The 72089-nt window shown below is 41.2% G+C and overlaps 1 protein-coding gene across 1 annotated transcript; it reads right to left on the reverse strand.

Moving 5' to 3' along the window:
• Positions 1 to 21229: 21229 nt before the first annotated feature.
• On the reverse strand, positions 21230 to 43856 carry GORAB (golgin, RAB6 interacting). The gene is made up of 5 exons (XM_054587791.1): positions 43733 to 43856; positions 38112 to 38463; positions 30716 to 30817; positions 28478 to 28618; positions 21230 to 22333 (listed from the first exon to the last, which is right to left on the reverse strand). Exons 1-5 carry the CDS (start codon positions 43791 to 43793, stop codon positions 21877 to 21879), a joined length of 1113 nt encoding a protein of 370 aa, XP_054443766.1. The 5' UTR covers positions 43794 to 43856; the 3' UTR covers positions 21230 to 21876.
• Between the last annotated feature and the right edge of the window lie 28233 nt (positions 43857 to 72089).

Raw genomic sequence — 72089 nt, forward strand, 5'->3', positions numbered from 1 at the left:
TCCCAATCCTGAGTTCTCTGTCTGAGCACAACAGAACCATATCCCGGGTAACCAACCCTGTAGGAGACCTGAGACGGCTCTGACAACTGTGCCCTGAGAATCAAATGGCGTGTGTACCCCCTCCCCTCAAACACCTAGGCCAGTGTGCTCAGGTCACAGAGAGGAGGCTACAGCTGACTTCCATCTCGAAGGAAGGAATTGTCCCTGTCCGACAGCCTGCCTGCCTCCCGCCAGCCCGCCCGCCTGGGACTGCAGCTGAGCCATATTTAGCCTCTAACGCTGGATGTTTTAGTGCCTGGCTTTTTTTAACTGGCATATGTTAAGAGCTTTGAATTAACAGGTGCATAAAAACTGTCAAAAAACACTTAAATCTCAAGACAGACTGTCAGTTGTATTAAAAAATATGGTGTTACATAACCATGCACTCTCAACACGTCCGGCGTGTTACAGCTTGGAAAGTCTTTTCTCCTTTCTAGCAACCCAGCAATGTTAATCCATCCCATGAAACGACAGGCCGTGGTCCCTGAGCCTCTCCCGGGAGGATACGGGTGGTGTGTATGTGCCCTCATGTGATGGGGAGGGGCCGGGCGACAGTCACGCAGGGTAAAGTGTTCTCTTCCGCAACGGAATCTTCTGTCAGTTTCCAAGACCCCATTTGTAAACTCAGCTAATTGAAGGAAAAAAGAACTCCCGAGCTCTGGGAGGCACACTTGACATTGTTCGTTTTACGGAAAATAAACAATTTATCATTTAATATGGTGACATTTAAGTTAAAATTAGCAGAGGATGGCAGAGAGAGGAAAAATGCACTGTCTAAAGCTTTGTGAATTATAACTGTTCCAAGTGGATGTACCAAAGACATGACTTGGTTAAAATAAGTTAAAGCAGAGGATAAAAATATTTGCTTTCATGATAGTAAGTCACTTTATTATATTTTTAAAGACACTAGTTATGTAGCAGTAACTCTAAAACCGGGGTGAGAGAACCTACCATTTCTGAGTTAAGTACGCTCTTGCACATGATCTACATCATAAAAGCATCTTAATTTAATCAAAGCCAAGTATAATATGGTCTTGGTTGTGTTTTATGGAGTGATATCTTGGTTTCGGCCCTGGGTCCTCATCTATCAAATGGCTGGATGACCTTGGACAAGCCAGTTACTTTCAAAGACTCCTTTATTTTTAAAATTGTAATATGATGGTGGATGGGGGTGGGATGGGAGAGAAAGCCTTTTTAATATGTACTTTGGTTCTAAAAAGAGTGAAGTGCCATGATTTATGAAACTCGACCAGGAATAAAAGTGCCACTTCTGGGCTTCCCTGTGCAGTGCGCCAGAGCCACTAGACTGGAATGATGAGACAGGCTGTTGTTCATTTGCTTGCTTCTCTGTTTCTCCTGAGCCTGGGCATTTAGATTGCTTTTGGGGTTTTTTGTTTGTTTGTTTTAATGTGCATTCTAGAAGGCTCTCCTAGGCTAGGCTTCTCAGGAAATAGACTCTGAGATGGAGACGTGTGCACAAAAGTTTATTGGGGAGGATGTTTAAGGACAACCATTCGAGGGTCCAGGAAGTGAGGACTAGGCGGAGAAGGACAGGGTTGTGATGCAGTCGCAGCAGAGGACCTGGCGGATCCCCTCGGGGAGCGCTGGCGCCTGGCCCTTCCCAGCCGAGGCCAGGGGGCCAGGCCCGTGAACCCTGACTGCGGGCCTTAGGATGCAGGCTGTCTCTAGGAAGAGGGCGTGCCTGGCCCGGCCAAGGGCAGCTCCGGAGACAGAGTCACTAGAGAGCCATTAACAGCCCCAAAAGTGTCGCCTGAGTGGGCACCACAGTCTTCGCTGCAGAGACAAATGCAGGATGTGTCTTCATGGTTCTTGTAGTTTCTCCTTGACTAGTTGTGCGACTTAGGAAAGATCATCTTTGTGCTTTGTAACCCACACATTCCTCATTCCCCGACTGGGGGTAACAACAGAACAAGGCAAAAAGGTATCACGAAGCCTAAAGAAATAACTTTTGTAAAGCATCTAGCAGAGCACCTGACATGTAAATGGGCTTTTTAAAAATGTAAGCTTTGTGTTGAGGTTTCGTTAAATGATAACCCTTCGCCTCGACGGAGAGTTTAAAAAGAGAAGGAAACTCCGACAGCTGAGAGGTTGTCCCGGAGGTCAGTGTGCAAATGAAAGCGCTCTCCTGTTGTAAACCGCCTTGTGCCTGGGAGGGGGCCCCCGCTCTGGGTCTGGGTTGTGCTTTCTGCCCCCGGAAGGGCGTCACACTCGTCAGGAAAAATAGCCCATTGAAATGATGTCATCTCCCTGACCCCACCACCGCCTCCTCTCAGCACCACGCGCAGCCCCCGCCTGACTCGGCACAACTACCAGTGCATTAGGCGCTGAGACGGGAGGCCCCCCAACAGGCTGCTTCTGCCCCGCTTGTCCGGGAAACTGAGGCGCCCTCCCTCAACGCCTCGCCCGTGCTCTGATGTCCGTGTGTCATGATGCATGGGGCTTGTGGATGAGGTAGAGGGAGGTAGACAGAGCATTTAGTTCTTCTGCCATATTCTTTTTCAAAGAGGAAACCAAGCCAAAAACAGAGGGGATGCACAGCTCCCAACACTGCTTTCCCATTGGAAGGCGTGCATGCTATGGTGGCGGTTTTATCCTTATTGATTGGGAACAAGTCAGTGTGTTTAATGGGCAAGGGTTTTTGCCAAAAGGAATTGCGTGCTGAGGAAGACCTAAGTGTGAGTGTTTGGTCTGATACATCTTCCATCTCTATTTCGATACTGGGCCTTACATTCTGTTTTGAAATTCTGGTGCGCATGTCAAATAGGCCGGTTGCTCTCTCTTGCTTACTCTCTCCTTTCGGCCAGCTTCGCCCGCAAACGTTTCCTTCTGGCTTTTCCCTGCTCTGCATCAGCCCGTCTGACAGCACATCACTGTAGGCCAGAGAAGGAGATGCCATGTCACAAAACTAAACCCTGTTGGTAAATATTTTTATTTCGGAAAAGCTGAAACACAGTTGTTATTTTGGATGTTGAGGGGCCAAGTTCAGGGAGGAAATTCCTGAAAGGGAACCAGGCCCGGGCATTGACAATCTCCTTAGCTGGGAGATATTTTTATCTTTGAATATGGAACAGAAAGATCATATTCTCCAAACATCAGAATGAAACTGAATCTTTACCAGCCCACCAGCAACATATAATAGAAAAGAAGAAAATTACTTGAGCCCTAACTATGGAGAACTTAAAACCGTAACAATAAAACAAATGTAAAAGACCCAAACAAATGAAAACCAATTTTCATTCCACTTGTGAGCAAAACAAACTATCCCTCGGGGTGTATTGGTTTTTATTTTAGTTTATTTACATTTAGGAATTCATTTTGCCTTTCTTTAGAAGTGTCTGAGGTGTCTCAGGGACGGAAAGGAGTTTTTCTGGGCTACTTCTGTCGGCAGCACCCACGGTGCCATCCTGACGATGATGTTGTGGGTCAGGTCCTCCTTTTTATCTTCTTTAAAGGAAGTATGTGACAAGTCCCTGAGAAATCTTGGTCAGTTAGTCCTTTGGTTTTGCTAAAACAAGATGGTCAATGGCCTCATGACAGATTCATGCCTGACACTTGGTCAAAATTTAACTGACTGTGGTTGTATAGCACAAAACTCAGGACTCTTGGGAGAGTGGGCAGAGGGGTGAGGAGAGGGTCTTGGGGGTGACCTGACATAGTCTACGCACCTCTCAAGACTCCCTTGGGGCCTCCCACTTTCCAGACCCTCGCCCCTTGCCTCGCAGGCCCCTGCTGGGGTGAGCTGTTTCTTGCCCTGCAAACGCCAAGTCCTTACCTCAGCCTCTCAGATGTCCCAGCTTGGATCCAACAGTAGGCTGCAGGCGTGCGGTACGTAGCATCTGCCCTGATGGTGGAGCCCAGACGCGGGGGAGTCCTACTCTGCGAGGCAAACCAATGGGCAAGAAGAAATAGGTGGGAACGGGCCAGGTAACTTCCCCAGTCCCATGGGGAAGTTTTCCTCACTCCCATGGACCGCTCCGACACACCATTTCTCAGTGGAACCCACGTGGGCAGGTGGACTGGCTGTGCCTGCTCTGCGGCCAGCTAGGCGTCTTCACTGTCATTGCTAAGAACTGGCCAGTGCAGTGTGGCTCCCTCTTCCTTCGCACGCTCGTTTCCTTCCTCCTCACTCTGCTGACCTCCTGAATAAAGCGTCAGCAGTCAGCCCTTGCCTCGGGACGCGTCTCCCAAGGGGCCTGAGCTAAGACAGGGGGACATGGGCAGTCTCCTGGGAAATGAGTCTTCTCAACAGCCCTCATGGACTGCTGTCCGAATCTCAGGAAAAGGGGGTACAAGGACAGATCCTCTGAGGAGGTGGGAATGGCCACACAGACCTCCGTTAGGATCCCGAGAGCAGACGGTGGCCTAAACACACGACTATGGCGGCAAGGGGAGGAGGGGTCTCTCTGCTCTTCAGAGCGGCAATTCTGCAGGACAGCGCGGGCACAGAGGGGCCCTGAGCAGCCCGTGGGCAGAAGCAGCCCAGCCGTAGTGGTTGTGATGAAGAATCTCCACAGGAAAACCCCTAGAGGGCAACAGGGGAGAAGAGAGTGGGGCAGGGGCACCTGCAGGTTTGAGAGAACTTGCTCATAACTCATGAGGTCCCTCTTAGAGGTATTAGAATTGTTTGGAAATTCGGGAAAGGGGGGATTGAGGAAGGGTTAAAAGCTCTGAAATACAGGTTGGACCACAGCCAGCCGTTACAACGCGGCCGTTGCGTTACAATGGCCAATAGCACTGCGTCCGGGCCGCCGCAGCGCGGTGGCTCCCCCGGGCAGAGCGGCGGCCGTGAGGCCCACCGGCTGATGGGACACACCCTGGCCAGCTCTACTTCATTTGTTCGCCTACATCCTAAGCCCGTCATTCAATCCACGAGATGCTCCGTTTCCCTTAGAAATGACCACACGACGCGGCGACATCAAGGTTTCGGACTGGGTCTGTCAGGGTATATTCTCAGAGCTCAGTTCTTCTCAGATGATAACTGAGTGAAGTGTGACAGAGAATTCAACCCTTGAAAAGATATGTGCTAGGAATCGGGCTCCTTATTCTAAGTGCTCTGTTTAAAACGGAAGCTTCCAGATACTCTCAAATGATGCTAGAGAAATTATTAGTAATTTTTAAAAATGACTACAGGAAAGAGCAAATAATACAACAGTTAGGTAGGACCAAGGGCAGAACCAACAACTTCTTCCTTTAAATCTTAGATTACCTGTGTCACAGTTTCTAAATCCAGCAACAACTGAGGGGCCCCTTCAGTTGTATAGTAGAAGTGGCTGTATGATATTGCAGTCATAAACATATTCCCCCAAAACTAGTCAAAATAGCTCAAAAGTCCATACCACCTTTGCTCATCAAATCCCTATTTTGGAATCTCAAGATTTTCTTTTCCATCTAACCCTTTTTTTGAGTAGAGATATGATTATTATTTTAATTGTCAGTAGATTGATGACTACTGCCTTATTCTAGTTAATGTTCAATTGTGACACATTTGTGTGTACATTATTTTGTGTACACACAAGTAACAAACAAATACTGCGCCTGCTGTTCACTCACTGCCTGTCTCCTCTCTCATCTGTCCCCACCTGTCAATACAATGTTTTTTATTCAACCCAGGGATCAGATTTTATTGATTTCCCTTGCTGTGTCTCCAGTGCTTGACATATGGTAGATATTCAAGAAATGTAGTGCAAAGAATGAAATTTATCAAAGGCAGTGGTTCTAGTGGGTGGGATCTTTTAAAACCATCTCCTGTCCTGAAAGAGCTAAACAGGCTTTAGTTTTAGGCTACACACTAGGCAGATGAAGTACGTAATTTTGAGACCTAGAATTTCTTTCTTTCTGTCCCTTTATCCTGAAGAGTCTGTGCCAGTTAATCAGGCCAGAAAGAGGCCACCTGCATAACCACATAATGGGCGCAATCACATACATTTTCATAGAAGGAGCACGCACGGCTTTTGTGTGTGTGGTATGGCGTTGCCTTCCTCACCATCAGTGCGATCATCCCCGTCTTCATTCCCTGCTGGGGGCTAACAAATCCCACAGAGAAGCAGGGAGCCAGCCAGAGGTGGTACCAAGCAGTAGGATGGGCTTGAAAAAGACACACTGTGGTAGGAATCAGGAGAGTGCAGGATTTGATAAATTACTTCACTTCTCCATCCTCCACTTCCTCAGCTATAAAATAGAAATAACAATAGTCGCTTTGTCAGTCATAACTGTTGGTAGGAATACCTAGTGAAATTGGTACTTGAGAACTCTGGAGTTCTTTATGGCTGGCTATAAAGTGTTATTATTATTCATGTAACAACCTCTTTAGGACATAATAAGGCATTAGAATCATATAGACATGAGTTTAAATCATTCGTCCGCTACACTAGAGCTATGTGATCTTGGGCAGACTTGTTGATTTTTCTGGTCCTCTTGTCCTCATTTTAAAACATGGCTTATCATACCTATTAGAGCAGGCATAACAATAAAAGGCCTTCATGCTGGTAGACACTGTGCTTGAACACCTTGTCCACGTAAGCTTGGTTTTAAATTGTCATCATTTCAAGTGTAGAGACATTTGTGGAGGATTTTGGCTCAAGAATCTGACAAATTGGACGTTGTCATGTACATACTAAAATAAATGGAAACTTTGATGCAGTGTATAAAATACATAATGCAGACTGAATTAACTTCCTGAAGATGAGGCTGTAATCTGTTTTCTGACTGGTGACGAGACCTAGGAGAACCCTAGAAATTTCAACCAATTAGCAATGCCTTCATCATGTGATGCTCACAAAAAGAATACTTGTCTTCCATCAGACCTCAGAACTCAGTAGCTAAATTGAGCAGCAGTTGAGAGGGAATATTAAAATAGCATAAGTCAAATGAAAAAGGGAGTCACCTGTGATGAGTGACAAACAATAAAATGTTTTATTCATAAAAATGTTTAGGAATGGCAGAGAACATAAGACCCCACAACTTAAATCAAGTTTTAAAAATAAGTAAGACTAGAAATGGTCACACACATAGTTTTTTCCTAAACTGCTGGATTTGGTGGACAAAAAGTTTCAAGCCTACTTGACCAGTTAGTTTACAAGGCCTGCAAAAGGGCAAAATAACCCTGGTGTCTTTTTTTCAGCATCAGTGTTCTGTTTCTGATGGGGCTTGAAGAAAGCCCTATGCTAATGGAAATATAATAGTGATTTTTAAGGTGAGGCCATTTTTCGTGAGAGCAATAAAGAATAATACAATCTTAAAGAAATACACTAGAGTCGAAATTCAAGGTTGAATAAGAAAAACACTGTGGAGATCTTCCATGGACACACAGAATCACCTGAAGAGATGAGCAATTAGACTCTCCTGAACCGGAAGGCCTCCTGGTCAAAGGGTCAGAGAAGGGACGATGAGGGCCATGCATCCTGTCATGGAGGCCGCTGGCGTGGAAGTGCGCAATGCCAGCGGCCCGGTGCCAGCTGGTGCCAGCCCTTGGACAGTACCCATAAACCTAGGACTCCAGTCCCCCGCGGTCTGATGAGCTCCGTGTGTCCGCTGTCAGACTCTGCCTGGTCCTGGTCCCTCGCTGCGACCACGCGGCCATCTGTGTGCTGTGCTCTGCACTTGTGTCATTCCGGACTTTTCTCTTTCGGGGCTGGGTGCAACATGTTTCTAAAAATCCTCATTGCTTTCTGCCTTTCTGGTTGGGGAAAAAAAAATGCGAATAGAAGCGAAATAAGGATGGGGGGGGGGGCGGGGATATGTAGTAAAAGGCATTAGACCTGCTTGTAATCACAGGTGCCTTGTTAGGACTGATTTATGTTTGGCCAACTTGGAAAATGTTTTTACCAAAACAATCCAGTCCTAATTCATAGAGCTGTGTAGTCTTTCACCCTCAATCTGACTTCAACTACTAACATGATTTAAGCTCCGAAATACACACATTGCCCAAGGCAAGAATTTAAAGGGAGAGTCGAGTTCGCAGTCTTTTACAAAGTATGCTTTCTCACCCCCTGTCACTTCTCTAGTTACCAAATCTTTTCCAACCTGTCTGGACCTTCTGTGGCTCAGCCATAAATCAGGAGAAATGTGGTTGAAAATGGCTTCCTTTTCTTCAAAGCAGCGTGCACCCACCTTGGCGGGGCATTGGAAACCCGTCACGCCACACGTGGTTCCCATTGTGCCGGGAGAGCCTGGCCTGGCCGCGCCACACGGTCTCTCGGGGTGTGAACCGCAGTCCACGCCGACTTAAAACCGCATGGAGGAGTCAGCCCCTGGGTTAACCTCAAGAAGGGATCGCGCAGGATCCGAGATCTAGTTTCTTCTTTCAAAAGACACATAGAGAAGAGGCCGATGTGTGCCGGCTTGGTCCGGTCTCTGATGTGACATTTCTGGATTTTAAATACCACCATCCTTTTGGGATTTCAGAAGTCCTCTGAGGCTGTTCCCAGAAGGATCATGAGAGGCCTGGGAACAAACATACGACACGCAGCCTGGAGGCAACAGCAACATGTTCACAGCTTTTTTTTCTTCTTCTGTTTTTCTTCTTTTTTTCCTCTCTCCCACTGTCTTCTTCCTTCCCTCTCTTCCACTCACTCTTCTTTCCTCCCTCGCTCCCTCCTTCCGGCCCTGCCCCCCTTTTTTCTTTCCTTCCTTCTGTCCTTTCTCCATTCTTCCCTTCCCCGCTCTCCTTCTCTTACGCCCCTATCTCCTTCTTCATACCTTTATTATTGATGGCTTGTACTTTATTTTTGAGCTTTATGGTGTATTTCTCAGCATGCTGAACAGGTAGAAACAGGTTAAAAAGTGATAATATTTCTCAAACGCCTTCTTCTGGCTCCCTCATTTATTTCCCAAGATGATGATTATTTTTACTCTGCTACCGCTTTCATCAGTGGGGAATAGCTTTGAAGTTCGTGGACAGGCGGGTTAACTGCCATGGTAAATGGGCCTTTGTGTGCTGTTGAGAGCGATCTAGTTGCACGGACACCAAGAACTCCTGAGAAAACACTCACAGAGCGTCTCCCAGTGAGTATCCCAAGCGATACGTGCATAAGCCCTGCCCTGCGAAAATCACAGGCTAGCAGAGGAAAAAAAATAGTGCACTGGATGTTCATTGATTCGTTTCATAAGCTTTAATTGAGCACCTACTCTATATTAGGAACTCTTCTAAGTACCAAAGATAAAGCAGGGAACAAATGAGACAAGGCTCCGACTTCCTTTGCAGTGTAGGCAACAAGGCACTTTGTACTATGACTTTATTTGAGGTTCCCAGGAACTGTGTAAGCTAGACCTCGTGATTCCCAGTTTACACGTGAGAAAATGCCACTACTGAGAGGTTCAGTTATCACACTCTATCTGGTTCCAAACAAGCCTATCTGATCCCAGCGGCTCTCTCCTTCCTGCCCTCCCACATGGCCTCAGGGACTAATGAACTCAGGAGAGATATGAGAGGGCGAGGCCCTCTGGGCCTAGTGCCAGCGCAGAGGAATCCAGATGAGAGGCCGGCGAAGGCTGGAGCAGCCCCTGAGAGGTCCACGGAGGCGGCCGGCCCGACGGGTAGAAAGACAAGCCTAGACAAAAGGAGGGAGGGAAGAGAGCGCTGAGGGGACGGGCGTTTGTGTGCAGGGCCCAGTTAGACAATGCATAGAAATGGCTTCAGGGAAAAGAAAGAGTCTCCTGGAAGAGAATCAGGAGACAGAGCCCAAAGGACGGGTCTGGGACACACTGAGTGTGCCGGGGAAACCAGACTCTGCCCTGCGCCCTGGGACAGCAGAGAACGCGGATCAGTCGGACAGGACAGGAAACGTCCCCTTGTTCTACTATTGCTCAAGGTTCTTACCTCTTCAAAGTCATCTTTTCCGTATCAGTGAGAAGAGGATAGCCATGAACATGTTTTCAGCGGAAGGGCCAACACTGGTGGGCTGAGGGGCAGAAGGGCTAGCGTGTGATTCGATTTCTACCCTGGAGATACATATATATACATATTTTTAATACCCACTCAGACTCTTCTATGGGCAGGCTTGGTGTTCAAACAACGGGACAGATACGTGAGTATTTAGCTAATAAAACTGGTGGAAGAATGTGAGAAATTTATCTACTGCATGAAGTCATTGTTTCACATTTGTCTGAAGCTCCCAGCGGACTCCCAACTCCAGATTTTTGTTCCCCTCTGCTTTCCACATTGCTCTTTCCCATGAGGAGACTCTTTGATATCAGCATGGGGTATATGGAATTCTTCAGGGGTGAAAGGTGTTCTTTCTATTATAGTAACTTTTTATTTAACCAGTTCATTCCCATGGCAGAGCCGCAATGGATGCAATGAAATTAGAAGGGGCATACCAGACTCGTTTTCTAATTGTCCTCTGGTGGGGCGACGTGGCTGAGCAAATTTGTTGAGCAGCTGGAATTGTTAAGGTCACACTAACATTGAAAAAAGGAGGTCCTGACATCAGCATATCCAGAGATGAATAACTCTGGGCTGCCTCCAATTTTGAAATGAGTTTCTCTCCAGGCCGTTCCTTTTTGCCTTTTCTTCCTCCCACACTGGTTTCTGGCTTTTTCCCTTTCGCTAACGACCCCAACGCTATGCAAATTTTTACCTTTTGCCTGCTGTAATGCAAATAGTTCCCATGGTATAGCCTTGAGGTCAGTTCTATCAAATAGTATTTTCCTGGCCTGTTCAGGAAAAAATAAAATAAAATCACTTTCTTCTGCCCAGGTCTCGTGTAATCGCATGGAGTTTCGCTGGCTCGGCAAACCGATCCCAAGGTGCTCTGACTGCAGAGACGGAGGGGAATTCATTATACATTCCTTGCTGCGATGGTGACCTGTGCATAATGATGGGGAAATCAACCTTGGCCGCCCCGCTTTCCCTTTAGTCTAATTTCTTCTGAGCGTGAGACGGTGCCTTGTGCTTTGGCTGCGTAGCCCGAGGACACAGTGGAGTCTGACCAAGGGGGTGCCCAGAGACCTGGATTTTCACACCAGGAAGGTGGTAACAGTTTTGACTTCAATGCCTTGAAAAGTAGGTGATTTCAATTGCCCTGTTCCCTTTCAGGGGAAAATGCTTTCTTTGCACCTAAGCAATCTTCCGGTGCTTTTGACTGACAAGCATATTGTTATGATTATGACTGGACTTCTTGACTCCTGCAGGGATATAGCATTTAAAACTGCCTGAGACTGGCACAAATCAAAATATTCATCAACTTAAACTATGTCAGCTAAAATGGAAAAGCCAAAATTGTAGTGCTTTATATCACTTCAGGAGTCGGTGAATGCTGTGCAAAATGGCTTAACTCTTTCCCTGCCTGAAGAAAAGTGCGGTACATGAGAGAAAGTATCTGGATAATTTTTCAAAGTTATACCTACCCTATAAATGCCTTCTGTTTCCCCCTTTATAGCACCCGTGGAGTGCTTGGGATTGCTGACCGCACTAACCCTTTTGTTCCCGTTCACGGATCCAGTTGGTCCTTCGCCTCCTGCGGGCAGCGCACTGTGTCTGCCTTTGTACAGTGGGAAGCTCAGTTCTGGGCTGCAGGTTGCTGGTGGTCCATTCGAAGTGAGAGGCACATCCATAAATAGCTATAAAATACGCAGCATGAAACGGGAGACTTGATAGGTACAGATGAGCTGCCAAGATAGTGGAACAAAGGCGAAGTCGCTGGCACCGGGGAGCAGTAAGTTAGACCTCTAAGGGTTATCTGCGCATCGTCTACTTCTCCAAGAATTTTCCTTCTCTCCGTTGGTGGTGGGCACGTGGCAGCCTTTTTGCAAAACGGGATTCTGTCCTTCCCTGGAAGTGTGCCCTCCGCTATCGTCGCCTGGTCATGGGCCACGCTCACAGGATCAGAAGCCCTTCCAAGAGAATTCCCATGGACGTGACAGCAGCCTCCGCAGGTAGCAGGAGGAATTCAAATTCAAATTCAGGCTCTGTCTACAGAGGGGCCAGAGAAAGTCACAGAGCGAACGCGAACACGGCCAACATGCGGAGCAGAGCGGAAACCCAAGAAGGCAGGGCTCAGGCGGACACGTGGGCCTTGGGTGCCTTCCCGCCTCAGCCCCCAGTGCCTCCCACTCCTCCCGCACCTGCACTTCACTTCCAGGGAGCGGGTGGGGCGAGGATTAGTTGCATTCTCTTTCTTACACCCCAACGAAGCCTATAGAATGCAAAAGGCTTAATAGGAACAGAGAGGACTGGTTGGTCTCCATTGAACAGGGAATAAGAAAAAGGATAGAAACCCTAGTGTTGCAGGCTAATATTTTGATGTATTAACAAATGTGTTTTTCCCCGCGATTTCCTGTTCCCCCTGGCCCTCCCCCATCTGGGCAGCGGACGGTGAGTCATCCCTCGCCCCCAGGGAGGGTGTCACAGCAGAGCCAGAGAACAAAAGAGACAAATTCTTGGCTTTTGAGTTGAAAAAGCTGAGCTTCAGGCTTCAGACAAAAAAGATTTGGAAGAATATTTGATCAATCTGAGCCAATTTTTTTCCTGCCCACGTAAAATAAAAATTCCCCTGGCTGGGAGACAAGAGGCTACTCTAAAGCAAAGCAAGTGGGCTAGAGGGCAGTGAGTCCCCAAAAGGGGCTCTTCACTCAACATCTGCCCCGTCTACAGGCTGAATCCTGGCACGAATGTGGGTCTTTCCCATCCTGAGAACAAGGAGAAGTGTGTCTTAGTCCCAGGTTAGAAGCCAACAGATGGCAAGCCTCAGAGCCCCCCTCCACCCAGCTTTGTGCCAGAGAAGCGGCCTGGCACATCTACTGTAAACAAGTGTGCGCTGCCTTGTCTCTGTGGTCCTAGGGCGGCAAGGGCGCAGAGCGTAACATCCCTGGGGGCTCTGAGAGAGAGGTGCAGGAGTGGTCAAGAGAGAGCCCAACCTAGAGGGATTCCACAGTCTGGTCCAAGGGGCGCTGCAGGTGTAAGCTACATGAATTGAGTATCATGGACCAGTGGTACCATGTGCAGCTTAGAGGATGCCAACCTGGAGAGTTAACGACCAAGAACTAGACCCTGAGACATGGAAGGTGATTCCGAGAAGGCAGAGCAGCTTGACCCACAGTTCTGGGAATTCTGCTCTGGAATCATCCCCAAGGTCTGATTGGGTGCGCTCAGAGTCATTTAGACATGGCATAGGCTTCCTTAGATGGGAGAGAGCTTTTGCTGATCATTCTAAGCGGGGGGGTTGCCTCCCTGATGGCCAGCTTGAATTTCCTTGCCTTACAGGAGCTCCCAATTTCCCATCTATTCCACCATATCAGTTGTCCATGGCTGCCCAGAAAGCACCCCCAAACTCAATCCTTAAAACAACCATCATTTTATTTGCTTCTGATTCTGTGTATAGAATAACAGAACTGCCCTTCTGGTCCTAGTCCAAATTGCGACCCACAGAGTGATAAGAAAATAAAATAGTTGTTTTAAGTCAGTATTTTTTCTCAAAGCCTTGTTTAGTGAGGCATGATGTATACAGAGTGCAGTTCACGCTTTTTTAGGTATATAGTTTCAGTAAGACTGTCCTTACTTAGCTGATATTTCAATGGGACTTTGGAGTTGAGACTTAAGATGCTTGGATGAGTCAAGACTTTCGTTGCTGCAGGGATGGCATTTGTTGCAGTGGCATCCCACTTCTTGCTACCAGGATCTGTATTAGTCAGCTCAGGCTGTGTAATAAAATAGCACGGGCTGGAGGCTGAAACACTCAAAATTTACTTGGAAAACCAGGATCAGTGTTCCAGCTGATTTGGTTTTGGTGACAGTTCTCTTCCTGGCTTGTAGATGACCATATTCTTGCTGTGTCCTCATGTGGAGGAGAGAGACGGGGGGAGGGGGGGAGAAAAAGCGGGGTCTTTATTCTTTTTTGAGAACACAAAACGATCTTTATTGTCTTTTATAAGAACACTAATCCTGTTAAATCAGTGTCCTAACTTTATCACCTCATTTAACCTCACTCCTTTTAAGCTCCATATTTCCAAATACAGTCACATTGGAGGTTAGGGTTATAACCTATTTTTTTGGGAGGGGCCACAATTCAGTCCATAGTAGGGCCACTGGGTCATAGCTCCCTGACATGTACAAAGTCAAGAGAGTTTAAAAAAATAATTGTAAATCTGACTTTGTAGCTCTGAGTGAATCCCACCAAGATTGAAAGACAACCTACAAAGTCTTCAGCGTTGACTTGACAAAAGTGCCACCAGTCTGAACTTAGAGAGACAGAGACTCTCCAGAAAGAAGAGAGGTCCCTGGACCCTCATGTCATGTCTGTCAGGAAGCAGAGGGAGACAGCTACTCAGTTGCAAACACAGGTCATTTCTAAGGGAAAGAGAAAGCTATTTCAAAGTGTGGAGCCCCGAAGAGCGGGGAACGGTGAACTCGGGGGCCGCAGACAGCAGCACGAGCCCCAGTGGTGCTCGGGGCCCGAGGCGGCGGCCTGGCTGCTGCGCAGCGCGCCTTCTGTTTGCCTTGTGCTTCTCGTGTTGAAGGCAGCGCCTACCGAGGCAGTCCGTTCTGTCTCCCCACTGTTTGCTGAGGTGTGGTGAGGACAGGGAGCCTTTCATTTTTGTTCACAGGTCTTGCGATTGAGAGGAGCCACGCCAGAGAGGCTGAGGAGCCTCATGCGCATCTGGACTTGATCAGGTGATGAGGCCCTGGACTCAAACCCATGATGAGGTTTTGGAGGGAGCAGGTGAGTACATTTTGCATGTGAAATGGATGGGAATTATTGTAGCGAGGAGGGCGCAGACTGTGGTAAATTGTTTGCAAAGATGGCGTGACCGTTCCTCTCATTCCTACATAAATGTCCCATTGCAACGTGACTTTCCTGCTCTCCAAGATATAGTGTCCGCTTCGCCACCACTTCAGTCTGGGCTGGTCTCGTGACCTGCTTTGAGTGGTGGGATGTGGTAGAAGTGACTAGTATGTGACTGCTGATCCTAGGTCTCACGAAGCCTTGCAGCTTTCCCACCTGCCGTCTCAGAATCCTGGGACCTCCATGAGGAGAAATTCGGACTAGCCCTCTGGAGGGTGAGGGTCGCAGCGAAGACAAAGGCCCAGGTGGCAGGCATCACCAACTGCCAGGATGTGGGCGGGGCTGCCTTGGACCACCCAGCCCCAGGAAACCAGCAGAGTACTGCGCCCCCCGACTGATCCCCAGGGAGACCAGCAGAACTTCCAGGGGAGCCTAGACCATGCGGACCGACGGAGCTATGAGCTAACAGAAGTGTGTTCTGACCTAAGACACTGAGTCACCGAAGGGTTGCCTATGCAACCGCAAAGAAGCAGTACGTGTGGCTAGAACGGTGACTTGGTTCCACTTCCCTGACAACATGCTCCCCTGGTGATGGGAAGCTGGGTGCGTGGGGGCAGGTTGGGGCCACCTTTCCCCAGCAGAGGGAAGGGCACGGGCAAGCCCGCGCAGACCCACGTGACAGCTTGCGCAGTTGGGCATCATTTCAGGGTCTCTTTGCTTCCTTCCACCTGCTGTCCGACGCTTGCAATCCCTTTAGCTAGGGGTTGAGACTTTCCCTGTGCGCAGTGAAATAGATCCCTTTAAAATATTCCATTACGTGAAAATGGGGGCCTGCTTGGGAAAAGCAACCCGCTGACTTGAAGTTCCCCCAAGATGTAAGGAACTGTTGTAGTCTTGGTCTAGTGGGGCTGCTGTAGACCAGGCGACTTGTAAGAAAACGGTTTATTCCTCACGGTTCTGTGGGCTGGGGAGTCCGAGATCACGGTGCTGGCAGAGGACTCTCTGTCCTGTGCCCTCATGTGGCAGAAGGGACAAGGGAGCTTTTTACAGTCTCATAAGAGCCCAAATCTCATTCACAAGGGCCCCACCCTCGTGACCTGAACACTAGCCAAAGTCCCCACCTACCTCCTCATACCATCCCATGGGGGGTTAGGTTTCAGCAGAGGAATTTGGGGAGGACACCCACTTTCAGTCTAGAGCAACTGCCTCCAGATCTGTTCCTGAAGACTGAGAGCTGATCACCTGAAAGTGGGGCTGGACCGTCTAAGATAAAAACCATCGGTTGTGCGGACATTTGTCCAGAGCAACCTACAGTCCTGGCCTGTGCCACGGGAGACGCGGAGGACCACAAACCACCTGCCGTCTGAGTTTGGTTCAGAATTTAACCCGTTGGTCTCCTAAAGGGTTAAGAGTTGCAGAAACATGGAGGGGCTTTGGCAGTAGGATAGCTGCCTCTATCTGCAGGGCTTTTCGGGCGCCTTGTGGAGTTTGGAGGTTTTCGCCCCACCTTACAGCTACTGGGACTCTCTCCTGTCATCCTGGTGAAAGGCCCACCTCCCCGACAGCGCGGGGTGCAGCTGTTCTCTAGCTCCAGAGTGCTCCCCATCTTCCGGCAGCAGCTCAGCAGTGGGGAAAGGAAGCCTCAGACCCGCAGGCTGCAGATGTTTCTGGACCTAAGGGACACAGGGCCACGTCTACTGGTAATTTCTGAGGAAAATGCACAGGAGACAAATGAGCTAAAATACTGAAAATGACTCAATGGGGTTGATTCAACTACTTTGCAGTTACAAAAGCCAGGTGTAAGTGACTGCAATTATAATCCTACCAGACTGTAGTTCCATATACATGGCCATGGACTTTCAAGTTTGTTTGGGTCTGTATTGCCTGGTTTTCGCTTGGCTAGGAAAATGAGAAGACGGACAGTTCTGCAGGGTTTTAACTTGAATGAAGGCTGTGGTGTAAATACGGGGCTTCCGGAGGCTGGCTGCAACTGAGAGCAGCCTGCACTATGCACAAGGCAGTGCTACCCAACAACCGAAATAACAGCTTACGGAATGCCTCGGCTAGCTCCCATTATTAATTTCCTCCTCCCCCTCCCTCCAGCCGTGTGATGCTATACATTGCAGGGTTATTTCACTCCTCATAGGAACCTCTGGCCTGGTGACTTATCCTGGAGGCACGCTATAATCACCGAGAAATGTGCTCCTTGTCACGTCTTATTGCTTAATTACGGCTCTATTTTAGGCTCCTAGAGCCATTTGGCTTGGAAAGACCTCTCTTGTGTGTGACTTTGAATATACACCCATATTGAGTTATCCTTGAGTTCACACCAGCCTGTTCCATTCCCATCTTGTCCTGGCTTGGGCAGTACTCACTGCCCCTCGGTTCAGCAATGCCTTGAATTGTTGCAATGAGCCCTTATAATTACACTCTGCTGCACCTAAGAAGATGTTATCAACGCTTTGTCAGAAAGGCATGTGCTTAAAGTTAATTTTGCCAATACTTGAGGTTTTTTTTTTTTTGTTTTTTTTTTTCACCGATAAACCCCAGTGGGCCCACTGTTTTAAATCTGTGGCGTGCAAAAACCTCCCTGTTTTCCAATTTACCCTTGCTCTGGTGACTACATTTTTATTTTTTAAACTCAAAATCTGGACATATTGTCTAGCAGAGGGTTTTTTTGTTGTTGTCGTCGTTGTCTTAGTTGTGTGTGTTGCTCCCCAGGGTGAAGGGCAAAGTGAAAGACGTGGCAGGTCCTAGGTATGTTCTTAGATCGCAAAACAACCGGACAGATTATTTAAAAGTGTTAGAAAATTTTGGGTCTTCTGGAGGATGCGTCCATATTCAGTGTTCCCACGATTTGTTCTGTCCTCCCATTAAGACATTTGTTTTTTGAGTGTCAATCTTAGCACTTTGGGTAGACTAGAAGCTTCTTAGAGACAAAAGGCACAGATCATATATACCTCTTATAGAGCTCTGCCCACATATGTAGCTATATTCAGTTGTTTGATCAATTGCATAGGGATGATGTTGCATTTTTAAGACAGCTGTTTGGGATTAGGAGCTTGCAAAAGTAGCCTGACATTAAGGTGAAGGCAGACTGGAAATCAGTGTCCTGCTTCATCCCTCCAGAGAGTAGTTCAAGTCAGGCCTGGGGTAGATCTATGTTGAGAAGGGGTATAATTACCCTGGTCCAGAGCAGCCCCAGGTCTTGTCTGGCAGACTGAGTTATATCTATCAGGGCCTTTTAAAATGCTGACTCGGCTCCTTAGAAATACAAAACCCAAAACATCATTTATAAAGGTCACCGGGAACGGCCTGGGTCAGAATAACTGGAGCCCGTTTTGTGCCAGTGCCTCCGAAGAGGAAGTGGCTGAATGCGGAGAGGAAGCTCCTTGAGAGTACTGTGTTGCTAAATCCAAACAAAGAGCGAGAGAGTTTTACAGCTGAGTTTTTACTCTATAATTCAAATGCCAATCCAGCAATGAAATTGGTTCTAGGAATTCCAGTCAGATTTTTATCATCTGACTTGGAAACCAGCTGTGCTCTCTTAGTGAGTACAAAGATTTACTACCTGCAATTGCTGTGATTCCGTCAGTAGAATTAGGCAGAAGTGAAAAATTCGAGAAAAACTCTTTCTTAATTTTAAATGCAATGCAAACAGTGTTTTGAGAAATTCTGCTCCTTTGATACTGATAAAAATGGCTCCAATTTAAAGAAAGTAGCAGGGAATCCAAGTATAAGAACTCTTAAATTCAGGAATTCAGTTTATTCTTCAAAGTATGCTTTTTAAAGATACCGAGTAGAAACTACTACACTTTGGTAAAGGCCATCTTTGAAACAGCGCAGGTGAGAAGACACAAAGCAGTTAACTCCTCAGTTGCACAGGGCGCCGAGAGCCCTGCCTCTCTCGCCCGCTCACTACCTGAGACGTGGAAGAGAACAGCAGTTCACCTCCAAGGACTGCTCTGCCAAGTGGCCCAATAAACTCATGGCAGCAATTTTGAACCAATAATTTCCTTCACAGAAACTAACAATTACTGTGGATTTGTGAATCCATATATCAAAAGTCTTTTGAATGTATTTCATGGTTTTAAAAGCCATCAGGGCTATCCTGCAAAAGCCAGGGCATATGGTCTTCATACCGTCGAGCCCCGCGTCTCATTCATTTGCTCGCGCTCCGCTCACACGTGGGCTACAGCTGCCTTGCACAAAACTGATGCAATATAACTTTGTCACTTATATCATCACCTGAGCACTTGGATACCACCCTGGGAAAGCCCAGCAAGGTAAGTTTTCCAAAATGATGGTTTCAGCGGACCACGGACAGACCGAGGTAAAAGCCTTTCACACACACAAACACAACCCGTGAACAGGTTCTACAGCAACATTTTCCAGAGCGATGCAGTGAACTTCATGGTCTGCATAGCAAAAGACACATCAAGAATTTAGAACTGCGCTTGTTGTTTGTAGATTTATTAATGATGGCTGTTCTGACAGGTGCGAGGTGGTATCTCATTGTGGTTTTAATTTGCATCTCTCTGACGGCTAGTGATGTTGAGCATCTCTTAGTATGTCTACGGGCCATCTGTATGTTCTCCTTGGAGAAGTGTCTATTCAGATCCTTTGCCCATTTTTTAATTGGATTGTTTGTCTTCCTAGTGTTGAGTCATATGAATTCTTTGTATTATTTTGGAGATTGAACCCTTGTCTGAATGTATCATTGGCAAATGTTTTCCCATAGTTGGTTCCCTTTTCTTTTTGATGATGAACCCTAGTGCACTGTGGGTGGGAATGCAGACTGGTGCAGCCACTGTGGAAAACTGTATGGAATGTCCTCAAAAAACTAAAAATGGAACTGCCTTTTGACCCAGCGCTTCTGCTGCTGGGAATATACCCTAAAATTCCTGAATCACCAATTCAAAAAAACTTATGTGCCCATGTTCACAGTGGTGTAATTTACAATAGCGAAGTGCTGGAAACGGCCTAAGTGCCCATCAGTAACTGAGCGGATCAAAAGACTGTGGAACATTTACACAATGGAATACTACGCAGCAGAAAGAAAGAACTCCTACCCTTTGTGACAGCATGGATGGAACTGGAGAGTATTATGCTAAGTGAAATAAGCCAGTCGGTGAAAGACTACCATCATATGATCTCACCTATGAGGAATCTAATGAACAAAATAAACTAACGAACAAAACAGAACCACAGGCAAGGAAACATGGAGCAGACTGAGAGTGACCAGAGGGGAGGGGGGAGGACAATGGTGGAAAGACGGGGAAGGGAAAAAAAGTAGCTGAGATTTGCTTAAAAAAAAAAAAAGTTTAGAAGTACAACTTTATTATCCCTTTAGGTTTAAAATGAGCCAGTTGGCCAACGTGACATAAGTGATATCTCTGGCTCATATTCCTCATCTGGAAAATATGATAATTAAATCAGATGATCTGTGAGGTTCCATCCATGCCACGTATGTCCTGGTTCTCATTTCTCCATATACCTTATAGGGTAACTTCTTGAAGTACTTACACTATTAGACTGTATCTATCTGTATTTGGCCATTATAGAACCTCATTTAGTGATGAATTTTCCCTAACAGAGGTTCATACAAAAGTAGATGATTGTATCTGCCACGTGGAGATTCAGCATGCATTACTGCCACACACTGCTTAAGAATATATACTTTTGAAAAAAAATACACACTAAGCTGTGAAATTTTTTTTTGCAAGGTAAATGAGAGACAACGTTATAAATGCATCAGACTTGTTTATTCCTTAGAAAAATAGGGGTGTATTGGACCATGAAGCTTTCAGTTTTTAGGTATGTCATTCATAAATAAAAACACAACTACCTATATAAATGCCTCTGTTTATAGAAGTCAGTAATGGAAAGCTATAATTCCAAGTTACATAATATAAAAATACAGAGCTCATCCACATTACTAGAAAATAATATCCTCAAACTTATTTAAAAGTTCTTTTTCAGAAATTACTATGGATACAATATTATATTTGTCTTTATCCTCTTTTATTTCTTCTTTTTCAGAGTCGAAATGCATGACTTTATTGTTTGAAATTTCTGATGAATCAGAATTGAATATTATATTCACAGAATTTGTGATAAAATTACAATACTTATTTACACATTCACATATAGCACAATGTAGTGGTCAAGTATTAGTGATGATAATTAAACTATTAAAGTAATAAGAAAATCATCATTTTAACAATTTAAATGCTTTATGACAGGATAATTTATATCCAACATATAAAAATAGGTATTTACAGGAAACATTAGAAAGAAAATGTGTTAATTTTTTTCATAATAAAATGTAGCAAGATTTTCTATATTATTTTCAGCTTCCCCGTAGGAATGTTTTCATTGCCTAATCTAATCAATGTGCTGATTAAAGAACAGACAATATATTAATAGTAAAATTATATATGGCATATTTATATGTACAAGTTTGTGTGTATCAACTAATCAAAACTCAGGTTGTAAACTAAAGCCACTTAAAAGGCAAATTGAATACAAAAGTAATGTTGGCTTAAGTTGTCTGGTAATTTTGAAGTTGTATTTTGCAATTCTAGTAAGATCCAAAGAGATAATAATCTAGTAAAATCCAAATGCTACTTTTGTTATTTGTTTCTTGTTCTCTTTTCCACATTTAACTTTTGTGTTTCTTCACTGAGCACATGGGGTTCTCATGAGGAAATAGGGTTCTCAGTCTCAGCGCTTCTCCCAGAAGTTCAGTTAGTTTGGTGATGTGTTACCATTTTTCATTTCACTTTTCTGTATTTACTTGGTCTGAAAACACTCATAGCCATGTAGTTTTTCTTCTACCCTTTTAAGTCACTTGTTTTCACCCAAAATAAGTGTGCACTAAGGCAAAAGGATCAACATTAAGTGAACGATGCCCCTGTAGATAAAATTGCCATCATTCGAGACTTTAGAATGGCCAAACATGTTGTTATAAAAGTAATCATGGAATCAGTCATTAATATTGTTTTAAAGGGGCGTTTACCAGAGGTTACGGAATAACCCACAACAGAGAGTTTACCGGCTACTACGGGGGCTGAGAGCGACGGGCCCCGGCATTTCACGTGCTTGGAGCAGCTGAGCCGTCGTGGATGGTTGTTTCCGCTCCCTGACTTGGGTCTTCTGGCGTGTGAAGGGGGGTGCTCTTGGAGTTCTCACACTGTCCGTCTACCTTTGGGGAAGCGGCTGGTGCCTGATGCTTTGTGTTCTGAGCAGACCCTCCAGGCACACTCTCGCCCGGAGGCTGAAATGGCCCCTCCCCATGGACCTTCTGTTTCCCTGCTTCTGCCTCTTGTCCGTGCAGCAGTCTCTCCGCCTCCATGTCAAGCTCCAAAGGCTCCTCATCAGCCTGGACGTCCAGCTGCTGCAACAATTCCTCCAGCTTCTTGGCCTTGCGGAGCTCGTTCTGCTGTATGATCGTACAAAGGTGCTCGGTGAGCTGCTCTTTGATGTCAGTCTTGCGCTGCAGGTCGAGCTTGGCCGTAACATACTCTGCTTCCACTCTGTCAAACCGCTTCCTGGAGGAACAGGCACAAAGAGGGTCCATTAGTTCTCCATTGCAGAAAGGACGGCGGAGAAGCAGTAATTAAACTCCAGAATTTAGAAACAACATATAAGGAAGATATGGACAGTAAGTCTTTATGAGCTCTTGTCTACACACTAGATGAACTAGGCTGTTGCGCTGAAACTTCCACCGCATCCCGCCTTGGACTCCCCTTATACAACAACATTCTGCTGCACTCATTTCCGCTTTCCAAGGCGGTGCCTGAACGGAAGCAGGCTAAGAGGGTTGAAACAGTGGTATGCTAGCTCTGGAGTCGGGGAGCCCTGATTTGCGGTGCTCGTTGATTTCTGTAGTGTCAATACTACCACCATGGCCAGTTTCAAGCTATCGATGTGACTGAATGCACAACGGCAAAAAGATGCACAAAACCTGCTCTCATGAGCCAGTGCAAGCTAGCTCCAGCACACATCTAGTTAAATTTATGAGCTGTAAAACAAGAAGAGATTGAGAAAGTAGGAAAATCCGTATCTCTATTATTTAAATTTATTGGGGTAACACTGGCTAATGATATTATATAATACAGCTGTGCACTCTATCCTTCGCTCCCCCTGGAAGTCTAGTCTCCTTCTGTCCCCCCATATATTTGACCCCCTTTACCCCTTCTACCTTTCTTTACCTTTTTCCCCCCCTGGTAAAAGGCATTCTGTCTATATCTGAGTTTTTTTGTCTCTCTTGTTTGTTGGTTGCTTTTTGCTTTATATCCCACATAGAGTGAAATAATATGCTTCTTGTCCTTTCTGTCTGACTTATTTTACTTAGCGTATGTTCAAGACCCATTCACGTTGTTGCAAATGGTAATATTTTATCTTTTTTATGACTGGGTAATATTTCATTATATATGTATATGTACCATATCTGCTTTATCTAATCATCCAACTTAAGTTGTTTTCACGTCTTGACCACGTGAATAAAGCTGCAATGATTATAGGGGTACATATAGCTTTACCACTAAGTGTTCTCAAAAATTTGGGGGGCACTGGGGTCATAAGGTAGCTCTATTAATTTTCTGAGGAATCTCCAGAGTGGAGGTTCCCACAGTGGCTGCACCAATTTATGTTCCCACCAGCAGTGCGCAAGGGTTCCCTTTTCTTCACATCTTCTCCAACACCTGTTATTGCTTGTCTTATTGATAAGAGCCGTTTTAACAGGTGTGAGGTGGTATCTCATTGTGGTTTTGACTTGTATTTCCCTTGTAACTGGTGATGTTGAGCATCTTTTCATATATCTGTTGGCCATCTGTATGTCTTCTTTGGAAAAGTGTCTATTCAGTTCCTCTGCTCATTTTTAATTGGGTTTGTTGCTGAGAAATCTCTTGATTAATGGACTAGGGAAGGAAAAAAATTTCGGTGGAGAGGGATAGGGACAGTGGCCTCTGGAATCTGGCGATCGGAACACTGATGGGGGGGGGGCGGTGGGTTTGATGCAGAGCCACAGCTGGTGGCCACATTGGGCTCTGAGCACGGCAGGAAAGCCGCAACGCTCTGCAGAAACTGTGCGGTCTGAGGGCGGCAGAGGCAGCCCCCGCTGCCGCCGGTGTGCCTGTAAGGCCGCCTCCTGCAGCCCCCAGGGAGCCCGCTTTTCACCTGGGCTGGGCTGGCTGGGCCTCTGTTCTTCACAGAGCTCATCGTGCCAGGCCGCCCCCTGAACCTAGTGTAGCCTCCAGATTCAGTGTTCCCTGGAGTTGGTAGTTTATCTCTGCTCTAATCAGAGATGCCCTGGGTCAGCATGAGAGAAAACGCAGCCAGGTTCCTGTGGAAGGCACTGGAGCCTAGGCACGCAATGACTGAAACGCCAGTATAGTGACCCCAGGTAGTTTCTTCAAATGAGTTTTCATTTACTGTAAAATGGTGATGATGACAGTCCTTTGTAGGAGCATTAGGGATTAAATAGTTTAACGAGGGCAAGTGTCCAGCCCAGTGCCAGGAGGTGCTCAAGAGACAGAACTTCCCCTCCAGAGCACCAGAGTCAAAAAGCACCGTAAGCATATCGCCAAACACGAATCTAAAATTACGATTATGCAAAATGTAAGCATCTGGTGTTTATATTTGAAAACTCTTACTTACATAGCATTCATTTATCATATTTCCTTTTTTTTACTGTCATCTAGTAAGTATAAGAATGAGAAAACTAGCTGTTTTCCCATTACCTCCTAGGTTAAAAGAATTGTCCTAAAGGAGCTCTGTTGGATAGCTGGACCCCTTATTTCCATACTGTATAACACATCCTATTTGTGCATGTTCTGGCATCAGGCTTAAGAGCTCTGACAACACCCTCTATAGGTACATGAATACCTTGCTCCTTCCCCCCTACCCCCACTCCCCTTCTCTGTGAGTCTGTGGTCTCCCTCAGCCAAAGTCAGGTAGAAAAGATTTACTGACTGGGCTCATGAATGCTGAATTGAAATTAAGATTTGCAAATAGGTCCCTAGGTTTCCATTGATCTTTCATCCTGGATAAATCACTGAAGATTCTGATTTTGTTTATTTATTTAAGTCCTTCTGGCTAGAAACATGCATATATATTCTTGTACAGAGTGATTTATGTTTAAAATATTGATTAGTTTCACAAACTGCACTATGGGCCTGGGGATCAGGTGGATGCACCAAATCAATGCGATGACACACTTGGAACAGAATAATAAGCGCATTATATATAACACAGTAAGAGAAATTGAACTGAAATGTAGTTAAAGAATTATTTTGTTATTTTAAAGGGACATTGAATAATTTAATGAATGTTATTTAAAGGAGTCTAGAAATTGTCTTGGTTTTGGTTTGCTTGAAATTAAAAAAAGAAAAACCCAAAACCTCAATCATTAACCTGCGGCATGCCATTAGGTTCCATGGATCCACTTTCAGTTTTTCAGCTCCTTTTATGAGCAATCACAACGATTTTTAAGAATCGACAGGTCATGATTATTTCTGTCCTTTCTTATGAGTCTTCCAGTAAGAAAGAGAAAATTTACTTACATTAAAAAAAGATGAAAACTAATCATATTTTGCAATTACTACACAAGTCTACTGTATTCTTTTACTAATCTAAGGTACATTATCAGATCACTGCAATAATATTTTTCATATATCTTGAAACATTTTGCCATTTCATCACCCTAGGAAGTAGTTCCTTGTTACTCACCAATTATTCCCATTTATGCAAAACAATTAAAATAATAAGAAAAAAGAGAATGAGGAAATGACCTAAAAGGATGATGATATAATGAAATAAATCATCATCATTTAATTTCCCTACTGTGTTGTCCAAAGTATTACATCACCTTTCAAGAAAGTATAAAAGACTGGAAACCCCATATTTTAATCTGTTCTCAGCTTTCACTGAACACAGTTGAAAATTAATTGTTTTTTCTGCCCTAATGGCAAAGTAGACAAAATTGACAGATGAAAACATTTTGCAGTTATTAGATAAATCAAAAGATAAATGTTGTGGTAGGCTTACAAATGGCCCCCCAAAGATAATTCACTTCCTCATCCCGAGAACCTAGAGTCTCTGAAGGGATAGTGACCCTTGACTTCAGACTATTGCTTCCAGGAAAACGGAAGGGTAAATTTCTGTTGTTTTACGACCCCGGTTCATAGTAATTTGTTATAGCAGCCCTAGGAAACCAACACAAATGCAGACACACCCTGTCCGGATTCTAGATAGTGAAACTGATCATGTGAGAGAAAGCACAGCATAGGAGTCTTCAGAAAAACATCCGTGATGAATTTTCTCAAACTTAAGAATCAATAAGTGAAGAGAGGATAAAAAGAAAACTTTATTTTCAGTTAGTAACTTCAATAGGAAGAACTCAATCACTCAATATTTTATGAGTATCTGGACCATCCTGTATTGCCACATTCTTTCGGCTTTTTATAAGTTTTGGAGTCAAACAGTACTTGAATCAAAGCTGCTCTGCAATGCTTACGTCCTCATTACAATTTTCCATAAAGTTTTTCCCACAATCCCTTTTATTCTTACTTCTGTAAGAAGTAAGAATAAAAGGGATTGCTCATAAAATGACTTAGAATATTTATGCACATACATATACGTGCATGTGCACATGTCGGGGGGGAGTGTCTATTAAACATAGATGGCAAGTAGTGATAATTGTTTTTCCCGGTATATGGAGGGTTAAAGAAATGTTCTACATGCAGCCGCTCTGAGTTTTACAAGCTGGTCTGCACAGCATATGCAGCACTGTCATCGTCGCTGCCAGCGGCGGCGGCGGCGGCGGCGGCGGCGGCTGCTGCTGCGGCTCTCGGGCTGGCTTGCTCCGAAAGCCCGTCTCCTCAGGGCCGTCTGCCCTGACACTGGTCTACAGAAGCCAGTTTCCAGGGAATCCAGAACCTCCTGTGGACACAGCTCTGTCCCAGGCCTGTGCAATTATATTGGGGGGAAAAAAAAAGTCAAGGAAATCTCCCACAGAAATGGACTACCCTGGGGATTAGAAGAAATCTAGACCGTAATGTTGTATCACCAATCTATAATTTCTCAATAACCACAGACATAAATTTAGAAAATTTAATCTTATGCATGAACAAGATGCAACGCTGGTTCTAATCACAAGTGTGTCTGAGATTTTTAAAAATAGCCTCACACATGCAATAAGGATGTTCACATACAGCAATGTCCGTATCAGTACCATGAGAAATTGTCATTTTTAGCTTGAGATGTAAAACATTTACCATGTAAAATTTTTTATTATGTAAAAATTTACTAAAATTTCATTACAAGTATTTCTATATTATGGGATGTCTTCTCCTTTAGCCAGTAATTCCACCTTCTCTGTGGTTCTCTGAAGGCTAAAACTATGAAATTTTTAAAATATAACTGCTTAATGTACAAAGGCATCCTTCTCCAGCCTCCTCCAAGATGAATTAAAATACAATCAGATGATTTTTCTGTTGAGGTATCCAGAGTAATATGAATTATTCATATATAGGGCTACAACAGCGGAAAAAAAAAAAAAAGTTCCTCTGGCAACCTTAACTTACAGAGAATAAAATGTGCTAAACATCTAGGCTTAGTTTAATCTTAATAAAATCTCGGTCACCTCCTTAATGACCTTATTAGTAGAAATCTGGAACCTCTAGTTATCAGCTACTGATGGCATTAATTTAGGCAACCCATTAAGTCTAACAGCATATGGTCAAGCAACAATTACAAAAATCACAAGGACACCACAAACCTCTTTCTTAAACAATAAACAGTGAATTAAAAACCACAATCAAGCATTTCCGCTTTATTAAATTGTTATATAAACATTCTGATGCTGTGGTTTACCCTGGACTAATGAGGCATTCTGATTGATTTCTAGTGTTACAGAGAAAGATGCAAAACTGAGTCATTAACACAGCATTCCCTTGTGAAAAAAGACAAACCAGGATGATTAAAGCAATGTTGAAAGGACTGAAAACCCTGAAAATTGGACTTAATTTTTTGCCTTTTTATCTGCTTGCAAAGTTCATGTAATTCTTTACATGTGTTAGTTCATTTAAAAACTACTCCATGATGATTTTTTCTCTTAAAAAATGCCATGGTTGAAACCAAAGAAACACGTGATAGTGAACTATTTTACACAGACTATAATTGAAAAGAAAATACTTAAAGCTTTCAAGACAGAGTGATATTTTCTTTAAAATACTCATAGACTTTTAAAAAATAAACTAGATATTTCTTTAATGACAACTGAAATGAGAACTAGGCTAATCCCTAAGGAGCATCTCAGACAATCAAAATTTCTTAACAGAAAGAGCACAGACTTGGTGTTAGAATTACAGTTTGGGGGCAAGTCTTTCAGGTATTTAAAGAGTCCCAAACATGGAATACCAGATGCTTTAGCAGGGAAGACTCAAATGTAATTAAATAATGCAAGAGATACTCTAACAGGAACACGAACAAGGTTAACAGGTGGGGCAAAGTGAAGGAAGGCATCAAGAGGAGACACACTCGACACCACTTCTGTAACAAGAACAACGACAGCACCTGATGTGGGTGTTATGAGGTGTAAATGATGATATACATGAAAGATGCTGGCCCAGCTTGCAATAAACATTAATTAAATTGAACTGCTTGTTCAGAATCCAATTTCCCCAACTCACCGCGCATTGGAATAGTCCAGACTGGCCTGGTCAATCCGGTTCCTGAGGATTCCGATGTCCGCTGATACCATGTCATCCAAAGCCTGCAACTCCTTCTGGATCCGCTTCAGTTTCAGGGTCTCTGCCTGAGTTCTTTTAGATCTAGAAGAGTAGGAACATGAGTGGAAAATAAAAACATTTTAAAACCATGTATTCATATACAATGTAAGTGAAAAAAGCAAGCTACTGTACATACAGTATGAATATATACTTTTTAAAAATTAGAAAAAACAAGAAAATTGAAATCAAATGCTGATAACATTTTGGTATATCTCTAAGACTGCATTTGCACTTCTTTTATTTCAAACTTTCTATTATTATATATAATTTTCATACACGGCGGGAAAAGATTTAAAAATATATTGATAAATAGTTCACTCATGGGTCTATATTCATTCCCTAAGGACAAGCATAAGCTCTAAAAGAATATATCTCTATTTTCTTTACATTAAACGTCACTGAACACAACTTTCCAATCTTTCTAGTCTTAAATTCTTCTCACTAAGCCCATTCTCCTTTGTCTGATATGTAGTGGGTGCCAAAAACAGAGGCCTGAATCAAACACCATTTCTTTATGTATAAAAAATCTATTTGGTTTTAGCTTTCGTAGGACTCATTTCCCCAAACTTTTATTCCTTTGATTTCTGTCATTTAGGCAAAACCACAAGTCTTCAAAATTTTTCTTCCTGGAGCTCGAAATCAAGCGCTTTTTTCTCTTGTTTAAGAGCACACCCAGCCTCACCATCTCTCAGTCCCCTCATCACTCCCAAGTACATTACGCACTTAAAAGTAGAATAAACAAAGACAAAGGCCAACCTTTAATCATGATTTCACTCATTTCAAAATTTCACACACATTCTCACAGGAGAATAAAGCTCCCACATAAAACCACTACATTGCAACTTACATTCTCCTGATACTCTACTGATGCACTTATCCTTGTTTTCCACCTATAAAAGTTAATAGTATTATCCTTTTATTACAAGCAACATACTTCACTGTCCATTTATTAATGATTTAATCAGCTTATATCAGTGCTTTCTATCTGAAATCAAAAGCATGTACAGAAGAAAACATGCTAAGCCTGTAAATTTTTTTTGTCAAATCCCCAATAAAAGCCTCTAGAATCTCCTCCAAATTGAAGACTACTAAAATGCTTGCCAATAATCACTTTTTAATACTCATTTTTTTTTTTCCTTTGAAACATAAATTCAGCAGTAGGTAGCATTATTTCCTAAGCTTTGTGAAAGATCAAGGTAAACCAGCAGGAGAAAAAAGTCCTTTTCAAATACATTCTCTAGCTCTTTGGCAGATTGAGTTCTGCATCACCCTTGTCCCCACCTGCCTCGCTCTGCATCACCGCTCCTTCCCTCCCTGACACTATGCCAGCTGCACTCAGCAACTGTTTTGCCAGACTTTTCTGGAGATCTAAAAAGAAAATGCCGCTGAATACTTGCTTGCATTTAGTTCCCGCTGTTGCCAATCGCTGCTTTATTGACTAAGCTTGGTGGCCCAAGGCCCCCACGGGAGGAGTGGGTGAGGGGTGGGAGAGAGGTTCAAACAGGAATATTGCTGTTCAAGGCTAGCACAACACAGTGAAGGAAAAGGGGTCTCGGACACACTGCCACTGGGAGGTGAGAGCAAAACTGCACAGTATGGGACAGTGCCCACCAGTGACCCGAGTCATCAACGAAAGGTTAAATTATATCATGTGCTCTTCTATCAGTGAGGGCAGGTAAATTATTTAAGAAAAATGTCCTTAGGAAACAAGATTTATGGGAGTATTAAGTCACTTATGTGGAACAATCTTACTCTTCTACATGTTAGGTGACAAAGGCCCCTTCATATCAAAATGAAAACCTGCATTTGTTGTTAATTTACTTATACCGTATTGATACTTTTTTATTGCTCCCTTATGAGAGTAGATGGTTAAAATTGAAAACACTGATGTCGAGCCTTAAGTTTTAATTGTACCTGTGTCAATAAATTTGTTACGATCTATGGTTAAAAAGTCCTCCTGACTAAATCAACACCAGAATGTCAGTATAATTTATAAAGCATAATTTGTTGCGTTAGCCTAAAAAATAATGGTTGTCAAGAGTGTCATTCTAATAGAATAGACATGGAAAAATAAAAATATAAAACATGACAGAGCTGACTGCAGATCGCAAACAACCCCTCCTGGTTCAGGTGCCTCACCTTTCCGCAATAGCTTTAGCCAAAAGAGCTTTCTTACGTTTATTTTTCTCTTCCATTAGCCGTTGTTCTTGTTGGAGGACTTCCCAACGAGACTTTTCTTGCCTAGGGAGCAAAAAAGTATAAAAATGAATTTCTGAAACCTCACCCCACACCTTACCAGTCTCAGTCCCCCACATATAAAATTTAATCAGCCAGATTATGTATATATTTTTTAAAGTCCTCTTAAAAGGAACCCATCTGCAGCTCATTATTTTGTTCTAATAGAAACAAAGACTACGATTTAAAGTAAAGAAGGCTTACATAAATTGGCCCTTTGAAATCCATTATATGTATATAACCTAGGAACCCACAAACTGGAAGTCAGAGTAGTGTGGTGTTTTTCAGAAATACAAAGAAACTTGTGTAAGTTAATTATGTATTATATGCAAAATGGCAAGTAAAATAAATAGGTCTGTAGCTAATGTCATGTTATATCTTTCAAAGTTCTTTTGAAAATCATTTTAATGATTTAATCATTAAATCACTTTATATTCTCCGTTCTTGGGCACATGGAACATATTTATAATAGCTGTTTAAATATTCTTTGCCTGATAATTCCCATCATTTGCGCGTCTGTTTCTTTTGATGACTTTCTTCCTGGTTATGTATCACAATTTCCTGCTTCTTTGTATGCCTAGAAATTTTTTATTTTTCTCCAGATTGAATATGCATTTATTAATTGTTAACAAAATTTTTTCAATTACAGTTGGCATACAATATTGTATTAATTCAGGTATATAGCAGTAGACATTTATATAACTTACAAAGTTATCACCCTGATAAACCTAGTACCCATCTGACATCATATAGTTATTACAATGTTATTGACTATATCCCCTATGTTGTACTTTACATCCCTGGGACTATTTTTATAACCACCAATTTGTACTTCTTAATCCCTTCATCTTTTTCACCCATTCCCTCAAACCTCATCCCATCTGTCAACCATCCATTTGTTCTCTTATCTATGAGTTTATTTCTGTTTGTTCATTTGTTTTTGAGATTCCACATATAAGTAAAATCACATGATTATCTGTTTTTCTGTCTGACTTATTCCAGTTGGCGTACCTTCTAGGTCTATCTATATTGTTGCAAATGGATGAGCAATATTTCCATTCTATCGATGGACACTTGCTTGCTTCCATATCTTGGCTACTATAAATAATGCTGCAATGAACATAGGTGTGCACATGCCTTTTCATATGAGTTTTAGATTTCTTTGGATACTCAGAAATGGAATGCTGGGTCATATGGTAGTTCTATTTTTATATGTCTGAGATATCTCCATACTATTTTCCATAGTGGATGAGCCAATTTACAATCCCACCAATAGTGCACAAGGGTTTACTTTTCTCCACATCCTTGCCAATACTGTTATTTCTTGTCTTACTGATAATTGCCATTCTAATGGGTATGAGATGATATTTCACTGACCTTAATTTGCATTTCCCTGATTTTTAGTGATGTTGAGCACCTTTTCATATGTCTATCGGCCATCTGCATGTCCTCTTTGGAGAAATGTCTACTCAGATCCTCTGCCCATTTTATAATCTGATTTTTTAAAATATTAAGTTGTATGAGTTACTTATATATTTTGGATCTTAATCCCTTATTGGATCTACCATTGGCAAATAGTTTCTCCTATTCAGTAGGTTGGCTTTTTATTTTGATGGTTTCCTTTGCTGTGCAAAAACCTTTTGTTTGATGTAGTCTCATTTGTTTATTTTTTATCTTTTGTTTTCCTTGCCAAGGAGACATATCCAAAAATATTAGTAAGAACAAAGTCAAAGAATTTACTGGCTGTTCTCTTCTAGTTTTCTGGTTTTGGGTCTTACATTGAAGTCTTTAATCCATTTTGCGTTTATTCTTGTATATGACATAGGAAAATGATCGAGTTTCATTCTTTATGTGTATTTGTCCAGTTTTCCTAATATCACTTATTGAAGGCTATCTTCTTTCCATGTATATTCTTGCTTCTTTAATAGCATGTTATTTAGCCTTCATGTGTTTTTCCATTTTTATTCTTGTAACTAATTTCTAGTTCCGTATCATTGCGATGAGAGAAGATGCTGGGTATGATTTCAATCTTAAATGTATTGACTTGTTTTGTGGCCCAGTGTGTGGTCTATCTTGGAAAATATTCCATGTGCACTTGAAAAGAATGTACATTCTGTTGCTTTTGGATCAAATATCCTAAAAACATCAATGAAATCCATCTCATCGGATGTCATTTAAGGCCACTGTTGCCTTGTTAATATTCTGCCTGGATGATATATCCTTGATATCAATGGTGTGTTAAAGTCCTCTACTATTACTGTATTATTGCTGACCTCTCCCTTAACATCCATCATTTGCTTTATATACTTAGGTTCTCCTATGTTGGGTGAATAGAAATATTTACAAAAATTATGTCCCCTTGTTGAATCCATCCCTTTACATTATGAGATGCCTTTCTTTGTCTCTTATTACAGCCCTGGTTTTAAAGTCTACTTTGTCTGATATAATTATTATTACTCCAGTTTTTCATCATTTTCATGTGTGTAAAATATCTTTTTCCATCCCTTCACTTCCAGTCTGTGTATATCGTTCAATCTGGAGTCTATTGTAGGCAGCACATGTATGGGTCTTGTTATTTTATCCATTCAGCCACCCTATGTCCTTTGATTGGAGCATTTATTCTATTTACATTTAAAGTAATTATTGATAGGTATGTGGTTATTGCCATCTTGTCTTCTGATTGCTTCTGCATTTCTTCTCTGTTCCTTTCTTATTCTCTTGCTCTCATTTATGTTGATGACTTTCTATAGTGTTGTGTTTGGGTTCCTATATATCAAACTATGTTTATAGCAGTTTAAGTTGATGGTTGCTAAACTTAGAACACATTCTAAAATCAGTACAATTTCTACTCCCCTATTTGTTTTTGTCATTTTTTTTACTTCTTTTGCATTTATGTGTAATTGTAATTATACATGCTTTTTCTACTTTTGCCTTTTAACCTTTGTACTGGCTTTACAGTCAGTTTATCCACTGCTTCTATTGTTTTTTAGTGAGAATTTATTTCTTTCCTATCTTATTCATATTTTTGATCTTCTCTTTTCTTCTTAAAGAAGTCCTTTGACATGTCTTGTAATACTGGTTTAGTGGTGGTGAATTCCTTTAGCTTTTTCTTGCTTGGGAAATTCTTTACGTCTCCTTTGATTCTAAATGACAGGCTTGCGGGACATTCTTTACCTGTAGAGCATTCTTTGTTGTAGGTCTTTGCTTTTCATTACTTTGAATATTCCTGACAGTCCCTTCTGGCCTGCCACATTTATGTTGAGAAATCACCTTACAGTCTTGTAGTTCCCTGGTAAATAACTGTTTTTCTCTTGCTTTTATGATCCTTTGTCTCTAACTTTTGGCGTTTTAATTATGATGTGTCTTCTTGTGGGCCTCTCTGTGCTTTCTGGACTTGTCTATTTCCTTCATTAGGTTAGTAAAGTTTTGTCATTATTTCTTCGAGTAGTTTTTTAGTCCCTTGCTTTCTCTCTTCTCCTTCTAGCACCCCTATGATGTGAATGTTGATAAACTTGTTGTCCCCCCAGTGGTCCCTTAAACTGTCCTCATTTTTTTTAAAAATTCTTTTTTCCTATTCCACTTGGGTGTTTTCTGCTACCTTGTCTTCCAGATTGTTGATTCAGTCCTCTGCTCCATATAATTTGATGTTGAATCCCTCTAATGTACTCTTTGTTATTGTATTCTTCATTTCTGACTGGCTCTTTTTTATGGTTCCTATCTACTTGTTGAGATTCTCACTGAGGTCATCTATTCTTCCCCTAAGTTCACTGAGCATCCTATAACCAGTGTTTTGAACTCTGTATCTGGCAGATTGCTTGTCTCCATTCTTTTTCTGAGGTTTTGTTCTATTCCTTCATTTGGGGCATGTTTCTTTGTCTCCTCACTTGCCTGGCTCTCTGTGTTTGTTTCTATGTATTAGGTAGATCTGCTGTCTCCCAGTCTTGGCAGGGTGGTCTTATGCAGTAGGTGTCCTGTGAGGCCCATTGGTGCAGCCTTCCTGTTCAGCTGAGCTGGGTGCTCCAGAGGCATCCTTTACATGGGTGTGTGTGTGTGCTCTCCTGCTGTGGCTAAGCCTTGATTGTTGCTGGCATGTCAGTGGGTAGGATGGACTCAGGCTTGCTTGCTGCGAGGGCTAGCTGGGCTGTGGTGCGATTTATGTTTAACCTGCAGCAGGTATGTCACCTGTGGAGCCGACTGGGTGATGCTGTGGTGTAGTCTGAAGCTGGTCACTGGTTTGTGTTGGTTCTGAAGCTTCTCAGGAGCTCCATTAGGCCCAGATCAGCCTCTGTTTGTGCCCAGGTTGGGACCACCTCATCAAAGGTACAAAGTGATCGGCAGTTGGTTGATGTTGTGCTTAGCTTGGAGGTACTTTAGAGAGGCTATGCTGCCAACAGAGGCTACTGTGCTAGTGCCAGGCTTGGGACTCTTTCGGGGACACCATGATGTGAGCGGAGGCCCGTCATCACTTGTGCTGGGTTTGTGGCTGCTTGATTCCAAGTGTGTTCCAAGTCAATACTGGCTGCAGCTTATGCCAGGCCGGGGACCTTCTGAAGGCAGCTATAAGGCAAGCTGAGGTCAGTCACTGCTTGTGTCAGGCTTGGGGCCACTTAGCAGGAGGTACAGGACATGCAAAAGACAGCTTCTGCTCATTTGACTTGTGAATCTTTGAGATTTTAAGAAAGCCTACAGCATGAGCTGAGGCAGGCTGCTAGCGTGGGAAAGCTGCTGAAGCAGCATGGGCCAGGCATGTTAAGTTGAGTGAGGTGAGGTCTCAGGGGTTTACCAGAATGGGGTGAACAGTCTACTGTTCAAAATAGATAGCCTGAGCCCGTATGTACCAGGCTCTGCGAAGGAACAGTGGCACCTGCCAGTACTCTGTTCCCAGAGAGAGCTGCCCCCCGCCCCTCCAGCCCTCACCTGAAGCTAGGCAATTTCCTTCTTCCTCACATGTCTTGGCACTTTTCAAGCTGCTGCTCTTGTCAGCCTAGAGCAAGTGAGTCTGTGAGTGAGCAAGTCCACGTTCAGACTCCTCAAGAAAGCCCGGACTCCAGAAGCCCACCGTTTCACTTGGGTGCAATCCCTGTTGATTTTCACAGCCGGAAGTTGTGGGGACTCCTCTTTCCAGCACTGGTGCCTTGGGCTGCAGAGCTGGTGTGGGGCTGAGACCTCTCACTCCTCAGTGGGAACCCTCTATGGCCGAGACATTACTCCTCATTCTTAATCACTACACTATGAATGTGGGACCTGCCTGTTTCGCGTCTCTGCCCCTACCACCACCAGTCTGTTGTGTCTTTTTCTTTGTATCTTTAGTTATAGGAATTCTGTTCAACTTATTTTCAAGTAGTTCTCAAGGGTAATTGTTCTATAAGCTGTAAGTCTGATGTAGTTTTGGGAGTAGGTGAGCACAGCATTTACTTAACTCCACATCTTGACCAGAATTGACTACAGTTTTCTATAATCAAAGTCTCCACCATGTAACACCCTTAGAACAATAGTCAGTTTTTATTTCATTCACTTTCTTTCAATTTGCTTGCTTCTTTCCAGCTCTTAAGTATCTTTAAACAGAGTGAAACACTATGAACTAAGAATTGAATGCTAGGCTAAAGAAAAACCTCCAAGATCTGAAAACATGAATTGTTTTCCAATCTGTGTAATTCTGAAAGAAGTGTATTAAAATGTCCTGAAAATGCATCACCTTGATGTCAACTCAAATTATAACAAGGTAATGACAAAGCTATTTGTTCCTATTATTGTCATTTCTTATAGCCATTATATCAAAAATTTCTTTCCCAGATCTAGTAACCTTGTCCAAAATGATCCTTTTCTCTCCATTCTACAGCCCCTACCTTAGTGCTGGCTCGCACTGGTCTTTTCTCATCTTTACTTCTGCACACACCTCCTTACCAGATGCCTCAGCTCCAGCTCACCCCGCACCTCTCCCAAATGTTCAGCAACACAGACACCCGGGTCTTCTCTTACCTTTATTTTGACCAGGGCCCCTCCGTTAGAGGGCTTAGTGATATACTACCACTAGGAACTTGCTAGGCAAGGAGCCTCTGCTTGGAAGTCCTTCTTCACTTTCTTAATTCTTCACTATTCTCTGACCTGTCCTTTCCCTCTTCCAGAGAAGTGAGATATCATCTCTGAGCATTCTCTGGAATACAACTTTCCTTTCCTCTTCTTACAGACTCAGAATTTCTCGTTTCAACAACAGTTCCTGAGATTATTGTCTTCTACGAGAATTTTCCCAAGTACCTAAAAAAAGAATAATTTTCCTCATGACATTCAATCTAAATTGCCCAGCTCAACTGAAACCCACCTCCCATTTGTCTCAGGCCTTTGCTGGTAAACTATACTTAGTCATTTAAATGTATGCATTTGTTCAGAGTTGGTCTCATGATCATGTAGCTTTCTATCTCCTGTCAAAATAACTTCTTGGTAAAAAACCCCAGGTAAGTGGGAAACACTTTAAACTCATAGTACAGAATATGGATCAGCAGAGATTAAAAAATAGCTGAGATTAGAAAACACTTTTGAAAAGACTCAGAAAATGGAAAACAGAAACAAATACCATCCTTTCTTCCCCATGAGCAATAAACTCGTAGGAAACAAATAAGATACTAAACAAATAGATATTAAAACATAAGCCTTATAGTAAAAAATATCTGATTATATGAATTTACAAGTCATAGAATGGCAATTTTCACAAGAACGTGGCTAAATTCTGGAGATGGTTTCAAATACAAACAATTTAATTAAATAGAAAAAGAAATCTAACGATGCAAGTGAATTACTTAATTAGTACCCTCAATTTCCTACACTCTTTCCTTTGACCATCCCTACATGTCTCTTCACAAGTCCTCTTTTCTGGGCCAATGTAGATGCAGCCTGGAAGCTGAAGAATGCATCAATTTGCGAAGGATTACTACACACGTAAAAAATGTTTCTGGTGAATGTAAAGGTCATAGACTTAGGATTCAGAGAGACTTTTATATGCGTCCCAACTCAACTACTTATTAGTTGCATACTGGCTTTGGGAATACAATAGCTATTCTAAACCGAAAATATAACTTATCTGGAAAGTGAAAACAAGGAACTAAATGACATTAAGTATATAAAATGCCTAAAGATGACTGATTTGCAATATATTTAGGTGGTAGCTATATTTTTGACAATTTATCACATTTCTAGGTTAGAATATAAAACAGAGAAAATGTTAAAAACGACACTTCTTCAAAGCTCAATGGGGAAAAAAGGTAAAATGGAAAAAAAAATCTCATGGATATATAGACTTACTAACAATTCCACTTTCTTTTTCTCCAATTTGCTATTTGGAGGTAGAACCTCAGCACTTCTGTGACCGTCATGGGAATTCTCCAGTCCCAGTTCCTGTGGTTGACTTTCCATACCCTGGGATTTTCCATCACCAATGGGAGAGGTGGGTGTAAGAGGACTGGGAGCAGCAAGGGGAGAAAAATGTGGCTTTTGATTCTTAATTCTCTGGTGTGGTGCCGAAAGCAGCTGCTCTGGAGGTAATGCGGTTGATCCCTCTTGCAGTCCAAGTTTTTGGCTTTGCTCTTGAAGGGCTTTTTCCCGCTGAAGCTGCTGTCGGCTTTTCTTCACAGGGGGACGTCGCTGTGGTTCAAATGGGTCTGTATCAAAAAGAAAATGAAGGAAAATTCCTTTGTGTGAATAGCAAATAATTACAATATCTCTAAGAAAATAAAGGATATTAAATTTTGCTAATTCTACAAGGTTTCTTCCCCTTCTCTATCTTAAAAGCCCAGGGAAAAACAGCCATCTTCCTGTACAGTTTCAATAGTTCTTCAATCATACTGTTAATATTTAACAAAAACTGCCCTAGCTTTCAATTTATCTTCAAGGAAATCCATTTGTCTGTGAAGAAGACCTTAGGATACAAAGAAAAATTTCTTTTTCTTTTTCAATTTGATTTGATAATTGTCAGAAGTATCAACTAATCTGACCAAGCATGGTAGAAAAATGGATTTCTCTGATAAGTTTTAAATTTGATTTATGGTTGTGTCTGCCCTCCTGAAATAAAATGGTGGCTTAGTTTTCAAATGAGCTTCACCTTTCTTAAATTTTAACATATCTTAAGGCAATCTGATACACAGAAAAATACTATACACAAACTATAACTGAATGGAGTCTCTTATTTCTAGGAATGTTAGTTTACCCTAAATTGTTCTCTTTCATCTTCCAGAACAGTCCAAGGTTGTGTTCCCCAAAGACTAGTTAGTCTTTAATCAATGTGTGCAAGCTAGCTTTAATAGCAGCCTGATCAAAGCAATAGGGGAAGATAAAACAGCTCTGAGAATTTTTTTTAAAAAGCATTATAAGCTAAGTAATAATACTTATATTGACCTTTAAAGCAGTGCAAGCTTATTATTAAAATTCTCCAAAGGAGAGTTAAAGGCTCAGGTCACAGTTTCAGAGTTGCTTTTGTCCAGCTCAATAACCTTGGGCAAGGCAATTAATTATCCTATACCTCAGTTTCCTCATCTGTCAAACTGGTTGAAAATTACCTGCTTTATCTAACTCATGGAGTTGGCATAAAGATGGAATGAGATGGGTAAAGAAAACATTTTTAAAAGATAGTTGCCTATCTAAAGTAAAATGTTATTATTGCTGACTTTAGCCAGAAACACAAAGTAGCCTCCTGCATCTGGGAACAGGAACGTATTCTTGGCTACTAATCTTTATTCACACCATCAGAAAATATCACTGAGCTTGTTTCCCTCCCAGTTATACTCATCTTCTGAATTAGTCGTGGCTCTCAAATTCTGTGCTTCGGCTTCCATTTTATTTTGCATTTTCACAGAACCTACTTATGAGATTTATAACACTAATTTTTAAACTCTCAAACAATAAACAAAGCAGGCCACTTAAAAACAGAACACATGACCAAAAAACTCCTGAAACTAATAAGCCAGTATAGAGCAAGGTGGCAGAATACAAGATAAATATACCAAAGTCAATTGATTTTCTATGTACCAGCAATGATTAAGTAAAATTTGAAATTAAAAAGACAAATACCATCTACATGGTATTCAAAAAATACTTAGATATATATTTAACAAAATATGCGCATGAACTATATGAGGAAAACTACAAAACTGATGAATTAAATAAACTAAAAAATAAAAAGGTAGTCCACGTTCATGAGTAGGAAGACTCAATATTGTCAACACTCAATTTGTCTTGAGTCTGTCAATTGTTCATCATAATTTGATCTATAGATATGATGCAATCCCAATAAAAATCCCAGCAAATTATATTGCAGATACTGATAAACTGATTCTCAAGTTTATAGGAAGAGGCAAAATAAATAAATAAAGACCCAGAATAGCCAACACGAACTGAAGAGCAAAGTTGGAGAACTGACACTATTTGATTCCAAGACTTACTATAAAGCTACAGCAATCGAGACAGCAGGTATTGGTTAAAGACTAGGCAAATAGTTTGGTGGAACCGAATAGAGCCCAGCAACAGGCTCACATAAATACTATCAAGTTCTCTGTGACAAAAGAGCAAACGCAATACAATGGAGCAAATTCTTTTCAACAAATGGTCGTGGGACAACTAGACAGTCACATGCGCAAAAAAAAAAAAAAAAAAAAAAAATTCCAGACACAGACCTTATATCCTTCACAAGCATTAACATAAAATAGATCACAGACCACAATGCAAAACCTGAAACTACAAAATTTCTAAAAGATAATATAGGAAAAAACTTAGATGGCCTTGGGTATGGCAATTACTTTTAAGATACAACACCATAAAACACTATTCATGAAGAAGATAAATGGTAAGCTGAACTTCATTAAAATTAAAAACTTCTACACTGCAAAAGATAACGTGTCTTTTATCTTTTATCAAAGGAACAAGAAGACAACTCACAGACTGGGAGAAAATGATTTGCAACAAACACATCTGATAAAGGAATTTTCAATTTCTGTCAATCAAATGGATATGAAGTAAGATTTCATTATGCTCTTGATCTGCAATTCTCTGCTTACTGATGGTGATAAGCATCTATTCATATCTCATTTTCTAAGAAATATCTACTCAATTTTTCTTTGGCTTATTTGTATTTTTCATATATTGCCAACAACTGGAAAACATAAAGCACTGTAGATGCACTGCTTTTTTTATTTCCAGTTTTTCAGTATGAAATTAAGTCATACATCCAATAATATGTATGTCATACACACAATCTAACCTGTATGTATTATAGAGAAGTAACAATATAATTTAGCAAATAAAACATGACTATAGTAGATATAACTGCTGTTCAAGAATAGAACATTGCCCACTTTATGAAATACACAAGATAATTGTATATCTTATCTTCAAAGTCATATGACCTGCTTTTGCCAAATGAAATATAAGTAGGAGTGACACCTGTCATTTACTGGAGAGAAGTATTTTATTGCCAATGCTTAATTCATCTTCTCCACCTCCGGCCACAGTGACCTCCTACAGGACAGCACCAAAGCATTGTGTAGAGTGACTGCATGGAGCAGAGACACCTGCCAACCCATGTTAGCCATAAAGCAGGAGTGAAAAATAAATCTTGATTATTTTAAACAATTATTTTAGGGCTATCTCTTACTGCGGTTTAACTTGGCTTAACCTGAATTCATAATTACCACTATTTTTGATATTCCTTACATATCTGCCATTCCTTGTTTCCCCTGAATTTTGTGTTTCAGTCCCTATATTTTCTTTATAGATTTCCTATATCCCTAAAAAATACACCTGCACTTTGTGTGATTTTGACTTTCCATAAAGGTTATCAGACTATATTCTTCTGCAACTTGCTATCTTCATACATTGTTTTTATGAAAGTTGCACATGTTAATTCATGTGGCTATAGTTCATATATTCCCACTAGCTACACAGTTGGCCACTGGGTGGTTGTACCACAATTTATTTATCTACCCCCTTGTTAATGATCACTTGGTTTATTCCTAGCTTTTCAATATCATAAAGAGCATTGAGAACATTTGTGTTCTCCATCAATGCACATATGGGTTTCTCTAGAGTTGTTATCCTTATTTTTGCTGGTAACCAACTTCATTTCCACAGATTATTTAATTATATTTTAATGGTTGGAGAAGACTAGACGTAGCCTTAAAAAGTAAGGATCCAACACTTCTGGTTTTACAAATGAGAACTCCAAGACAGAAAAGATTTGGAGGCAGAGCAAGATGGTCCATACGACAATCACTGTGTTTGGCTATGAGTGTACCAAGATGCTAAGGTGTTTTCCTCAAGGTGATTGCAGACCCGTGTGTTGGTGTCTATGCTCTGAGTCTGGCTGTGGAATGATAGGCTTTGAAATTAATTAAAGCCCTCCCATGCCCTCTCTATCCCAAATTGCAGGGGTATTTAGAAATGTGCTTCTACATAATCTGTCAATGATCACTTGGTTAATTTAGAGTTCTACATGAAGTCTTCTTTCCCCCAGCAAGCTCGCCGCTGCTAAGACATGGTCTCTGTGATACCTTCCCAAGCTCCACCCAACCCCCAGCAGAGTGAGGTTTCTGCTCACTTGGTTGCAAGCCCTTGCAGAACACCTACTATCATATCATGTTATAGTTTGTCACCTTAGGAGACTAGAAACTCTTTGAAAGCAGGATGAGGCCTTGTTCATCTTAGCATCCCTGATGCAGAAGTTGACACCTTTAACTTCAGGTCAGACAAGAAGCAGAGGTACTTGTACTCTGTACACCCGAGTAAGTGAATGGATGTTGAAAACACAGAGCAAGAGAATCTGATAACATCAAGCAAGATAGAGTCAGTTAATTACACACTGTATTATATAACTTTAGTGATATAGTTTTTAAAGGCCTCTGGACCAGTCAAGATTCCTCTATCTATATAATCTACACTGGCCTTATGTTACTAATTTACTCCTTGTCAGCCCTCGATTATCCTCACATCCATGTTAAAAATGCACAGGCCTACCTGAGCAATATGCAATTTTCTCACAAACCCTAATACAAGGCATGGCAGGGTTTATTTAATTTTCTCTGAAAGTACAGTGTACAAGTTTGTACCAAGAGTAGCATAAACTCACAGAAGCTGTGTGCAGTACCGGGATCACCAAACAGAATTTTGTGAAATTGTAACCAACACAGCCTAGTTTATATCACCAAGAGTTTCTCACCAAGTATCAACAACCTTGATTCCTTCATTAAGAGATAACGAAATACTACAAGTCCTTTCAATGATTACTCTATAAAGCTAGAGAGGGAAGCACAAAATTTTGGATTATACCAAAGTAGTGTATATACATATACTTATTTCATATCTAACGTCTCAAAGACCCCTTTGGTTTGCTGACTCTCGAGGGTTACAATGAGCTGCCAAAATCATCTGGCAACCAGAAGTGAACGCAAGACTCCAGGTGTATTATGCAAAGCACCGACGTTTTGCATGAGGACCCTTGTGCTCCCCTTTTCCCAGTCATCGTCTGCTGCCATAAATTCATCACAATTTTAATGTGGTGTGTGCCCCTCCTCCTTCCTGCACCCCGACCTCAACCTTCCAACCCTGGATGTACGCCGCCATCCTCCGATAGGAGACGGCCAGGTTACAGGCTCACCTCCGGTCCCAGGTCCCAAACCCTTCCCAGGAAACAGTCGAACCCTGCAATGGAGTCCTGAACTCTCTTTTCTGAGAGCAGATCCGAGTGCCCTGGGACCGTCCCTCCCAACAGCGCTCCAAGTGCGTACACCTCTGGAGCCCCTCAACCCTGTCTCCCCATTTACAGCTCCATCCCGCAGCACGAACACCTTTCCCTCTTCCCCGCCCCCTTCCCCTCAAAGGCTGCAGCCCCGCCCCTTCCCCAGGAGACCCAAGAATTCAGTCTCCGCAGGCACGTGCTGTTACCTTTAGTCTGCTTCATTCGCCTCAGCTCCTCCTCAGAGAAGCCAGCCCAACCCTGCGCCATCCGCCCGGGCTGCCACTACCCCGAGAACGCCCAAACCTCAGAGCCCCGAATGCCAACGCGACTACCCAGGCACATCCGGGTTCTTCCCCGGCAGCAGCCGATCAGCCAATCAGCGCGTCGAGCTTCGGACCCAAGGCCCCCTCTTCCCTGCAGCAGGGTCCCGGTCCCTCTGAGGCTGCCCACAGCAGTGCCGGACAAACTGCCTAAAGAAACCTTGGCCACGCAGACATTCCTTCCCCCTGAGCTGACTCTGCTCTGTCTCCTATCTCCTGTGATTGTTGGGTTAATCGCTTCGAGAGATAAGGGGGGAAAGGGCGGTGGGGTAAGGGTGGAGAGAAACAGGCAGTCAGGAAGTGGCTGCGCGTCGGGGGCGCGAGGGGCGGACGGGACTGCCCCAGGCTCCTCTGTCAGTGCCCGGGGGCGGAACCCGCTACCTGGTGGTGCTGAGGTGTGTGGTCCGTGGCGCGTTGTACGTGTTCCTTTCAAACTGCGCTGAAAGTACCCTGCAGGTCCGCTCAAGCGAATGTTCAGGTTTAGGTGTTAAATTATGAAGGAACGTTTCAGAGGACTGCAGTACAATTAGTGGGAAGGGAACAGGCACGTTTTACAGGGGCTCTCCGCCGTCTCCCAGGTTTCTGTGGATTGTGGCTTGTTCCTTGGTGTTTTGTGAACGATTCTTGCTAATGTGCAGCCTCAACCCTTCTCCTAAAACGTCTGTATCCCCTGTTGAACAGGGTCTCTCATCTGCCTTTTATGGTTCGAGAAGGCAATGGAGAGCGTCGGCCCTGGGGGAGGGGCAAACATTCCTTAAGCGGGCTGCGGCCGGCGGAGTCCCGGTTTCTTTGTTCTGGTTCTGCCTCGGGCACTTAACCTTTCGGCGGTCTCGTTTTATCATTTTCAGCAAGATTTGGAAGACGGAAAGATGCGAGCATTGTCAAAGCACGTTATCGATCAGGATGATTTAAAAGAGATCCGTTACTTTTCATATTTCTATCATTTTTTAAAAAATACTTTTTTGGGGTTTACATTTTATGGTTAGTGTGTCCGTATTTTTAAACGAATTGAAATAAAGGAGTAGCTAGAAAATCCCGCACTAAGAAAAGTGTTGAAGTGTTTCAGGTTTAGATAGGTGGTCAGAACGGGAAGAACGTTTGGAATATTTCCCTTACAACCTTTGAGCTTAAAAAAAAAAAAATCGGTTTCTGAAATTTAGGTGTTGCACAAGCGCTTCGTTTTAAATGTGGACTCATTTCCCCCAGCGTTTAAAAGCGAAAACGCAACCCAAAGGATTGGCGGAGGTATTCACCCAGTTTTTTGAGTTTAGACTAAATCTGTGAGTGTAAGGCAGATGAACTCCAAAGCAGTGGATGGGGATCAGGAGCAGCCTGGTAGTTAATTCAGGTGCCCATTTACAGACTCCAACGATATAATTCATCTAATAAAAGTGAACCACGTATGTCCATGTTAAAGTTTATACATAAACTTTAGCTCATGGGGTGGATTTCAAGAATTATCAATACTCTTAATAAACATGGATAGTAGGGCACCTTAAAGGTTTTGTTAGCTCGGAATGAGAACCAAAGCCTGAACAAGATCATAGTAAAAGGTAACATCATTTGTGTAAAATTGTAATTTGTAGTTTGCAAGGTTCTAAACCTGTTTCTGTTGGCTCTCCCTTATGGGGAATGGGTTTCTTCAAATGATGTATAATATTTTATTGGGAGCTTAAATTCAAAGAAGTTCTTTGTTCTGTGAGAGTCCTGTGTACCTTGGGTTGAGAGGTTGTCTCTGCAGATTGGTTTTCCTGAGCTCTGGAAATTTCAGATGTTTTAAACCAGATTTAAGGTCATTTTTTCAACTTGTAATATAAATTTGGATCTCGCCCCCACATATGATACAAACCTCGGGTATCAGTGTTTTTAGTTTTGCACACTTACCTAGCTTGTTAGTGGTGCAGCTGGATTCAGGCTCAGGCAGTAGGCTCCAGAATCTATGATCTTAACTGCCCTGCCATTCTGATTTTATAGTATTCCTCAGTGTACAAATAACCGGCAAACATTTCATTAAATTCTGAAGCTCATGTGTACGGAACGTGAATGACGTACCGTCCTTAATCTCACAGCCCATGTGACTTGATTTTCAAAAGATTTTGCTTTCTCATCCAGGGAGATCTTTTGAAGTGAAATATGTATTCTGACAAAGAGAAATGAGAAGTATTTGTGAAATGTAGCAGATGCTGTTTTTAGTCACTAACTCCCAATTTCACCCTACCTTGGAAATTTTGGGCTTGGTTTTCCTAAGTTCTTGGCTTTTGCCATCTTCTCTTACTCCATTAACAGATAGCCTAAAAGTCACCCTCCTCTTTTTAAACCTTTGTATCCTCAGCATCAGGTACTAAGAAAGATGGTGTTTATTTGTACGCAAGAGCCTTTGAAAAATGAAGTGATACAAGTAGTTTAACAGCTTATATTTTCCTTCCGGAAGCATTCAGAGATTTTCCCATCAGCTTTTGGATTCCAGTTTGTTACTTTGTCTTAGAACTTGTCTGTCTCCAAGTGCATAACCAATAGGCACTTAGAAGAGATACATGATAAAGTATTTTTGTTTATGGCTACATTACAAGTAACTAGAACAATGCCTGATATGAGGGCTCAATTTGTTGAATGAATGAATGAAAGGGAATTTTGGTTGCCAATTGGAGGAGCCAATGGGAGATTGGACAGGGCAAAAATATGCTGCAGAAAGCATATTCACTGTGAAGTGAATGCCTGGCACACCGGCACTTGAGTCTTGACTGCATGATGTTTTGGCTTTGAGATGTCTTTTCTACTTACATTTGGATACAGTTATGTTTTGATTTCAGAATTCATCGTACATAAGAAACTCTGACTCTAAGAAGATACTGGAAAACTGAATTTTTCCTTTTCCATGTACTATCATCACCGGAATATTTTAACTATGTTTCTCAGTGAAGGGGCAATTCCTTTTAATTGTACAAGTATTTCAAGCATTTTTTTAAAAATGAAAATGCATTGAAAGCATTAACTCGAACTGCTGAGCAAAATAGCTCTCTTGTTTAAGAGTTTTCAACAGTCCTCGGTTTAATTACTATGTTATTCTGCCAGCTTTCTCCAGAAATAATTGACTGAGTGAAGTCATTTCATTGGATATTTACAAACACTAGACTTGTAAAGGGGGTTTCTGTCAATTCCCCTTTGGCTTGGAAATGACTGGGCTGACCTGGCAGTGCACAACTGCTATTTTGGGCTTAGTGTATTTTCACATTCACCAGCTCAGGAAGATGATGGGAGTGAAACAGAGGAAGGTAAAATGGTTGGCCTTTACGATCACTCCTAGTTTGGTAATTTTGGCTGTAAGTTTATTTGAAAAATGAGAGAGTAAAGCATCGAATTGGTCTAAGACACAAAGTGGTTGGATAGTGATTTCTGTGTGCGGTGGTTAGAATAACTTGTTAGATTATGAATAGTCTGGAAGAAATTTGCAAAGCTTTGAGTATCAGTAGTCAAAGCTTAAACATTGTCTTATCAATCATAGTAAAATGAATTACCAAGGTCAGCCTGTTAATGTTATTGATTTAATATTCTGTAATAAAGTGTTTTTGTTTTGGATTAAATAATAAGATTTGATTTTGAAGGCATAATGTCAAAGTAAAGAGCAGATAAGATGAAGATTCGGCTGGAAATTATTTTATCTGAGGCAGCCTACAGGAAATTCCAAAAGACAAGATCAATATAAATGAAGCTTTTAAAGAATTGAAGTGGAATGCCAAATTGCAGTACTGCAGATTCAGGTTTAAAGATGTCAGTCCCTACTTGTGGAAAAAAATTGATGCAGAAACTTCAGATGGTCTTCAGAAGGAATTCCAACTGTGCTAATATTTACAATGTGATGATTTCCGTGTGGCTATTCATAGTCTTAAAATATTGAGACGGGGAAGAGTAGAGGTAAGACTATGAGGCAAGGTGCTTTTATTTTTAAAAATTTTTTATTTTTATTTTTTAGAAAACAGTAGTAGCACTGATAAATGTCTTATGAGGAAGTCTACGAAGTGAGATGGTAGAAGGTGACAAAGTTATGAACAGTACGCAAAGAATGAATCTCGATTTCGTTCTTATTTAGATCCACATTTTAGCAACCCTGGAAGATAAATACCTGTCTCTCAAAGGTGACCCCAGAGTAATCCAAAGGGACTTTTAATCTGTCATAATGTCTGTAATTTCAGTTCATCTTTTTCAATCACAGTTTATAAATTTGGCAAGAACCCACTGAATCATTTTTAACTTAGTGGTAGCAGCAGGTTTTGCAGGACATGAAGGCCATACCATTTTGTGGGGCCTCCTTAAGAAAGACTACAACACTATAAATACACACTTACTTACAGGGAAGCCTCAGGCAATGGAAGGCCCTCAAATGTCAGCTTTAGTAGCTTCCAGCTAACACAGTTTGTTTCACTTGTATAGGACAAAAAGATTCATGGAAGTGAGTAGAGTATCAGTGTGGGGGTAAGAGGAGGGAAGTGGGATTTAAGACCTGGGTTCCGGCCTAGGTGGATCCACATACTTCATTCTCACTTACCGAGTGCGGCAGTGTAAAACCCTTATGGAAATGTCTATGCATACAGAGGCCCGGTGCTAAGGGGGTGAAGCATCCCATGCTCTGAGTTTGGGAAATAGTGTGTACACAGTCACCAGAGATAAGAAACTTTGATATGTTAATAGTTTTGAGAGATGTCACTGTTAATAAACACAACACACACACAGAATCTAACTTCATTTATTCCAATTTCTAGCTCTTTTTTTTTTTTAAAAAAAAAAAGTAACTTAGTACCATCACCTGGAAGACATTTTGGGAAATGCTGCTATGGGGAATGATCTCTTTCGGCCTCCTTAACGGTTACAGGTATTCTTAGGTTTCCGTCTTCGGCCAAGTGGGAACTATCATCCTTCAAGAAATTAACATTCCCAGCAGTGTGGGTTTGACAGGCTTGCGTACCCGTGGGGTCAGCCGGCAGCTCTAATGAAATGGTGCCGCGCGTCACGTGGAGATGGGCGATGGGGTGTGGGATGGAGGGACTGGCCCTTCCCAGCTCGGGCTGCTTCTGATCCGGGAGGAGGTTCTCCTTGACGCACCCTTCAGCCTTCTCAAGTGAGCTCTCTGTTTTAGCGGTGCTGCCTTCTGTGTTTGTAGAGGCCGTTACACTGAGTGTGAATACCACCCAAGCAGCCTGGCCAATGATCGGAGGGTCAAGTGGGAGTGAGATTCTGCCCCCTCTTCACAGTGTTTCTGAATAAAGAGGCCTGAAAGGAGACCTCTTTGCCAATTATGACTTTGAATTCAAACGTAATGCCAGAGCCACCACACCTTTTTTTAGGGCAATTACCACTTAACTAAACATCTCTGAGTTCCTTATAAATTGGTCCCCTCAGTCATTTAATCATTTTAGTAGCTCCTCTCTGAACTTGGTCCAAGTTTTCCACAATTTTGGTAACAAGGTGCTCTGCAGGGAATGCAGTGTCCAGGTGCAGCTACCTCGCCATGGTCTTTGGTGTGGTGTGGGGGGGAGCAAGAGAAAGATGACAACTATCCAGTATCCCTTAGGCTCCCATAAACGCATGGCAGCTTTCCAGCAGGTAGGGCTGAGCTCGCAGTAAATGTGTGGGCGAGTAGACTGGAAATTGCCCCTTCCTATATTCAAGTGGAAGAAAAGCCAGAGGCCACAATCGAGTAGTGAGTGTGCGAAGCTGATGCAGTCTCTCACTTCAAATGACATTATAACCATATTTTACAATAAATTATTCTCAAGCAGAGACTTGAGAAATTCTTTAACAGGGATATTTCAGGGAAAGGCAATGACCTAACCTGAATGTTACCACTACTTTATCTTTTTTTTTAGTATTTATACTTTATTTGTATAAGTAAGATCATAAAAATATTGTTTATTATTTTTTTCTCATTTTTTTGATGGACCTGAAAGGAGATCTGATGAATTCCAGAAGCCACTTGAAGCTGAATGACTCACGAAGGGTCAAGAAAATGAGTAAATAAAAGAGTCGAACTATACCCTAAATATGTATGATTTTAAGTCCTGTGCTTTTCCCTTAACTCTAAACAAAAAAGGAAACCAAACAAAATACTCCCACACGCATATCCTATTTCTAACGCTGGTTCAAGAAGTAAGATGTTAACACTTCTTGGCAAGTCTTTTGGTCTTCTAATTTAGTTAAGTGTATCATTTGTGTCTATGGTCTTTTATCTTGTAATTTTTAGTTGTTTTTTTTTAACAACTCTTTTATTCACAAAATTAAATTCCAAAGATATCAGCATCGGGTACTAAGGTAAAAATAAGTAATGTCACAGTGTGTTGGGGTTCTGGGAGATCCTAACAAGGATACTGGCAAAAGATTGTTAACATTTAAGTACAAAAGTCAATAGTAAATTCCTGAAAAATAAAGAGTACTCATTTCTTGATATTTGGAACATTTAAACAAGTATTTAACAATCTGATTCTAGGGCTAATTTAACATACATACAATGGACCACCCTAAGAAGTACATTAATAAATTACTCATGCATGAAACTATGTATCTCTTTGGCAACTAATGTTTGAACCATATTTAAAAAGCAGAAATATTGCTATAAAACAAAAATAGGCAAGGAGAAGCATACCAGAAGGAGTATAATATTTAATGATGAATATGCATATTATTGTAGCATTTTAAAAATACAATCATGAGAGCTTAAGAATTTAGCTGAAATGCTATTATTTCTCACAACCTCGGAAGATTGCTTGCTATTAAGATTCTCAGTTCACCATCGCTGACTTGGAGTCACATGCTATAAATATTGGAATTGAGCTTTTGTTCCAGGCTCCTAGCTCTAGTATGGATTTCTCCCTGTCCCTTTCAGGACGATTGGCTCATGAAGAAATCGATAATCAATTGAGGATTTGGAGGAGCGGGATACTAACATTGACCTTAGAATTATTCTTCCCTGCCTGGTCTAACAGCCCTTTGTGTCAGCCCATCCAACTCTGGAGGCTGGGTCTGCAGATCTTTGAACACAGCTGGACTCTCAGGTAGTTTAGTCTTTGGGGAGTGATAGACCTAAAATAACTTTGAATAGTTAAATCTGACCACGTGTGAAATGGCAGTTGCCTTTTAATTTTAATGGAATATTTTAGAGCATTTTTATGGAAAAGCTCTTAAAGTTCTTTTTTTCACCACCTTAATGAAAGGGAAAAATGTGTTGCTGTTGCTGTTATTTTTTATAATAAATTTAAAGCAGTTCCTGCAAATCTTAACAAGTAGAATCAAATATTTAATGCTTTTGGCAAAACACCTTTATAAAATTTCCAGAACAAAATAAAATATTCTGTTTTTAAATGGTTTTGAATAAAACAGACTGAATTTCTAAAAGTACATACATCATGTATCACTATTTCCAAGTTAATTTAGTATGGGGAATCATCAAGCTGTTTTATTACCACATCAGTTACTGTTGCATCTGAAAAGATTTATGCCCAAATTGTAAAACCAGAATAGACAGCTGGATTCACAAATACGAATATTACAGATAGAAACTCATTTGTTTTGGTTTTTGTTTTTTACACCCTATTTCTTTTGTGCAAGGTGGTCACTCTCACTCTGGGACTTCACAAAGGCTTGTTCTTTTGCTGGTACTGTTTAACAAAAAGCTGTCCAGGAAAAAGAAAAGGCCACCAGCACCTTGATTCGTTGATTCCCATAGTGTAAATATGAAATGTGGAGGAAGAGATGCATACAGGCACCTCTCACCAACTGATGCCAGCCTCCTCCAGCGGACCGCCACAGTGGGGTTCTTTTATACTTGCTAAACGTGACACGTGGAAGCCATCCGTTACAGATGTCGAGGTTAAACCTGAAAAACTGGTTGAACTGAGTCAGATGGACTAGTACTGTTTCTTCGGGCATAGACCACCTGGGGAAGTTTTGACAGGATTTTAGTCACCTTTTCAGAGGGAGCATTTTGAACAAATGACCCGTTAAGAAACTTTGGTAGCTATTGGCTAAGTAGCTTGAATGGAAATAGTAAAAGTCGAAGTGGTCACTTTCTATGTGTCACTTATTCATAAAGAATTTTTGTTCACCCCTGAATGAACTTTGAGCTGGATCCCTCAAAACCATCATTTGTATGATAGAATGCTAATATGGTCTGGAAAAGATGTCTTCCAGGGAAACAGTTTATTAATATAATTGTAGCTGACATGTATTGTGGCAGTAGCTAACATGTATTGTGGCAGTCTCTCTTCTAAGAGTTTTTCATGTATTGTTTTATTGAACCCTCACCACAACCTTCTTATTATCCTTCCCATTTTGTGCATGAAGAAACCAAGGAACAAAGAATTTAAGTAACTTCTCTAACGTGCTATAACTCATAATTAGGATTAACCCAGGCTGTCTGACTCAAGAGTTTGTGCCTTTTTCTGCCTTAGGTTTTTTTTTTTCTTTTTGTTTTTTGTTTTTTGTTTTTTTAAAGAAGCCTACTCAATACTGTAGTAAGCCAATCACTTTGAATATTTTAAAGTTTTTCTTTTAAGTAATTGAATTTACATTTACATAAGACTCAACATATGTGAATAAGAGACATAGTGAAGCTGTTACTGATATCAAAAGAACAGACAGTTTGTAAATCATTTTAAGGTTAAGACAGTTCTGGGCCAGGTAATTTTTTTATTCCATTAATAAAATGGAGATTAAATAGTAATGTGGCTAAACCATGCCTTGCCTTTAGTTAATAGAAATCACATATGAAGAAAAGCAAAATTTGTACTCTTTATATCCCTGCCTAGTCTGGAAAGAATTTGTGGTGAGATAGGTAGGTAGGTAGATGGAGAGAGAGAGAGATTAATCTCACTTTAAATTTAGTATATATACACACAGAGATATATATATGTGAATGTGTAATAATATAAACACACTTGGAAGTACCTTTCTCTCATTCTTTAAATATCTGTCCTTTTGACTGAATGAGTCTCATTCATCCTTCAATGCAGCCTCTATTTCATTAATCATGATAATTTCCCCCCAAAATCTCTGCTTTTTCATAGCATCCTGTTTTGATTGATGCGTTTTGTTAGTTGACACCTTTTCCTTTTGAAGCTATCTATAGTTACTAATTGTAGTTATTTTACTCTTCTTTGCAATTTCCTACAATTTTCTTTCCTCAGGAATTGCTTCTTTTATGGAATTTGGTGCTTTTTCAAAAACATTTGGTTGGCCTTGTCATATGTTTGATATTTGGTTGCTTGTCCATACTTGTAGATGAAGGTCTGCATCAGCGGCGCTGACCTGGAGGGCCAGAGGTCACCAAGGAGCCCCTGGAGAGAAGTCAGAGTGTCCATTCATTTAGATGGGAACAATCACATTTGTTTTCAACTGGCCTCCAAGTGAAATTTAGCAATTCTTTCAACTATGAATGTAGGCAACTGTTATAGGAGTGTTGTCAGCAGAATCTATGACTTTGTCACTGATAGAAATCACATATCTTTGCATATCATATTAATTTGTAAGTGTGGATTATAATCACTGCTTCAGAATTTTGGTAGTACTAGACCTACTGCTAGATCTTCCTGTTTTGTGTTCATAAAAAGCAAGCGTATTTTTATATGATAATTTAAACAATATTCTAAGAGTTTTATTTCCATGTAATTTACATCCTTTTAAACCCTGCTTCTTTTATAGTATACGTTTGAAAACACTGTTCTGAGAAGTGGTTCATAATCTTCAGTAGGTGGCCAGAGGGATCTTTGTCACAAAGGAGGTCGAGAACCCCAGGCGAGGCTGATTGCTGCTGCCTGTTAGAACACAGGTCATCAGTCTGGATAGTACTGCGCATTCCTTGCTGAGCACAGAAGCCCTGGCTCTGTTGGTTGTGCAAAGGAGAGGTATGAGGCGTTCCAGGGCAGGCCTGGGTGCAGGAGGTACTCGTTTCCTTTTGTGAGCTCTCTCAGCCCTTGTGATTGTTAGGGACACAGATTTCTCCCGCAGCCCCTTCTATCCACTCTCGAGTTCAAACTCTCATCTCTATGGGGGACCATTACTTGTGCTCCCTGCAGCAGGTGAGGGAGGGGGGCAGGGGGGAGCACGAGAGCAAGCGGCTGTGTGTGTGGAGATTGACTCAGTTGTTCTGCCCTTAATTAATTGCCTGCCTGCAATCTGATCCAGAAAGTTCTATTCATGAACACTGATGCCATCCTTTCCAGCATTCCAGGCTTCTTGCGGATTTATTTTTCCTTTTAACACCTCCGATTTTCAGGAGGTGGAAGAGATGAACAATTATGTTTAACTCTCTTCTTGAACCACAAGTATGTCTTCTTTATGTTGATTTAAGTAAGGATGTAGAGTGTGTAGCAGTGGTCCTCAATCTTGCAAACCCAGCTTTTAAAGAAAGGCAAGAATTTTTGCAGGCTCCTAGAGTCTGCTGACTTAGTCTGAGAAGCACTATTGCACCTAAATTCTGTTTTGGGTTTGTACTTCCTGTTTTCCCCCTTAACAAAGGTGCAAGTAAACAGGGCAGTGCCTGACCTGCAGCGCTTCCCTTCCAGCCAGCAGGCGTCTCCTCCAGAGTTTTTAGTGTTATGTGTGATTATCATGTTCTGTGTGGGACACATTTTTTTCTTTTATCAGGCATTTATAACTGCTCTAATTGGTGTCTGAGAAAAATTCATACCGTATATTTAGTGAAGTGCCATGTGTGCTTTAGCTGTCTGTTTACACTCTTTTGCCTGATACCCAGATAGTACCTGTGTTGGAGCCTTATCCGTGTGGATGCAGGGTGAGTCACACTCGCAGGGACTGCCAAAAGTAGAGTTCTCTACACTAGGTTTGGTTCACTTCTGGAAAGTCCAAATGATTTGACAGTGACAGAAACACTTAGCAGTATTTTGGTTTGAACCAAATTAGTCATCATTTATTTAGATATTGAAAGCATGATCCCTGCTTATATTTTTAGCTTATCAAGTAAAATTTCGCTCCTTACATTTATTTAAATTTCATTTTAGAATGAACACATAATGGAAATTCTTAACTTCAGTTTTTAAATTATCTCAGAATTTCTCAAATAATTTTTAGAGAACAAAGAGCTGGAAAAGCTGTCCGACTTTTTCTTGTTTTAAGCATAAAATTCAGAACCTGAAACTCTTAGTTTCGTCTCAGGTTGGAGTTAAGTGAAAGGGTGTCAAGGGCTGGCTCTCTGACTGTGTCGCCAGCACCGTCCACTGCGAGCTAGTGCCACGCTGACCGCTCACTGTCGGGAGCTTGTGAGTGCTGCCCCACCAGGCTGCTTCAGCAGTTTCTGGGCCTGGGGAAGGGGGAGTGCGAAGGCATAAGGTCACCATTTATTGAGAATTGCGAGTTTGGTTTCAATATGCTTTTTCCTTGTGGGGGTTTGACTAGGACTGTCTAATAAGTCCAGGATTAGTAGAGCAAGAGGAAGATTTTGAGGCAAGGGAATCAAAGAATCCAAGGACTCACCTGTCTTATTGATGCTTTCCAGTGAAGAGTTGGTGGGTCTTTTGGAAATTCCTGTGATGAACACTTCCAGTGGAGAGAGGTATGTCATTGTTTTTCCTATTGCCACTCCCATCCATATGGAAACAGACCAGGAAGAGTTAAAAAATGCTAGTGAAGACCAGTGGAATAGGAGAGTCTCGTGAATGTAGGGAGTCAGGCTTGGTTTCCTTCCTCAGTGCCTAGGCTGATGTGTCGGTAGATACTTTTGCTTCTCAAGATTCTCAGTTGTCTGTGTTGTGTAACCCTGCGTTTTCTTTGCTCTTGGATTTCCCCTGGGCTCCGCCTAATCCTCCACTGCTCCTCACTAGAAAGGGGTGGAATATAGCTTCACTTGAGGCAGGGCTGCTGTGGGGACACCGGCACATTCTGAGGTCTTTGGATCACAGTGTGATTATCTGAAGTTCATGGCTAGGAGACTGAACACCTGAGGACCAGGACCTCCTCTCCCTGCGTGGGTAGGGGCCAGGCGCGTGGGCTACCTCCCTCAAGTATGGTGACCTCATAAGCAATAAGGGGAGCTGTAACTGTGGAGAAACAAGGGCCTCGAGGCGATAACATCTAAGCAATTTGTTCCCAGAGTGACCAGTGAGATAATGATGGGATTAAAAGCAATCTTCAAGGGTGACTTTCAATCAGTTGGGCCCTAAAACAGCTGTCACAATGCAAGTAAGATGAGTAAGTGTCTCCTGTGATTAATACGTACCAGTCACGCTTGTCCTTCCAAATATGTATCACTTTCCCACCTCCATAGAAAAGATCCAAATTTCCACTTTATTAAAGTTTGTACCAAGGCTTCTGTTAATGTACCAATTTTCAGTCATTGAGGTGCTTCGGAAGGGACATGATATCCAAAGTACCAGTGCGTGCATAGAATTGCTCTGTGCCTATGTGTTGAACCAGAAAAAAAATTTTTTTTAAATAAAAAAAAAAACCCACGATGAGAAGAGGATGAGTAAGAGGGAGAAAATATTTCAAAATTTTATTTTCGAGATGCTCAAAGGATCTCTTTTGCTCTCAGAAACGTCAGAGCAAGATAGAGCCCTTTCTTTTTGGAGCTTGGAGCAACTTTCCTGTCAACCACCCATCTAACCCCTGTCACTAGAAAGCTATGTGCTGGCAAACTGGCCTCCACAGTTCAAGGTTGGAGAACCCCAGCCAACGCCCGAGGGTGGGACAGAACCCAGGCGCCAAGCAGTATCCTCGGGCTGCTAATTTGCTGGACACACAGAGCCCTGTTCTGTAACCTTCCTCTAGGCTGTGGGTGAGTGGAACCCATTAACATTTAAAAATATTTGCAGAAATCAGAGGGGGGGAAAGGTATTTCTGGAGGGCCAGTACTCAGTGCACTTTCATGCGTGCCAAAGTTTGCTGGCATGGCTCAGGCTTTGATAGAGAACATCTGGGCGGCTGCTGCTGCAGCATATAGATGGGGCGGAGGGCAGGGAACAAAGGGGGCTTGTGAGAGTGCGCAAGTGGGGGGAGTGAAGGAGGCCTTACTTAATGCCTGTCCCATGCTCAGCTGGGGGAGGGGACTGCGGACAGGAATGGGAGGTTTTGCCCTCACGTTCACTCGGTAACGAACACTGGGGACGGAGGTGGCCCAGCACTGGGTACTGGGCTACAGAGAGCTTTGTTCACACTGCTAAACAGACATGCGCCCCAGCGAGGAGATGCAGCCAACAGCAGTCGTCACCAGTGGCATCCAAGTGCTGCTCCCTCTCTCGGGGCCGCTTGGTTGGGGAACAAGGGAACGGGAGATGAATTGCAGGGGAGGGAGGGTTGGAAGAACGCTCTCAGTGGAGACAGATTTGTCATTGTTTTCCCCGTTGCAAGTCCTATCCGTATGGAAACAAGATAAAATGAGGTGCATGTCATGAATAGGTATATTTGAAACACAAAGTACTTTTATTAACTAAAGGGTAAGGTCAGACTGTTGAAAATCTGTCATTTATGAGTAGAATTTTGTACTAGATTCTGATTTATGCATGCCATACCTTACCCAGCATGCATGTATACATAAGAAAAGCCCATGTTTAGGCATTTATTAAATCGCAGAAGGCTTGGCTAGTTTATATATAATAGGAACCACTATAGTTGCTTATAAGAAAGAATAAAATACTACCCCCTTTACTAGTCAGATACTGGTTGGCGATATAAGCTGGTCTAGGTGTTTCAATGACTGTGATGTATATATTTCATTTACAAAGTCCTCCTTTCCTCCCCTCTTCTCTTTGCTCCCTAGGTCATTGCGACCTTCTGACTCAGCTCCGAAAAATGAGTCCCACATTTTTAATATTGCTAAGAACTCTCTTCCCTGTGGATTCATCACAGAGCCCAGACATTAACACTTGCAAGTGCCGCAGGGTTTATGATGGCAGGGATGCTATGCCAAGTGGCCCAAGCGTGCCAAGTTTCTGGTCTCTTCAGGCTCCGTTCACACAGCATGGATTTATCGAGTGTCTGCAGTAGGCTTATGATAGGCAACAGAGAGTTTCTCCTTTCCAGTGCTGGGACCCCCAAATAATATATGTAGCATTTCAAATAATGGATTCTGGCTTGCCTAAAAATGGGGAGGTATCTTTATTAACTTCCTTTAATGCTTAATTTTCATTATACTGACTTACTATTCCAGATTGTTCACAATGTTTTAAAACACTCCTAAGAGGGCATATTCTCCTGTTCAGAAACTGCTGGTAAAATAAGGTGACTTCATGGCTTTGAATTGATGGTGATTTGGTATCTATTATCTATCTATCTATCCAGCTACCTATCTTTTAGCTTGATAAGGACCGATTAGTGTCTTAAGAGGTTGGGCTTTGGCAAAAAGTAATTAAAAAACTGTTAGTCCTAAGTTTGTTTAGAATTTGAATTTACTTCAATTGTTTATGTTAAGAAATATTTTGCTGCTCGTTTTCACATTTCAAATTGCTTTTAAATATTTTAAGACTTCTTTTGTGGAAGGAGGATCATGCTTCCCCTCTTCACCCATTCTTGGACAAGGGAAAAAAAATTTTAAGACTTCTTTTTACTTTTTATTTTTTCTAAGGCTTTTTCCTTTCCTAATCAATAAACCACAACCATCTGAAAGGCAGATTTATGACCAGGTACTCCAAGAAAAACAGTTTTTCAAACTAAAATCATTAGAGGTTACTTTGGATCGTGTGAGGTATTCTTTCTCTAAAGTATAATTATAATAGACTATCAGCTCCTTTATCTTAGAAATAATAGGCATCTGGTGTATTTAGAAACAGAATCTACAGCTCAAACTGCAAAGCAACTATCTTGGCCAACTTTTAGTCTGATGAAAGTTATAGACCCTTTTTCAAAAAAAATGTTGAAATCAAATTTTGCCTTCATACTTTTCAATTATGTACCTGTTAGAAAGAAACTTTACTCAGGGTGACTAACTCCACTTCCTTTTGAGGTTAACGTACATTTTTATGCAATTACTTTGGACAGATATATTCCTTATTTATCTGAATATCAATGTTTTTAATAAAGTAGATATTCAAATGTTAACTAGAACTTACATTCTTGAAATCAAGGTACCATAAGGATTGAGAAATGGAATATTAATTGTAGTCATATCAGTGATCCAGAAGTTGACATCAGAATCCTGAAAGTACTCGTTTGTCAGCACATATTGATAAAGAGCAAACCAATATGTAGAGTATTTGTTTCTCTCATTTTCAAATTGTCAGGTACCTTTTATATTATATGGAGACTCAAATGTCAGAAATGATTCATTAGGTTCCAAAGAAAAATCTAAAAATTACTAAGGCCAGGAGTGATTCCCTGAATTCACTCTTCTAAGCAAATAATTGAGTCTGGACAAAATCCTTAAGAGATGCTACTCTTACTTTGTTTTCTTCACCAAACTAACTGTAGTGGGTCCTTTAAAGTTAATCTTCCAGGTCGTGATTTCTTCCTTAATCTGTATCCAGTCACCAATGGCACCTAATATTTGTTGTCTATTCCCTTTCTTCATCCATTGGAAAATTGACTTATGTGGACCTGCCTGGTCTTGCAAGGCAGTGAGATGACAAAAATACCCAGTGATGAGTTTTACAAATGCAATGGCTCACACAAGTTGCCCAGAGTTAAACAGTTGGTTTTAAAAGAGCTCTTCTGAGTTTGATGTCAGGGACCCACTGCCTGACATCATGAACATCTCAGGAGTTAAGTCCACCTTGTGCAGTTGTTGCCGAGTCCCAGACTGTCCACTGGGATAAAATATCTGCATACAGCAAAAGAGTTTGGAGTTGCCTATCTGGGCATGAGGGGAGGAAGATACACCTGGCTGCTCCAGGTGATCCGAAAGCGCTCTGTTCTCCACAAATGACTTTATGACTTCATTTCAACCATCTCTGGATGAGCTCAGCTGTTTTGTTTTGCCAGCATTTTATCTGCATAGCAGCTCTGCTCAGCAGGTCAGCCTGTCCCAGCCTTGGCGCTTGGCACTTAAACAGGGAGGCTACATCAATGGCAGTAAGTGCTGTCTTTAAGTATCCTTCACCCAGGGAGCTGTAACATGTTTACTGAGTTGCATAGGCTTTTCTCGTACACACTCCACAACACCGCCACTGCAGTTTGAGATTCAGAGCTCTTGGTGTCTGCCTGGCCTTGAGCCCATCCTTACTATAACTGCATTGTCAACCAGACCCTGAGTCTTTGTCACAGCCCGCCTAACAGTCATCCACAGCCTCGCATTGACACAATTCAGTTGTGTCCAGCATGCTCATTCCCTCTCTGTTGTAAACACTGAAGTGGTTCTATTAATGTAAGCTGAAGTATCAGCTGATACTTTTGACAATATAAATTTGTACTTACAATTATGAACTGTCATTAATAACATACACTTTCCTGACACATTCAGGAATTTGGCAGCAGATAAGATATACTTGCCACATCTATAGTTGTTCAGAACTATGCAAATCATCTTGAACTAGTTATTATTGTCCAAAGTGAAGAGACTTTTTTCTACTGTATAAAATATTATTTTAATAAAAAATTTAGCCTTAACGAACACCTACATTTAAGATACAGGGTTAAAAATACAATGAGCAGATATCTCAATGCAATGAAACGAAAATCAAATGGAAGGTACTGAAGTAGCAGAAGGTGATTAAACTTTTTGTATAAGCAAAAATATCTGCTTTTACAGAAAAAAATGGGTGTATCAGTACAAGTCTCACTTAAGTGAAAAGTGACTTAAAAAGAGTAACATGTTGGGAAAATTGGACAGCCACATGCAAAAAAATGAAATGAGACTGCTATTGGATACCATATACAAAAATCAACTCAAAATAGATTAAAGGACAAATATAAGACCTGAAAAAATAAACTAAAAAACAGGTACTAAACTTATGAACCTTGGTCTCAGAGAGGCTTTTGTGAACTTGACCCCAAAGACAAGGGAACTAAAATAAAAAAATAAATAAATGAATGGGATTATATCAACAAAAAAGTTCCTGCACAGCAAAAGGAACCATCAATAAAACAAAAAGACAACCAACCTAATGGGAGATGATGTTCGCAAACAATATGTCTGATAAGGGGCCAATAGCCAAAATATATAAGGAATTCATACAACTCAACAACAACAAAAAATCCAATTATAAATGAACATAGGACTGGAACAGACACTTTTCTCATGAAACATAAAAATGTCCAACATATATGAAGAGATGCTCAACTTTACTAGCTATTAGGGAAATACAAATCAAAATCACAATGAGATACCACTTCATGCCTTTTAGAATGGCTATTTTCAATAAGACAAGAAATGAGTGTTAGAGAGGATGTGAAGAAACTACTGGTGGGAACAAAAACAGGTACAGACACTATGGAAGACAGTATGGATATTCCTCAAAAAATTAAGAACAGAGATACCTCATGACCCAGCAATCCCTCTTCTGGGCATCTACCCCCAAAATTTGAAGACATTTATTTGTAAAGATACATGCACCTTTATGTTCATTGCAGCAGCATTCACAGTAGCCAGGACATGGAAACAAGCTTTTATGGATGAATGGGTAAAGAAGATGTGATGCATGTATATTGTACAATGGAATACTACTTGGCTATAAGAAAGGATAAAATATTGCCATTTGTGACAGCATGGATGGATTTTGAGAGTATCATTCTATGTGAAATAGAAAAGGACAAACAACTAGATGATTTTTTTCATATGTGGGCTATAAAACAGAAAGCAACAAGCAAACAAACTCAGATAATAGTACAGTGATCATCAGAGGGAAAGGGAGGAGGGGAAAGGTGAAAAGGGTATAACAAGGTCAAATATATTGTGATGAAAAATGAGACTTTGGGTGGTGAACGCACAATGCAATATACAGATGCTGTATCAATATTTCAGAATTGTACCGTAAGACAGTGTATCAACTGATGTCACCCCAATAAATTTAATGTTTTAAAAAGTAGCTTTTATTAAATTCCCATACAACTGACCATTATAATAGTAATATTTATATTTTTATTTTCCTTTTTAAATGAATGTAGGATAAATAGTTGTGTAAAGAAGTGAGTCCTTATCCCAGGATCTTGTTCTGCAAGAACTGATAACAACAAAGGTCTGACACAGTCACTGCAGCACAATCTTTGATGGAACTGGTGGTGCTACTATTCCAATGTTTATAATCTGATTTTTCGGGGCCTGCTTACCACAGAGGAGATTAAAGGCTTCAATTCATCTCCTTCCTGAAGCATGCCTCTTGGGGAGAATACGTTGTCCTTAGTGATGTTTAAATAGTTCTCCAACTGGTGGGTTTCTATAGGTGTTTCTCAACCTTTTTATAACCTCTGCCCCTCTTTGATAAAGAAAAATCTCATGTTTCTCTGGAAATTATTTTATGCCCTGCCTGCAAAAGGGGTGGACCAGGATGGGTGAGGAGAGTGGGAGGAAAACTTGCTCCAGTCGTTTTCTGTATTTCTGAGTTTTTTTCTCCAGCAAAGATTTTTTTTTATCTTTTATCTTATTCTTTTTTTTTTAATTTTAATTTATTTTTTCAAATACATTTGTCTCTGCCAACCCCCCACCACTTTCCCTTGCTCCCTCCCTCCTTCCCTCCCTCAGCTCTTCCCCTTTGGTTTTGTCCATGAGTCCTTGCTATATGTTCCTTGACTTTCCCCTTCCCTCCCATGTCCCCGCCCCCCCACTTCCCTCTTGTCTCTGTTGATTTCTTTTCCTTTCAGTGTTCTCCAGCAAAGATTTTATCAAACTTTTTTTTTTTGGTAGCTCTTGAAAAATCTTCTGTTTATTTGTTTCTAGATATTAAAAAATATACTGTTGACTATGTTTCATTCAGACTCTTTGGTTCCATTATCCTCTCTGGATAAGTACAATTATAGCAGTTTGCCCTAATGGAAATAGCATATTTCTCAAATGTTTTAAAAAACCTAAACTTTTGGAGCACAGGATATGTTTTTAGCCTCTTTAGGACTAAAAATATGGATTTGGCTTATAAGTACCTCAAAATCATAATCTAGTTTTTAAACTGTTGAACAAGTGGATTTGGCACAAGACAGCCACCAGCTGACTTCAGAGGACAATGAGAAGGCTGTTGTACTATTTTTCACTTATCCAGGCAGCCAAGTGAAGGAATTCCTAAGGGGTGTTTTGAAACTATTGGTGATCATTAGCAAGTAATACTCTGAAGGCTGCTGCACTTTCAACTCTTCTACCTTAGTTCTTAAATTTTTCCACTGTTTGATGATAATGCATCTCGATAACCTGTACTCATATAATTTTTCAAATTATCTCTAATTATTTGAAATCTGCTTTTTATTCTAACCCCAAATTTGGTATATATCGTTACTAATAATCATTTTATATAGAAAACCAGAAGATTTAAATGGGATTCCTGGGCTCATTAAGCCCTCCCACTTGTAATGATAGCACATTGCTTCTCTCCGTTCACTCCACATAACCTTTTTTTAAATCTTTTTTTCATCTCTTGCTGTGTACCATGCACTGTGTTAAGTAAGCATTCATACTCATGAGCCCACCTAATCCCATGCAACCCACCGAAGTAGTCAGTGTTACCCCCAGTCTCCAGAGGAAGACAAGCAATTTCAGAGAGATTAAGTAACTTTTGCAAGGTCACCAGCTAGTGAGTGGGGGAGTCTGATTTTAAACCCAGATCTGTCTAACTCTACAGCTTGTGATATGCACTGTGACCTCATAGAGCTGTCCGAAGCAGTACGTGGCCCTTAAAGCATTCTGTGGATCCTTACTGAACTACCGGAGCCTATTGATTTACTTGTCGTATTTTGTCTCGACTTTGGATAAAGAAAGGTCTCATACCACCTTGGGCAATATGCAGACTACATGTTGATGTTCCCATTCTTTTGGTTTCTTCTTACCACCTTGCACTAGAGTGGACCTCTATGCAAGTCCCTGTTACAGTTGGCTCAGGCCAAAGTATATGGATGTCTTTCATCCTGTGGAGTACATTTCTTCCTTGTAGGAGTTTCCTGTGAGTGAAACAGGAATAACTTTTTCCTAAACTCAAAAATGTAGGAAGCTACGAATGGACAGGAAAATATTGCTGTCTGTCCTAAGGTAGCAAAGCCCATCCATGGCTACATTTTGACATACCAAAGTTCTGTGAAAACTTTGCGTGGCATTGCCGTCAAGATGTAAGGATGCATCTTGCAATCCATTTCTCTGGAATTTAAAGATGTTAGTCAATAGCAATTTAAGGACCCAAGAAGGTCTTGATGGCAGTAAAGCCTCCATATATTAAAATATACCATCTGGAATTTCTCCAGTGAGGAAAACCAAATTTGAGGATCAACTTCATTTCTGTTAGGCATCTTACTTCCTTAGCAACAGTCCCATTTCACTTGGTAGAGTTAGGTCCTGGAACTTTCTGACGGTGATGATAACTAACATTGCTATGCTCTAGAGCTGGAGGCAAAATCAAGTGTGCAGATTTGGGTCAATTTTTTTTTCTCCCACAGCAGTACAGGCAGAAAGCTAGTTGAATTTCACAAAATATACCCATTGAAATTCAGCCACTTCTGAAGTGAGAGAGGGTGGCTTTTTTTGTGTGCTGAATGATGGGCATTCTTTGGAGAAGACACAAAAGAATTTGTTAGTGAAGATATGTAAGAAAATACAGAGAAGAAAAGAAATGGTAAATTTTTAAAGATCAACATTTTATGAATTCAGATATCTGGTATCTGCTCTTCCACATAGAAAGTATGTAGGAAATGAAACAATGTCAGATTGTGTCAGTGGAGTGCTTCTATTTTTAGAAAATTCAAATGCTAACCTTAAACTGAATTATAACGACATTATTTAATGAATGAGTTGGTTCATAAATGCTGATAATATTTTTAAATAGATGTCAGTTGCATTGAATTATTAACCGAATGTCTGAGTGGTCTTATATATCTTAAAATTTACTTAGTTTGCTAATGTAGGAAAGATTAGTTTCAGTAGGATTTTCTCCTACTAAAATAGGGAAATGAGAAAAATAGTTTGTATAATAATTACAAAATTATCTGCCAAGTTCCAAAGTTTGGAAATGTAATAAAAAATTTTATTCCAACCAGCTCTATACCTCTAAATTCTTGCTAGGTCTAAGGCTATGTTGCTAAGGGATATTGCCTCATCTCAAAGAGTACATTTATTGTTTTTGAAAACATAATATAGCCTTCTTGGAAGTAGCCCTGCCAGATGGCTTTCCTGCTGTACTCCATCTCAGGTTGTGTTTGAGTTTATTAAGATGGAAGTATTTTATTTCATTGTTATTTACATAAAATCTATGCTGGAACCTGGGAAAGATGCAAAGTTAATTCCTATTTCTAACCTAGGAAATACCATCTGGTAGGAACCCTTTATTTTTTCAAAGTTTCATGCCATGTTTTTATCCCAGTAAGTCTATGAAAACAGGGCAGAAGAGAAAACTGGGCATAAAGCTTGCAGAATATCTTAAACATACAATAACTAGTTGGTGTGGGAACAGGTTATAGACCCAAAGTGTTTTGATCCTAACCCAGACTACACCAGAGTCAGAAGAATGCACTTTATTACTGGCCAACTCATTACTAGCCATGCATCCTTGGATTGTTCACTACCTCTGGGTCCTCAGTTTCCCCAGTCGTACAATAATGGGGTTGAAGTAGATAATTGCTAATACTCCTTCTGGTTCTAAAGTTTCAAGATTATTTTGCTTAAGAAAGTTCATGTTGCCACCTGGAAGAAAGACCAGGCTGCTTAGCAGCATAGATTCCTCAGCTTTCTCTTCCTGGGTTAATACTCCTCTGCCTCTTTCTGTGAACTCAGAGCTGAGTTTTTCTAAGCATGTCTCTTTCCTGCTTTCTTTCTAATTCATCTTCTTATAGGCCAGTGCTTTGGGCATCTTCTTTAACACTTCACTGCTGTGGTTCCCATTTCTAGGAGTGCCTTTCAAGAAGCATATTTGGCTCCTTTGAGCATGGTCAAGCTCTTTGCACTGAAAAGTCCTCTGAATTCTCAGCAGCAGCGGTGGCGGCGACTGTGTTTGCTCTCTAAAGATTTCACATTATCTTCCATGACCTCATTAAGCCTATTGGGTTGTATAAACCATGGAGCGTTGGGAATTTGAGTCATATCAAGTTCAAGACTAAGGAAATCAGGTCCACTCTCAAATTAGACTTCTTTCCACACACTTAATATCACTTCCAATCATCATTTTTCAATATTTTTCTTAACCTGGTAGTAGAGTTGTGCCCAAATCTCTGACACATGTCACCCTCAGCCTCAGTATCATTGATGGGCCATGAAGTGGTTGCTATATCCAGTTCACCTTGGATACACAGTCACTCTCTGCTTCTTTGGCTGCCGCACAGATTTGTGTTGGGTGGGAAGAACTTAAAATTTAATGTTTGCTGCCCAAAACTTCAAGTCTATTGAGTGAGAAGGGCATTGTTAGGAGTATCAATGCTTTCTTTGAGAGGTCATTATTCTCATCATACCTATTAACAGCTAAGCAAATAATCACAAATCAGCCACTTACTGAACATCTCAAACCCTGTTGTTTTGTTTGGATACTGTAATACCAGCAAGTTTCATTTGCTGTTAGCCTATTAGTGTTGAATAGTTTTCTGTGTGATGAAGAAGCTGGAATTTTATTTTTAAATGCAATAAAAAATGAGACTATAACTCATTTGAACTATTTGAAAATGAACTATAAAAAATAAAATGACAACAAAAAAATGAGAAGCAGAATTTTAGTTAGAGCTGAATCCCCTTCAGGGCTACTCTGAATTTTGCAGACAGACACTTACCCAACTGGCTTTAATCTCAGCATTTGCAGTTGCATTAGATAGGTTTTTACTACTGTCTATCGGTGTGTTCAGTTTATTAAATGACTAAGAATACAAGTTTCACAATTCATTCAGCTTTTTATTTTTGTCTGTTTTTAGAAATAAAAACACTCAGAGAGCCTATTTAAATAAAATTTCAACACTAGAAAAAAGAATAACAAAATAAGTTTGTTCCTTCTCAGTAACGCAGTCTGACAAGGGCATGGGATGCCTTGCAGATGGCCAGGCCTCCTCACTGAGAATATTCAGAGACTGTGATTAGAGATCGACTGTTCAGGAAGCTATAAAAAAGATGCTATCTCTATGTAGAAGTTAATTCAGATGACCTCATTCATTCAACTGTGCCAGGCACTATGAAAATTATCTAGTGGATGGCAAAGATTTTTAAATTAAATAAATAAAACATTACAACCAAATCAGGTAAGTGTTATGAAGGAAGGAAAGAAAACCTGAGGTCCTGAGTTCCTTTCCAAACCTAAACTACGTGACTTAATGTCTAAATTTTCGAGAAAGTAGAAAACTGATCCACAAATTACAGGTGGAAATTTCAAAGTTCTTTGTAAATCTTGTGTTCTTATTTAATACTTATTTAATCTCGTGTTCTGTTTCTTTTTGATCCGCACATGCAGTCTGGGTCTTCTTCTGGTGGCACAGTCAGCACCCCTGTGTCGTTAATTCCCTTTACCTTGGGACATTTTCTGTCCCACTACTTAAAATGCTGCTAATGGTCCTGTTCAGTTTCCACAGTTATAAAAGGAACTGGTGAGAATAAATAAGCTTTAAGATTTCTTAGCTCTAAAATACTTGGATTCTTTTAATGCTGCTAGAGAAGGAAGAGGGCAAATTATATTCCCTACATTATTACTTCTACATTTTATTTTCAGTGCCTGGTTATCACAATGAACTGTTTTTAGCTTTTCCTGGTATCAGAGCTCCAAACAGAAGAAGTTGGAATGTAGGGCATGCATTACATGAAAAGTGAAATGTTTTGAAAGGGCTTTGAAGTGTTGAATAGGAATATTGTATTAAGAACATTCCACCAAATGGAAGAAGCCTGGAAACTGGACAAGCTGTGGATGTGCAGATGGTGTTACTAACCATCAGTTAAGTAGAGAACACAGCCTATGCGTACAGATCGATATGTCATGTGTCTTTATACATTGGGATGTACCAAGAAGTTGTCAGCAGTTGTTATCTCTGTATGTATTGCATCCAATGAGAATAGTCAAATTGCTCATGTTACACAGCCTCAAGTTTCAGTTTAGTCTGTACTAATATGAATGAATCTATCTAAGATGTCTCATATCAGAGAGGATGCTTCCAAAGATGAAAATTGACATAATATGGTGGTTTTGTGGATGACTTGGGGAGCAGGGGAGGTGCAGAAAGGAAGATCCCCTACCTTTAGAGTTCTTTAAAAAATCTCCTGTATCCTTGTGTCAGACAGACTACAAATTGTAATAACCCAGTGTGCTACATAGCGCCCCACAATATTTTACAATTAGAATGTATGCAACTCATTCTGCCCCCTTCAACACTAATGTTAAAGAACAGCAGAGGGTCCTTTATGTAGTAGGTATGACCATGAGTCAGTTGGCCACTTGGAGTATTACAGAGAGGTGTTATTTCTCAGAGATAAGGAACAAAGAGGCCTTAATATCCGGCTCAGCCAGGGCAGGAAATTGCCTACTTCCTGAGCCAGAGTGGTAGAAGCTGTGGGATGGGAGCCAGATATTGGAGGGAGGAGGCAAGCAAGCACTGGAGACCTCCGGATTTTATCATCGGGCACATGGACTTTGTATCAGATGTCAAGAACTCATTTTGTGTTTAGCACAGAAAGATGCTTGGCAAAGAATTAACTACATACACTAAAGCATTCTTATAAATGTCATGGATGGCCATTAATGTTTACAGATGAATATTCATTCTCAGATGTTTATACTTTTCATTTCTGAACCCCTTCAGTCTGTGGCGTGTAACAACATTTTAATTTTAAAGACTATCAATTAACTTGTTAATTCTAAATTCTACTATAAAAGTGTAAAGTACCAGGTTGACCTTACATCCCTAGTCCTAATTGCATACATATGCTTTTACAGACCTTCCATCCAGTCCCAATGACACTAACAAACAAGTTTGCAAGGCACTTAACCTCACCAGCTTTCTTTTTCTCATTTGTAGATTAGGTGATCTTAAAGTTTTCGGCTCTGAAGAAAAGTGGCAGAGACCCGTTAGTACGAGGCTGTATGGAGGAACAAGGAAATCTTTGGGATCCTGGATATCTGAGTCCAAACCCTTGCACATCCAATTATTAGATGTTGGACATTAGGAACATTCTCTAATCTCCTCAAGCTAATTTCAGTATTTGTAGCTGGAATATTATTTGAGTTATATTTTGTTATACAGTTAAATGACAGATTATTAAAGTGTCTGACGGGCCTGTTTTTAGTAGCTGCTCCTTTTTCCCTCCCCCTTTTTTGCCAGGATTATGTAGACTTAATAGATTTTACTAGCTTTTATTAGGGAAAAAAATCCAGGAATCAGGTGATAATGCTGAAAGAAAAGAAAAGAAAGATTAATTTACAGGGGGATCTATCTAAAGATAGGTTGAATTTTTACAAGCCAAGATAAGGATGGAGGACATTCTGCACAGGGAAGAATGCAGTAATCAAAAGTATCGTGGCTCTCACGAAAGGTGGATGTGGAGACTGATAACTAATCTGATGTTATTGAAATGTAGGTTGTGGTGGCCAGGATTAAGATCGATATTTAATGTTTCTATCTCTTCCAATTTTTACTCAGATGTTTGTATATTATGCATAATATTCTCTATCTTTTTTCTTTTAAAATCATATTGGAGATCATTATACATAAAACTTGTATTTACTATTCATAATATAGCATTATATCTACACACTACAGTTTATATAAGCAATACTCTATTGATGGATATTTAGGTGGTTACCATTATTTTGCTTTTATAAACAAGGTTGCAGTGAATAATCTTGTATATATGTCACTTTACCACATGTGCAAGTAAATCTGTAGGATATAGTCCTAAATGTGCAATTGCTGCTTAAAGGGTATGGTTAAAATGCCCTGCAAACAGGTTTTATTGATTTCAGTGTGCATGGTCTGTGTATGGAAGTGTTTCTTTCCATGAACTTTAGCTAATACAGGGTTACCACACTTGCTCAATTTTGCCAATCTTCTGGATTTAAAAATGCTATGTTAATGTACTTTAGCATTTCTTGAACATCTTTTTTATGTATTTAAGAGCTGTCTATATTTCCTTTTCTGTGCTCTGCCCACAGTCTCTGCTCATTAAGCTACTGGGTTGTTCGTTACATTTTCCTAATTGACTAGTAGAAAGTCTTTAAATGTTAGAGAAATTAGCTTTTCATTTCTTTTTTTATTAAGTATTTTGTTGTTTTTCTATTACAGTTGTACAAATTTTCCCCCTTTCCTCCACCCAGGCCACCCCCGACTCCCAGAGTCAATCCCCTCTATGTTGTCCGTGTCCGTGGGTCATTCATACATGTTCTTAGACTAGTCCCTTCTCCCTCTTTCCACCCTTCTCCCCTCCCCACCCTGCCCATTGCTGTCAGTCTGTTCCTTGTTTCCATGCTTCTGGTTCAATTTTGCTCGTTTGTTCATTTTGTTCATTAGGTTCCTCTTATAGGCATGATCATATGGTATTTGTCTTTCACCACCTGGCTTATTTCAGTTGGCATAATATTCTCCAGTTCTATCCATGCTGCAGTGAAGGGTAGGAGTTCCTTTTTTCTTTCTGCTGCATAGTATTACGTTATATAAATGTACCACAGTTTTTTTAAAGTATATTTTCCTTATTATGTTATTACAGTTGTCCCAGTTTTTCCTTTTTTGCCCCCCTTTGCCCAGTACTCCCCTCCCCTCCAGCAGTCCTCCCTTAATTCATGCCCATGGATTATGCATGTAAGTTCTTCGGCTTCTCCATTTCCTATACTATTCTCAACCTCCCCCTGTCTATTTAGTACCTACCAATTATGCTTCTTAACCCCTGTACATTTCCCCCCATTCTCCCCCTTCCCCCTTCTGTCTGATAACCCTACAAATGATCTCCATACCTATGATTATGTTCCTTTTGTGGTTGTTTACTTAGTTTTTTTTGCATGTGTGTTTTCTTTTTTAGATTCAGTTGTTGGTAGTTGTGAATTTGTTGCCTTTTTAATGTTCATAGTTTTGATCTTCTTTTTCTTAAATAAGTCCATTTAATGTTTCATGATTTGGATGTTGGAATGTTTGGATATATCCCAGAGTCTTCTTGTACTATCCTCATTTTTTTAAAATTATTTTTTATTCTTTCTGTTCTGGTTGAATGTTTACTCCTTCCTTATGTTCCAAACCATTGATTTGAATCCTGATTTCTTTCTGTTCACTATTGGTTTGTTGTAGATTTTTCTTTATTTCACTTACTGTAACCTTCATTTCTTCCTTTTTATTGTTGCCATACTCAGTGAGTTCTTTGAGCATCCTGATCACCAGTGCTTTGAACTCTGCATCTGATAGGTTGGCTATCTCCATTTTGTTTAGTTCTCTTTTTGGGGATTTTGTTCTGTTCTTTCCTTTGGGCCATGTTTATTTGTCTCCTCAATTTGGCAGCCTCCCTGTATTTGTTTCTGTGTATTAGGTAGAGCTGTTTTGACTCCCTGTAAAAGGCACCTGTTAATTGTGCGGGGTGGAGCCTTAGGTAATTGCTGTGGTGGGGCAACCTTCTTAACCACTTTGTGGCTCTGTGCTGGGGGGAGGTTTCAGAGAGGGGGCTGTGCTGCTGCCTAGCTTCTGGGGTTTAGCCCAGCACTTGCCCCATTTCCAGTCACTTCATCCACTCCCTATGTGCAACCAGTGCCCTTCCAGTTGTTGCCCTGGCATTGAATCTCAGAGTGGGTGAGTTTGTGTATGTTTTAAGACTGTGTGGGTCTTTTAAGTGAAATTTCCTGGAAATCCGGCAGTTTCTTCTGCCGTCCTAACCCCCACTGATTTTTACAGCCAGAAGTCATGGGGATTTATCTTCCTGGTGCTGGAACCCTGGGCTCTGAGTTGTGGCCTGGGCTTGGGAGAGCTCGCTTCCAAGGTATCCCTCCTGATTTTTATCCGCCACACAGGAATGTGGGACTGCCCGTGACCATTTGCTGCTGCCACCTCTCCATGCCACACAGTGTCTCCTACCCTCTCCTCTGCATCTCCGCCTCTCCTGCCTGTTTGGATGACTGTGGCTTCTTTAAATCCTTGGTTGTCAGACTTCCATTCAGTCTGATTTTCTTATAGTTCTGGATGTTATTTATATAGAGATTTAGTTGTAATTCTTTTAGTTGTTGTACAAGGAGGCAAAGTGTGTCTACGTATGCCT

Source organism: Pteronotus mesoamericanus, unplaced genomic scaffold, assembly GCF_021234165.1.
Source record: "Pteronotus mesoamericanus isolate MK-2021 breed Mesoamerican mustached bat unplaced genomic scaffold, CSHL_Meso_final scaffold_1186, whole genome shotgun sequence".
Classification (NCBI taxonomy): Eukaryota; Metazoa; Chordata; class Mammalia; order Chiroptera; family Mormoopidae; genus Pteronotus; species Pteronotus mesoamericanus.

Bases quoted from the DNA above. Each gene is read 5' to 3' on its own strand.
- GORAB (XM_054587791.1), bottom strand. From the start codon at position 43,793: ATGGCGCAGGGTTGGGCTGGCTTCTCTGAGGAGGAGCTGAGGCGAATG. The intron at 30,818-38,111 runs GTTAGTAAGTCT...TTTGCTCCCTAG, and splicing joins GAGAAAAAGAAAGTGGAATT to GCAAGAAAAGTCTCGTTGGG. The intron at 22,334-28,477 runs GTGAGTTGGGGA...CTGTTCCTCCAG, and splicing joins CTGGACTATTCCAATGCGCG to GAAGCGGTTTGACAGAGTGG.